Source organism: Urocitellus parryii, chromosome 4 (assembly GCF_045843805.1).
Source record: "Urocitellus parryii isolate mUroPar1 chromosome 4, mUroPar1.hap1, whole genome shotgun sequence".
NCBI classification, from domain to species: Eukaryota; Metazoa; Chordata; class Mammalia; order Rodentia; family Sciuridae; genus Urocitellus; species Urocitellus parryii.
In genome coordinates, this window is record NC_135534.1 from 1,472,315 (window position 1) to 1,533,262 (window position 60,948).

At 61.5% G+C, this 60,948-nt stretch overlaps 2 protein-coding genes across 6 annotated transcripts; both read right to left on the reverse strand.

Moving 5' to 3' along the window:
• Window positions 1–9,523: 9,523 nt before the first annotated feature.
• Ifitm10 (interferon induced transmembrane protein 10) lies at window positions 9,524–27,044 on the reverse strand. Of its 4 annotated transcripts, XM_077797838.1 has the most exons (5): window positions 26,715–27,044; window positions 25,579–25,719; window positions 25,296–25,396; window positions 10,982–11,011; window positions 9,728–9,767 (listed from the first exon to the last, which is right to left on the reverse strand). In XM_077797838.1, the coding sequence occupies exons 1-4, from the start codon at window positions 26,955–26,957 to the stop codon at window positions 10,999–11,001; spliced, it is 498 nt and encodes a 165-aa protein (XP_077653964.1). In that variant the 5' UTR covers window positions 26,958–27,044; the 3' UTR covers window positions 9,728–9,767; window positions 10,982–10,998. The 4 variants fall into 4 exon arrangements, with proteins under 4 accessions (XP_026269414.1, XP_077653965.1, XP_026269412.2 ...); XM_026413627.2 differs by lacking the exon at window positions 10,982–11,011 and having other exon boundaries at window positions 9,650–9,767; XM_026413629.2 differs by lacking the exons at window positions 10,982–11,011; window positions 25,296–25,396 and having other exon boundaries at window positions 9,524–9,767.
• A 4,673-nt stretch (window positions 27,045–31,717) lies between these two features.
• Window positions 31,718–41,683, reverse strand: Ctsd (cathepsin D). Of its 2 annotated transcripts, XM_026413652.2 has the most exons (9): window positions 41,513–41,683; window positions 39,424–39,583; window positions 37,715–37,838; window positions 36,974–37,092; window positions 35,552–35,778; window positions 33,611–33,733; window positions 32,780–32,924; window positions 32,590–32,688; window positions 31,718–32,512 (listed from the first exon to the last, which is right to left on the reverse strand). In XM_026413652.2, exons 1-9 carry the CDS (start codon window positions 41,578–41,580, stop codon window positions 32,021–32,023), a joined length of 1,557 nt encoding a protein of 518 aa, XP_026269437.2. In that variant the 5' UTR covers window positions 41,581–41,683; the 3' UTR covers window positions 31,718–32,020. The 2 variants fall into 2 exon arrangements, with proteins under 2 accessions (XP_026269437.2, XP_077653966.1); XM_077797840.1 differs by lacking the exons at window positions 39,424–39,583; window positions 41,513–41,683 and adding an exon at window positions 38,544–38,637.
• Between the last annotated feature and the right edge of the window lie 19,265 nt (window positions 41,684–60,948).

Consider the following 60,948-nt stretch of genomic DNA (forward strand, 5'->3'; position numbering starts at 1 on the left):
GGCAAGAAATGTCAACAGACACGTCACCAAAGGACAGATGGCAATGATCACACGGAAAGCGGGTGACTAGGGAGGACTAAATCGAGCCCCGCGAGACGTCACCACGTGCCCTTCCACGTGGCCGGAATTGGTCCCCAGGAGCTGTACCCATGTGGAGGGGACACAGGGCACTGCGGCCCCGTCCCCTCTGGGGTGAGCAGGCGGTGTCCCCTGGGGAAAATGGCCACCGTTTCTTATTCATAGTCACTTGGCTCAGAGCCCCTGAAGGATTCGAGTGAGGTCGGAACTCCTGCCTGAGCGCGTTTACCCGTAACTGCCCAGAGCCAGAGAAGCTCCACGCTGCCCTCCACCCGGGAGCCGGTCAGCTGTGGCGCAGGCGCAGGCGGCTCAGGTGCCAAGCAGCAGGTCCCGCAGAGGGTCTGCCTGGACGTGGAGGCCACGTGACCCCACACCCGTGGAAGCTCACGGAGAAGGAGGCTTCGGGGTCAATGGTACCTGCCGGGGTCATCTGCAGTGGGGAGCTGTCCGCCCCAGGCGCCCCTCTGGTGGCCTGGCACACTGGCTCTTGTGGTCCCTGGGACTCGTGCCTGGAGGTCAGGGGGGAGGGCTCCTGAGGCACCTGGGCCAACATGGGGAAGGCTGGTCCAGCGGGGACGGCAGACCCTCTGTGGGGTCAGACTGCGGGTGGGCTTGAGGGAGACGCAGAGGGGCCTCGGAGCCAGCGCAGGACGGCGGGTGAGGACAGGGCAGGGCCAGCACAAGGGAGCGTGGAGAGGGTCTCCTGATGAGGCCAACTTCCCGCTGGACGAAAGTGCCCGTGGACACAACCAGGGACCCTGTCAGACAGACACGCTGTACTCATGCCCCTAAGCAGGGACCCACTAGGAAAACTAAACAGACACGTGGACAGAGGGGACACCACTCAATAACAGGGAGGAGACCAGGGACGGGGAGGAGAAGGAGAGGAGGACGTTCAGAGACCACAGAAGGGACAGGCCAGCCCACCAGACCCCCAGCTCCGGCCCTTCCTCTGGAGAAGTCTGTCTGAGGCTTTTGCAACGGACCTGCTGCTTGCTGGCCACTCCGTGTCCTGTCCTTCACTTCTTTGCTGAGGGGAGACAATGAACCCCTAGACGGCAACAGGCTGTGAGGGGACATCCCTGGGGACATCCGTCCACAGGTCCCTGTCTCTACTGCTGGGCCCAGGTTTGCCCCCAGGGCTCCGTCCTCCCCACACCAGGTCCTCCGGGGCCAAGCAGCTCTGTGGTGTCCCAGTGAGGTCCTCGGTCTGCGGTCCCGGGAGGGAGTTGGGTGCCTCTGTGAGATGCTGCTGAGGAGCCCATAGTCCGGCCACTCAGCCCTCGGTTCCTTGCTCCGTCCTCAGCACCACTGTCCTTCAATGGGGCTTGGATACAGAGCTACAGGGAGGGTGACTTGGCCCTGTGTGGGCACAGTCCCCTACACCGAGTGCCTGCGTCCCTGCACTCTCCAGTGAATGACAGTGGAGCCTCCATCTTGCCCCGGGGACTGTCCAGGCCTGTCCTGCAGCCCCGGTTCCCCGCCCTCCTCCTGCCTCCTGTCTCAGACGTGCTGGGAGCTGGTGTGCTGCTCAGGGCCCCAGGGAGCAGACCCCAGGGCAGGACCAGACCGGGCAGCAGCCCCTGGCCTTGAGCTGCTCCAGGGTTGAGCTCAGAGCCAGCTGCTGGAGAATCCCTGTCCCCATGGCAAGCGCAGAGGTCCAGGAGATGGGAACAGCACAACTGATAAGCCCAGGCCCGACCCTGTGAGTTCTTCTTTTCAAGGACTGTGACACGTGAGCAGAGGATGGTCCATGAAAAGTACCGAGATATTTAGAAAGGTTGGAATCCTGCAGGGAACGCTGTCCACCCCAGGGGCTGTGTACAGGTCTGAGGGCTGACTAGAACGCACGTGCAGGTTTGGTGTTGGGAGGGGCTGTAGGAACGTCCGTTGAAAAAAGGCACAAAAGAACACGGGAAGGTCTCGTTTGCCGTGGAGTTGAAGGCTGCACCTGCGAGATGGTGACGTTTGGCCATTTTTACTCTGAAGGCGGCGATTCAGAGGAGCCTGGTCAGACACGATGCACACAAACATGTCCAGAGCAGGAAACGCTCAGAAACAACAGGGAAAGGCTGGCCTAGCCGCGACCCTGACCCTCGGGAACTCATTTTCCTGAAGCCCTGCCACCAGGGGAAGCCGGAGGACAGGGCTTCCCGTCAGCGCCGTGGGAACAATGGTGATGAGCTCCGTCTCGGCCAGGTCACCAAGGCCATCCAACAAACAAACCTCACAGGGGCCCAGCCCTGGGCCAGGTGGTCGGTGCCCGAGGTGCGGTGTCACGGAGTCCTTGACCCCGTCTGCACCATCCTCGGCTCCGACAGCCCACGTCTGTCACAGTTGTCCCGCTCGCAGTGTCAATCAAACACAAAACTGCGGCACAGGAAAAAACCTGGAGGAACAAAGAGGAGCCTCAGCTGGAGTGTCCCTGACACGTGCCGGGCAGAGGGCAGGGCTGCGTCCAGCCTCGGGCTGCGTCCCCCGTGCCGAGCGGAAGGAGCAGCAGCAGGTTTGTCTGAGACCACAGCGAGCAGCCCCACGTCCCGTCTGCACGTGGAGGAGAGTGAGTCGCGCACGGTGCTGCACAGAGCGTGTGCTCCAGGAGCCCAAAGTGCCACCACCCCAGGGCGACTTGTCACCCAAAGGGCCGTGTGACCCGTGAACCTGGAAACAAGAAAGGGCCAGGCCCAGGGAGCCTGATGCTCACTGCTGCCCGGAGATAAGATAAAGGGACAGCAGGGACTCCCAGAGGGACCGGAGCCAGCGTGGACCTCCCATGCAGAACTGGGCCCGCATCTCCCTCCCCTCCCAGGCCAGGCAGCCCCGTGAGCCCCGCCCAGCGGGCACCCCAGAGGGCACTGCCCACCCCTCACTCTCCTTCGCACCTGACAGACCCGGCAGAAAGAGGCGCCCTGGAACCCGCTGGGCAGAGCCAGCACCTTAGACCAGCGGGGCGGGGGCCCAGCAGGAGGGAGCCACGGGTGTGATCAGCTGCAGGGACGGGCAGCTCACCCCGACCAACTCGGGAGCCGCTCTGCCAGGATGACCTCCAGGGGGCAGATGGCCTGCGAGCCAGGGCCGGGGAGGCCAGAGTGGCACAGGAGGCCAGAGTGGCAGGGGGAGGGCAGGTGGCAGGGGAGGGCAGGTGGCAGGGGGAGGGCAGGTGGCAGGGGACCTCCCATGTGGACATGCTGCCCCCGCCTGTGAGGGATCCCCAAAGACTGAAGCAGGCATTTTCATGATCAAAGACAAATTCCCTGTCTCGTTCGGGAGGAGGAAGATGAAAATGGTGTGGAAGAGGCTTTTCCTTTTTCTGTTGTGCCCTGGGGTGGACTGGAGGCCCTGGTGAGCACTAGGCAGGTGTCTGCTCCTGAGCTGCCCCCAGGCCCGGGGAACCTGAGGAGACACAGCCAGAAGCAGCAGTGGCATCTCCCAGCACTGGCCCCAGGACCCTTGCTCAGCAATCCATGGCCAAAGGTACAGAGAGGCTGGTAAGTCACTCTCCCCTGAGCTGGGGACCAAAGTCCGCTCTCTGCCACAGTGTCCGGACCCGGTCACCTGCCGGGTGTGCACCTCTAAGACCTGCTTGACCAGACAGCAGGCAGGACTCCGAGCCAGGGCTGAGGGTGAGAGGGAGCTGCGGGCGGGGCCAGGGGAACGTGCGCGTGGTCTGTGCTGGGGTCCCTTCCAACAGCAAAGTTCCCAGTTCATGTGACTCTCCCCAAATCTGCTTCCTCATCAGCTCTGGTATTTTTAGGCCTCGCTTGCACAGCAAGATCCCTCACGTTTATGACATTGTAGCAGAAAGGCCAGCGTCACGTAGTGTGGATGCCAGAGAGGTCCTCGGAGGACGAAGGCTACCGCCAGGACCAGGACACGCTGCCTCCCTGAGACAGACAGGAGAAGCCCCCGGCTGCCGGACGGACGTGGCCACCAGGCCCTTCTAGGAGGGCGCGTGCACAGCAGGAAGAAGACCGCACCAGCTGCCCCCGGGGCTCCCGGGGAGACCTTCACCAGGCTGCAGGGGACTGTTAAGGGAGATGGGACTTTGGAAAGGACACTGGGCGGGCCGCGCCCCTCGGAAGCCAGCCGCAAGTCTTTACGTCAGGAACAAACACTTGGAAAAGAAACCACTTCAGGCTGAGACATTTAGGAGGGCATAAAAATCAGACGTCTGGAGAGGAATCCACCAGACACAGAGGTGTCTGCCGCACAGGGAAGGCGGTGCTCTGGGGGGAGATAAAGGGACTCTAAGAAATAGGGCTTCCGCACCCTTTGAGATCGGAAAGCCACGTGTAGAAATGTCAGTTCTCCCCACGAGGATGCACAGATCCAGTCAAGATCTCAATAGGCTTTTTAAATTCCGAAATTACGTTGGGGATCAGAGGGAGGGTAGGCAGGAGATTCCTGAGGAGCCGCGGGACTGGGGGACTCTGGCCTGCGCGGAGCCATGGTGCTGGCGGCTCTGTAGCTTGGTGCAAGCACAGGCGGGGGCCAAACGGGGAGCCTAGGAAGAGAAGGGGACGGCCACCGAAGCAGAGGGGACAGGAGAGCCTCTGAGGGCAGGAAACCGACCTCTCTTCACGCTGAGGCTTCCTGACCTACCACGGGAGACCAGCGGTGAGGACCCACAGGGCAGAGGAGGGACATCTTCAAAGTGCAGGAAAACAAAGGGCTGGCTCTAAAGGAAGGCGCCGTGCAGACACCTGCTCCTCTGAGACGCTCGCCCCCGGACAGACCAGGCGTCGGAGTCCACAAGCACCGGAGACCCGGGAGGGCAGCCTTGCCTGGGTGCGCACTAGAGCAACTCTGGGGAGGACTAGGGTCCCAGGCGGGACGCAGTCCTGGCACCAGCTGCCTCAGGAAGACAAGAGGGGCTCACCAGACCCAGTCCCTGGACCTCCAGCCTCTGTCCTCCAGAACGGGAGACGTGAACTTCATTTCTCTATAACTTACCCTGTCCTGGGTATTCGGTTACAGCAACGGAGACAATGAGATCCAGGTGAGCTGGCTGCTTTGGGGACGCGGCAGCTTCTAGACCCTCTTGGTGCAGAGAGCAGGAGGCTGTCCCTCTGTCCCAGCTGCAGCCCACTGAGAGCTGCGCTGTCTTCACCAACTGGGCTACCTCCCGTCCCTTCACGGCCCCACTCCCCAGGCCCCTACTCTTCTCCACGAGTCTTTGGTTCACAATAAAATCCATCAGCTGCTGCCACGCGCTTCCCTTCCCAGGGCCATGCTGCGTGACGCTCAGGAATCATCTGTGAGTGAACAGAAGGATGATCTCCTTCAGGGACATCCCTCGCCCAGAGCCCAGTGCGGCTGTCGGCCGTCTCCAGGGTGTGAGACGCCTCACCTGGCACTCTGACTCCCAACGATCCTGTTGGTAAACACTGTGTGTCAGTAGGTGCGCGTCAGGACAGCCGCGTCACACATGAAGAACAGTTTCGACTTTTGTGAAATAAACGCTCAAGTGACCCCACAGCCTCAAGAAACAGGACTAGGAGTGGGTGGCCGCCAGCAGCACCGTCACCCAGCAGGCCTCAGGCGCGGGGCCCACCCCAGCACCACAGAGGAGGGGGACGGGAGGGGACAGGAAGGGAGGAATCAGGCCCCGGAAGCCCAGGAGTGGCCGGAGCCGTGGCTCCTCCGAGTCTTGCAGAAAAGCAGTCACCAAATGCGACTGTGTCACAGTTGAAAGCCTCCGTTGATAGGACGATGCCGCTGAGAGCCTGGAGAGAGAGCCTGGACACAGAGTCACACGGACACACGGGGCCATCCACCGGGACAGGTGTGGGCTGGATGGGGAGGGCCAGGAGCCTCGGGGACAGGGCTTCACTGACGCAGTGCACCCAGGCCTTGGAGTGCGTGGGCTTCCCCTGCTGGGCGGTCCACCCCACACCTGTGGTGGTGCCTGGGGAAGTGGACGTTGGGCCCTGGGTGCTGTGGAGAACCCTGGTCTCCAGCAGGTGCTATGAATGTCACGATGGAGACCACCAAACGTCTGAGCAAGCGTGCTCTGTCCACAGGATGGACCACCGCAGGACGGGTGAGCCCGTGGGGACCAGTGAGCCAGCAGCCGCCTGGAGACGCTGGCACGGGGCGGGGGCCACTCAGTTCTGCCTGTTTGACAGCCCCAGTGTGAAGGGACCCAGCCACACACGGCCCCAGGGTCCGTGCTGAGCTGACCCCCGTGTGCTTTCCCACGCGTGACCCCTTGCGTGTCAGTGTTGGGTGAAAGGGCGTTTCCTCTCCTGCGGTCACCAGCGTTCCATCCGTCTGGTGAGGAGTCCTCTGAGCCCTGAGCTTTGGACAGAGCCTGTTTTTCTCTGGCCCCCAGAGGCGCTTCCTTGGTGTGTCTCTGGTGCCAACACGCGGCTAGGCCTCGGGGCGAGCCGTGGCTGCTGGGTCTCACCAGGTGGGGGATCCCAGACTCTGCTGCTGGCTGAGCCTCCCGCCTCCCAGGGTGGTTGGCCAGCTGCAAGCCACTCGGCCCCCAGAGCCTCCAGTCCAGCAGGTGGGTGTGGACTTGGTGGGTGGCTCCTGCCACTTTCCTGTCACAGAATAGTTTCATTCTGAGCTCAAGTGGGACTGAGCTGCCTCAGAGGGCCTAGTCACAGAGCTGCCGATCCCTGGTGGCCCCCCACCTGAACCAGAGTCCCTTTTCTGGGGGAGCAGGTCCAGGAGGACATGGGAGAGTATGGACCTGCTGGCTGAGGCCGCGTGGGGTGACCGAGAACACGTGATCGGGAAGTTCCTGAGGCTCCAGAGTCTGGAAAGAGTGACGGCTGCCACCCGTGGTGTGGGCATGGATGGGCCAGCACATGGGAACTGAGCACTCCAGCGTGGTCAAGGCAAGACAGGCTGCCTTGGTGCCCCTTCCCAGTACACATGTGTACACACGCCAGCTCACACGTGTGCACACGCGCTCCTGCCTGCATGCAGTTGCACACACGTAGGCACACAGGTGGACAGCCATGTTCTCCCCACTCAGCGGTTGGTCTGGATCCTTTAGACCTGGGCTGTGGGCTGGGGGGTCACTGGGCAGTGGCCAGGGCTGCACAGGGCAGAAGGGAGGGCAGGGAAAGTGGCCTGAGCCTCTAAATATGCAGAAAAATAGAGGCAGGAGGGAGGACAGGAGGGGACCCAGGAGGGAGATTCGTTCTCTGACTCCTAAGAGTTTACTGACCATCGAAGGAGAGCCAGGCCCTGGGCACAATCAAGGAAAAACGGGGTGGGGCCCTGCGGGGACGGGGGTGGGGTGCTGGGACGTCCTGGGAGCCAGAGAGCCAGGATGGACCTGGGAGCCAGGGCCGAGGCAGGAGCTGGGACCTGCTGCCCCGACTGCTGAGGGACGGGTCAGCCCCTCCCGGTCCCGATAGTGGGGCGTCTGCAGCGAGGCCGTCTGTGCCATGCTGTGTGCAGGCCTTGTTGGCTGGAAGGTGACTGTCCCACCTCCAACATGAGCCCAGAGAGCCTCAGCTGGGCCCGCAGGTCCCAGGGAAGGGCCGCCCAGGGCGTCCTCAACGTAGCTGCATCCTGCCAGGACCCGCCAGGCAGCCGGTGGCACTGGCACAGGCTAAAGGAAACCCTTCCCCTGCTCTGTCCCCTCCCACATGTAACCAGGAAGCCATCTGGACACTGCCTCAGCCAGTGAACCTGGCCACCCAGGACCCTGCCCCCAGCCAGCCCTGCCACACGCCTGCTGGTGCCCCCAGATGCCCCCAGGCCCACCATCCCCAGGGGCACGGCTTCCCTCCATGCAGCCTGCAGAAGCCCCGCTCACCCCTCGCCACCCTCCCACCCTGCAGCGCCCGGGCAGGAACAGCACAACGGGGTCCCACTGTCCCCACTGCGTCCGCCTCCACCTCCCGGCCCTGGGGCTCAGAGGTCCATCTCCCCGTCCTCCTCACAGCAGCCCTTCCACCTCCTGCTGGGACTGACCCATGTCCACCTGTGCCTCTGCTGCATGGGATTCTGGTCAGTTGCTCACCCGCAGTGCTGCCCACCGCTGCCTCCTGAGGGCGAACCTGCTCTGGGCCACGGGCTTTGACACCAAGCCCCAGAGCTTCCCTGGCAAGCCCCAGGCCCAGTGTCCACGGAGCCAGTGTCCAAGGGCCAGGGCCTGACGGGTTCACTGGGAAGCCCGTTCCCAGGCTGGGCCTGTTTAACACACCAAGACTGCTGCTCCCGAGAGGGGCACCCCACGTCTCCCCAACATTCCTGCTGCCAGAGTCCAGAATCCACTGCAGCCCTGTCCCTGGACCCCTCTGCCTCCTCCTGTCCTCAAGTGCTTGGCCCAGATGTCATGTCCCCCTGCCCAGGGGCTGCTGACACCCCACACTCTCCACCCGCCTGCTCTCTGCACTCAAGGTCCACTTCTTCTCTGTCTACCTGTCCAGTCCCTCCTGCCCTGAGCAGATGCCAGCCCTCCTCTCCTGCTGTCTGCTAGCCCCAGCCCAGCCTCAGCTTCCCCGCAGCCTCCGTCCACCCTGGTCCCTCAGGCTGGTCTGGGTGCTGCAGAGAGTGCAGACACCATGATCTCTGAAGCAGAGGAAGTGTGTGTTCTCCCTGCCCTGCCCTCCCCTGGCCTTCCAACCTGTGCCAAGCCGCCAGGGTGTTCCTCATCCTCCCCGGCCAGCCAGACCTCACACGTGGGCACTGCACCCGAGCTCCTCTGCACGGCCCCTCCTGTCACTCCCTGGCCCACTGTCCTCCACCTGCAGGGGACAGAGCCCATGGCGGGCTTCTCTGCCTCCTGGACCAGCGTGCTGCTGCCGGCTGGCACCGATCTTGACCTCATTTCATGAATAAGGTGGTTACAGGTGAGGTGTAGGAGCCAGCCTGGCCCCAGCACCTTGGGATGTACAGGGGTCAGCAGGGCTCTGTCACAGCTGGGTGCTTCCTCCTGGAAGGATTTGGGGTTTCCTTGCTCTCTTTCAGCCAGCCTGGGGGTTCCCGTACCCCCACATTGGCTGCCTGACCTCTGGGAACTCGGATTTAGGGTGCCCTCCATCAAAGCCCTGGTCCTGCCTTGCACCCCTGCAGAACAGCGTTCCAGAGCAGACCTGAAATCACCATGCTGTGGCCAGGCTGGGCCCAGGCAGTGCCTGAGGTGGCTCGGGCGCCTCCCGTGTCCCCTGCCCTGCACAGGGCACGGACAGAGGCCAGGCTGGAGCTGGGCAGGTGTTTTATTGAAAGTTCACGGATACAAGAGCTCTGAGCAGGGCCACACTTGGAGGAGGAGGGCGGGGGGGAGTGAGTCCCAGATACTGGCAGCCCCCATCTGGGAGCTCCCACAAAAGCCCTTCTTGCTGGGTGTGGGGTCGGAGGGGCCCCAGAAGCCTGGGTAGGGAAGACGGCAGAGAGGGCAGCTGCTGGAAGCCGGGGCGGTGGCATGGGAGGAAGCCCAGCCCCAGAAACAGGCGGGGTGGAGGCCGAGGCGGCCAGGACGGAGCTGGCTCCTTCAGGCACTGGCTTCTGACACGTGATGCTGGCGCACTGCCTCGGGCCACGCGGGAGCCCTCTGCCCCTGGAGGCGGGCCTCAGTAGTCGGTGAGCGGGTACCGCAGGAAGATGAAGACCAGGACGAGGCCCGAGGCGGCCAGGGCCGAGCTGGCAATGTTGAAGAGCCGGGCCGTCTTGGCGTCCTCCACGGCCCCGTTCAGGTCGTTGACGAGCTTCTTGTCCCGCACCTGGTGCCAGAAGGGGGGTGAGGTCAAGGCCCCGGGCAGCGGCACAGGGGCCAGAGGAGGGGCTGCAGCAGCAGGTGAGGGGGCCTGGCCCAGGGGCCTGCCTCGGGACCACACTGGGGCTCTGCAAGGGCACGTCCCACCCCGCTCCCCACTGGGTGAACGGCCCTGAGAGAGGAGGGAATGGCCAGCAGGGGACACGTGGACATGGGGACATGGGGATGCAGGGCAACGGGAGCGTTTGTTTCCTTCTGCTTTGGGGTGAGTCCAAAGTGATCTAAGGTGAAAGGAGGGTGGCCTCCGAGCAGCAGGCTGGAGGCTGGGCGTGTGCATGTCCCGAGTCCCACCAGGAGGCCTGAGAGCGGGCCCTACACAGGGGACAGGCAGCCGCCCAGGGCCTCTGGGGAGGGACGTAGAGTGGGAAGAGTGGAGCCCAGGACCCCTCGGGAAGGCGGAGGGCAGAGCTGAGCCAAGAGGCTGCCTTGGTCCAGGGTGGTGTGAGCACGTCTCCTGTCCTACCAAGTCCCTTATGGACAGGTCTGAGCCACTGCAAGCAGGAACCAAAGCCTGGGGGAGCAAGAGCAGGAGGGGGAGCTGCCGAGGAGGCGCACAGGTCTCTGCGGTAGTCAGCTGGGCTGCCCAGGAAGAAAGGCCCGGCTCCCGGTGCACTGGCCGACTGGGGCCTGGCTGGGGGGGGGGGGAGAGTCGGTGGGGAGAGGTTGTGGGGGAGGTTGTGGGAGTGTAGATGGGCAGAAGGATGAAGCACGGCTGGCGACGGGTTGTCCTGTGTGTAGGCGGATGGGACGCGTTAGTTACCGTGATTCAGCCATCTTCCTTCCCCCACCCCAGCTGACTACTCCCCAGGAACAGAGACCAGGCCGGGATGAGACCTATGCACTGGAGACGTGCCCGTGGGGACGTGCCCGTGGGGATGTGCCGGTCTCCCTGTTCTCTCCTTGAGAAGATAAAGGGACCTACTGGTTCCCTGTTCCCCTCTGAGAGGTAGGAAAACTGCCTGTCTCTGTTCCTTGCCTTCCCCAGGATCAGGGGATGCTCACTGGGTCAGTCAGGACTAAACCCGCCCTGGTGCCCGGCCGTGGTCCTCGCCTCTAACAGGTGACCTTCGGGGAGCTGCCGCTGCTCTCCCTGTGGCTGCTGCTGTCCCTCTCTGGGCAGAGAAGCCTTGTCAGGCCCCCGACAGTCCACCTGCTCCTCACCCCGGGTCTGTGTGTGATCAGTCCTCTCCACTTTTCTTCCAGGATGGAGAAGGCAGGAGGGAGGAGGAACAGAGAGAAGAGAAAGGAAAGAGGATGAAGGGGTGGACCTGAGCCCTGGGAGCAGGGAGCCAGGAAGGGAGCGAGAAAATGGAAGGAAGGGGCGGGAGGTGAGGGGGAGACAGGCGAGTTAGTGGGGAAGGAAAGGCAAGTGGGTGACATGAGCGGATTGCGTGGACCGTGGGGATCAGGTGGGGAGAGGGAGTGGGAAAGAAGAAGAATTGATCTTCAAGAACTACCCCAATACTCCCCAAATTAGTTCATGAACTAGCAAGGGAAGGATCGCTTCCAAGTTCATCCTACACAGCCAGTGTCACACTCACACCAGAACCAGATAAGAACATATCAAGGGAAAACAACTTCATACCAACACTTTTGATGGACATTAATGCAAAAATAAAATATCAGGAAGCCAAATTCAGAACTCACTCAAGAGAAGACACACCATTTCAAGTTGGTTTCATTCTAGGAATGCAAGGATGGTTCAAGACACGCCAATCGATAACCAAGATGCACCACAGAAACAGGACCAAGGACAAAAATCACACGAAACCCAGATTAATGCTGAAGATGCCTCTGACGGAATTCAGTCGCCCTCGTGATAAAAACCCAGAAGAAACTAGGGCTGGAAGGAACTCACCTCATCATCGTGAATGCTGCATTTGGCAGATCTAAAGCCAGTGTCATACTGAATGGGGGAAACCTGGAAGTATTTCCTCTAACACCAGGGACAAGACAAGGCTGTCCACCTCCCAACTCCTGCTCAATATAGGACTTGAAATCAGAGTCAGAGCAATTAGGTAAGAGAAATAAAAAGGACACAAACAGGAAAGGAAAAGTCCATGTATCCCTTTGCAGACGTTAAGAACTGATACTTAGAAGACCCCGAGAGTTCCACAGAAGGGCTTCTCGAGCTGATCAACTCAGCAAAGTAGAAAATACGTGATCAACTTACAAAAATCAACAACTTTCTATACACCAATGATGAATGACTGAGAGAGATGAGGAAAACAATGATATTTACAACAATAACTTCTAAAAACTGCTTAGGAATAAACATAACCAAAGCGGTAAAAGAGTCCTGCATAAAACATCACAGACACTGAACACGGAAACTGAAGCAGACCCCAGAAGACGGAAAGACCTCCCATGTCCACGGACAGACAGAATTAACACAGGTAAAACGGCCCTGGTTCCAAAACCAACGCACCGGTTCAATGGAATCCTCCTCAAACGCCAATCACATTCTTCTCAGAACTAGGAAAAAAAAAGCCTCGAGTTCATATGAAAGACAAGAGATGGATGGGTCAAGCAGCCCTGAGAACTAAGAGCCATGTGGGAGGCATCACAGGATCCACCCTCAAGTGAGAAGACAGCCTGTAGACCAAGGGAGCAGAAGAGGGCACACGAGGCACCCAGGGCACCCAGGGGCACAGTTGCAGCCACCTTCCTTCCCCGACCCTCACTCCATGAACTCGCCCAGGATACGGCCTCCCGGCCCCGAGACCTGCTGCTCTCTCCCTGCTCTTTCATTGACAGAGAGGAGACGACTTACTGGCCCCTGAGATGGGGACATACTGAGAGGTAGGAAAACTGCCTGTCTCTGTTCCTTGCCTTCCCCAGGATCAGGGGATGCTCACTGGGTCAGTCAGGACTAAACCCGCCCTAGTGCCCGGCCGTGGTCCTCGCCTCTAACAGGTGACCTTCGAGGAGCTGCCGCTGCTCTCCCTGTGGCTGCTGCTGTCCCTCTCTGGGCAGAGAAGCCTTGTCAGGCCCCCGACAGTCCACCTGCTCCTCACCCCGGGTCTGTGAGTGATCAGTCCTGCGCCAATTTTCGTTCAAAACAATTCAGATAGAGTTACCTGATCCTAGACAAAAGTGCCAAAAACATACATTGGAGACAAGACGTCCTCTTTAACAACAGGGAAAACTGGCCGTCCACAGGTAGAGGACTCAGCTAGATCCTCATCCCTCACACGGTGCAAGACAACTCCACGTTGACCAAAGACCGAGTACAAGACCACACGCTTTGTGACTGCTAGGAAAAGAAAATCGGGCAGACCCTTCACCACACGGCCACCAACAAGGACTTCCCGGATAGGACCGCTCTAGCTCAGAAATGAGAGAGGGGCGTTGGTGGTGGACCACATTAGAAAGCTTCTGCACAGCAAAGGAAGAAATAACCGGGTGAAGAGGGAACTCCAGCAGGGGAGAAAATCTTGGCCACCGACTCTTCCCACCGAGGATTCAATAAAGAGCTCCAACAAACACCTTGAAAGAGCCACCTGACCCAGTCAGTCAATGGGCAAATGAACTGAGCAGACACCTCTCCAGAGGAGAAGTCCAGATGGGCAGCCAACTCAGGGAAACAGTCATGAATTCATGAAAACCACGCTGCGATCCCGTCTCGCTCGGGTCAGAATGGCAGCCGTCAGGAACCCAAGCAGCCATGAATGCCCGTGAGGATGTGACACCAGGAAACTGCCACCACCCAAAAGACCAGGCGGGGACCCTCCGTGTGACCCAGCTGCCCCACGCCTTGGTATTGACCCTGGGGAGTCAGAGTCATCTCACTACAGTGACACATGCACCATTCCCAGCCGCCAGACGACGGAGCCAGCCCAGGTGTCCCTCAGTGGACGGGGGGATAAAGAAAATGTGGTGGACGTGCACAGTGGAGATTTAGTCAGCCACAGAGAAGGAGGAAATTACGGCATGTGCAGGAACATGGATGGAACTGGAGGCCAAGATTTTAAGAGGAATAAGTTATCCTCAGAGATAAAAGTATGTTTCTGTCCTCGGTGGAAGCAGAGGGAGAACAGTGGGCGACCAGGCGTGTGGAAGGAGAGGGAGCCCGCCAGGGTACAGCGGGGGTCCATGGGAGAGCGAGGGACAGGGGCATGTCGGGGAGAGGAATCGTGGAACTGAGCTTGTAGGTCTGCACCACATGCCACCAGGAAGCCCACCAACTGGGTGATTAATAGGCAAAATTTAAAAAACAGAAGGCTAAGGGACCAGGCGGTGGGTGGTGCTCTCTGCCAGAAGCTTGGTTCAGAGGCAGTTTGCATCATTTTCTCCAGAGTTAGCTCATCTCCCTCTGGATCTAGTCTTAGCCTATTTAGTTCTTTAATTGTGATGCGAAATCACGTTTCTCCCTGATGTCTCCCGCCGTGCAGACGGCCAGCGAGCACCACCAGCCGCTCCTGTACCCAGCCGCAGGGTCCTGTTCTAGACAGATGGAGGCTGTCAGGAGGAACAGGAATGACTGCACTCAGTGGCCTAGACGGCCCCTCACGCTCTAGACTGCAGCTCTGGGTGAAGGCGCTGTGGGGCTCGCTGGCCGCGTGTGTGGCCGGGGTCCTACCAGGCCCCGCTGCCCGCAACGTGGAGCCTCAGCCTGCCCTGGGGTGTGGAGGCGCTCACTGAGCAGTGGGTGTGCAGTGTCCCATGTCTGCCTCCAATGGAGGCAAAGAAGGCCTCCAGGCAGAGTGGCCAGCAGAGACCACCCCTAGCAGCCTGACCGCCCCACCTCAGCCTCTGCCCAGGCAGGATGCTCAGGAAGAGAGGGCCATCAGCGGGTGGGAAGCGCCCTGAGAGGAGCACCTGGCATCCTCCAAATCACCAATGTCGGATGACCCTGGGCCACATGTATGTTGACAAAGCTCTCCATTCCTGGACCAGTCCCGGTCACGGCCTCCGTTTCAGGTCCGTGAAGTGCGGAAGGGAGTGATGGAGAGGGTGAGCCACAGGGTGGGGAGTGGCGAGGGCGGGGGCCAAGGGCCACGGAGTGGGTGCAGAGGGCTGGCCCTAAGGACTCGGGGAAAGGGGACGTGGCGGTGACTAGAAGACAGGAAAGGGGTGGGGGAGAGAAGGAGGTCCAGGGAGACACATACTGGACACAGGCATGGAGGACTTCATGCAGGAATATGTGCTGGACAGATAGCTGTAGCAGAGGAGTGGGAGGGTGGGCTGTGGACAAATGGACGCAGGACAGTGGACAGGTTGGTGCCTAAGGAGATAAGTGAAGGGTATCACTGTGTGGGACAAGAGACTCGATGAGAATGAGGCAGACGTATGAGCAGGGGGCTCAGGGGGCACAGGAATGAATGTGAGGAAAGCAGGAGGGGGATTGGTATATTCAGGAATACAGACCAGCTGGGCAGCGGCCAGCACAGGCACTAGTGCAGAGTGATGGGTGGGACAGACAGGCCGGGTTGGATAATATAAGCCACAGGGGTGAAAGTGCATGGATGGGCATAGGGATGTGAAGGAATGAGCAGACATAGGTGCCTTTGCAAATTCACATCTACAGGGTGGAAGAGATGGGCACACAACACACAAATGCATGCTGGGTGAACAGAACAGGTGGAGAGATCCAGACGAGGATGATGGGGCATAGGTGGCCAGCTGCTGAAGTGGGATGCAGTGGTGTGAGCTGCATCATCAGGACAGGGGCACAGGTAGGCATGGTGGATGGAGGGACAGGTGCACTGGGGAAGCAATGGTGTGAGCTGCATCATCAAGACAGGTGGACAGGTAGGCATGGTGGATGGAGGGACATGTGCACTCGGGATTCAGTGGTGTGAGCTGTATCATCAGAAAGGTGCACAGATAGCATGGTGGATGGAGGGGCAGGTGCACTGGGGATGCAGTGGTGTCAGCTACATCATCAGGACAGTGGTACAGTCAGCATGGTGCATAGAGGGACAGATGCACTGGGGATGCAGTGGTGTGAGCTGCATCATCAGGACAGGGGCACAGGTAGGCATGGTGGATGGAGGGACAGGTGCACTGGGGAAGCAGTGGTGTGAGCTGCATCATCAAGACAGGTGGACAGGTAGGCATGGTGGATGGAGGGACAGGTGCACTGGGGAAGCAGTGGTGTGAGCTGCATCATCAGGACAGGTACACAGGTAGGCATGGTGGATGGAGGGACAGGTGCACTGGGGAAGCAATGGTGTGAGCTGCATCATCAAGACAGGTGGACAGGTAGGCATGGTGGATGGAGGGACAGGTGCACTGGGGAAGCAGTGGTGTGAGCTGCATCATCAGAACAGGTGCACAGGTAGGCATGGTGGATGGAGGGACAGGTGCCCTGGGGATGCAGTGGTGTGAGCTACATCATCAGAAAGGTGCACAGGTAGCATGGTGGATGGAGGGGCAGGTGCACTGGGGATGCAGTGGTGTCAGCTACATCATCAGGACAGTGGTACAGTCAGCATGGTGCATAGAGGGACAGATGCACTGGGGATGCAGTGGTGTGAGCTGCATCATCAGGACAGGGGCACAGGTAGGCATGGTGGATGGAGGGACAGGTGCACTGGGGAAGCAGTGGTGTGAGCTGCATCATCAGCACAGGTGCACAGAAAGGCAAGGTGGATGGAGAAACAGGTGCACTCAGGAAGCAATGGTGTGAGCTGCATTATCAGGACAGGTGCATAGTTAGGCATGGGGATGGAGGGACATGTGCACTGGGGATGCAGTGGTATGAGCTGCATCATCAGGACAGGGGCACAGGTAGGCATGGCAGTTGGAGGGACAGGTGCACTGGAGACGCAGTGGTGTGAGCTGCATCATCAGGACAGGTGCACAGGCCACAGGGTGGATGGAGAGTCAAGTGCATTGGGGATGCAGTGGTGTTTCATCATCAGGACAGGTGCACAGGTAGGCATGATAGATGGAGGTACAGGTGCACTGGGGATGCAGTGGTGTGAGCTGCATCATCAGGACAGGTGGACAGGTAGGCATGGTGGATGGAGGGACAGGTGCACTAGGGAAGCAGTGGTGTGAGCTGCATCATCAGGACAGGTGGACAGGTAGGCATGGTGGATGGAGGGACAGGTGCACTGGGGAAGCAGTGGTGTGAGCTGCATCATCAGGACAGGTGGACGGGTAGGCATGGTGGATGGAGGGACAGGTGCACTGGGGATGCAGTGGTGTGAGCTGCATCATCAGGACAGGTGGACAGGTAGGCATGGTGGATGGAGGGACAGGTGCACTGGGGAAGCAGTGGTGTGAGCTGCATCATCGGGACAGGTCCACAGGTAGGCATGGTGGATGAAGGGACAGGTGCACTGGGGATGCAGTGGTGTGAGTTGCATCATCAGGACAGATGCTCAGTTAGGCATGGTGGACAGAGGGACAGATGCACTGGGGACACAGTGGTGTGAGCTGCATCATCAGGACAGGTGCACAGGCCACAGGGTGGATGGAGAATCAAGTGCATTGGGGATGCAGTGGTGTTTCATCATCAGGACAGGTGCACAGGTAGGCATGATAGATGGAGGTACAGGTGCACTGGGAATGCAGTGGTGTGAGCTGCATCATCAGCACAGGGGCACAGGCAGCATGGTTCATAGAGGGACAGATGCACTGGGGATGCAGTGGTGTGAGCTGCATCATCAGGACAGGGGCACAGGTAGGCATGGTGGATGGAGTGACGGTGCACTGGGGAAGCAATGGTGTGAGCTGCATCATCAGGACAGGGGCACAGGTAGGCATGTAGGATGGAGGGACAGGTGCACTGGGGATGCAGTGGTGTGAGCTGCATCATCAGGACAGGGGCACAGGTAGGCATGGCAGTTGGAGGGACAGGTGCACTAGAGACGCAGTGGTGTGAGCTGCATCATCAAGAAAGGTGCACAGGTAGGCATAGTGGATGGAGGGACAGGTGCACTGGGGATGCAGTGGTGTGAGCTGCATCATCAGAACAGGTGCACAGGTAGGCATGGTGGATGGAGGGACAGGTGCACTCAGGAAGCAATGGTGTGAGCTGTACCATCAGGAGAGGTGGACAGGTAGGCATGGTGGATGGAGGGACAGGTGCACTGGGGATGCAGTGGTGTGAGCTGCATCATCAGGACAGGTACACAGGTAGGCATGGTGGATGGAGGGACAGGTGCACTGGGGAAGCAGTGGTGTGAGCTGCATCATCAGGACAGGGGCACAGGTAGGCATGGTGGATGGAGGGACAGGTGCACTGGAGACACAGTGGTGTGATCTGCATCATCAGGACAGGTGCACAGAAAGGCAAGGTGGATGGAGAAACAGGTGCACTCAGGAAGCAATGGTGTGAGCTGTACCATCAGGAGAGGTGGACAGGTAGGCATGTAGGATGGAGGGTCAGGTGCACTGGGGATGCAGTGGTGTGAGCTCATCATCTTGACAGGTGCACAGGTAGGCATGGTGGATGGAGTGTCATTTGCACTGGAGATGCAGTGGTGTTAGTTTCATCATCAGAACAGGTGCATAGGTAGGCATGGTGGATGGAGTGTCAGGTGCACTAGGGAAGCAGTGGTGTGAGCTGCATCATCAGGACAGGTGGACAGGTAGGCATGGTGGATGGAGGGACAGGTGCACTGGGGAAGCAGTGGTGTGAGCTGCATCATCAGGACAGGTGGACGGGTAGGCATGGTGGATGGAGGGACAGGTGCACTGGGGAAGCAGTGGTGTGAGCTGCATCATCAGGACAGGTGGACAGGTAGGCATGGTGGATGGAGGGACAGGTGCACTGGGGAAGCAGTGGTGTGAGCTGCATCATCAGGACAGGTGGACAGGTAGGCATGGTGGATGAAGGGACAGGTGCACTGGGGATGCAGTGGTTTGAGCTGCAACATCAGGACAGGTGCACAGGTAGGCATGGTGCATGGAGTGTCAGGTGCACTGGGGATGCAGTGGTGTGAGCTGCATCATCTTGACAGGTGGACAGGTAGGCATGGTAGACGGAGTGTCATTTGCACTGGAGATGCAGTGGTATTAGCTTCATCATCAGAACAGGTGCATAGGTAGGCATGGTGGATGGAGGGACAGGTGCACTGGGGAAGCAGTGGTGTGAGCTACATCATCAGGACAGGGGCACAGGTAGGCATGGTGGATGGAGTGACAGGTGAACTGGGGATGCAGTGGTGTGAGCTGCATCATCAGGACAGGGGCACAGGTAGGCATGGTGGATGGAGTGACAGGTGAACTGGGGAAGCAATGGTGTGAGCTGCATCATCAGGACAGGGGCACAGGTAGGCATTGTGGATGGAGGGACAGGTGCACTGGGGATGCGTGGTGTGAGCTGCATCATCAGGACAGGTGCACAGGTAGGCATGGTGGATGGAGGGACAGGTGCACTGGGGAAGCAATGGTGTGAGCTGCATCATCAGGACAGGGGCACAGGTAGCCATGGTGGATGGAGTGACAGGTGCACTGGGGAAGCAGTGGTGTGAGCTGCATCATCAGGACAGGGGCACAGGTAGGCATTGTGGATGGAGGGACAGGTGCACTGGGGATGCATGGTGTGAGCTGCATCATCAGGACAGGTGCACAGGTAGGCATGGTGGATGGAGGGACAGGTGCACTCAGGAAGCAATGGTGTGAGCTGCATCATCAGGACAGGTGCACAGGTAGGCATGGTTGATGGAGGGACAGGTGCACTGGGGATGCAGTGGTGTGAGCTGCATCATCAGGACAGGTGCACAGGTAGGCATGGTGCATGGAGGGACAGGTGCACTGGGGATGCAGTGGTGTGAGCTGCATCATCAGGACAGGGGCACAGGTAGGCATGGTGGATGGAGTGACGGTGCACTGGGGAAGCAATGGTGTGAGCTGCATCATCAGGACAGGGGCACAGGTAGGCATTGTGGATGGAGGGACAGGTGCACTGGGGATGCGTGGTGTGAGCTGCATCATCAGGACAGGTGCACAGGTAGGCATGGTGGATGGAGGGACAGGTGCACTGGGGAAGCAATGGTGTGAGCTGCATCATCAGGACAGGGGCACGGGTAGGCCTGGTGGATGGAGTGACAGGTGCACTGGGGAAGCAGTGGTGTGATCTGCATCATCAGGACAGGGGCACAGGTAGGCATTGTGGATGGAGGGACAGGTGCACTGGGGATGCATGGTGTGAGCTGCATCATCAGGACAGGTGCACAGGTAGGCATGGTGGATGGAGGGACAGGTGCACTGGGGAAGCAATGGTGTGAGCTGCATCATCAGGACAGGTGCACAGGTAGGCATGGTGGATGGAGGGACAGGTGCACTGGGGAAGCAATGGTGTGAGCTGCATCATCAGGACAGGTGCACAGGTAGGCATGGTGCATGGAGGGACAGGTGCACTGGGGATGCAGTGGTGTGAGCTGCATCATCAGGACAGGTGCACAGGTAGGCATGGTGGATGGAGGGACATGTGCACTCAGGATTCAGTGGTGTGAGCTGTATCATCGGGAGAGGTACATGGTAGGTGTGTTGGATGGAAGGATAGTTGGTGAATAGATTTGTTTGCATTTTGGAAGGAAATGTCAGGTGGATTAATGGAAGGTGGAGTGTATGATTTAAGATTCATATTTTATGCCTAAGAATGGTAGATTGGGGCAGATTCACTCTCTCATTCAATCCATCAGCCTTGACTTTAGCCTCCTCTCTGCAATTTCCACACAACCTGGGTATACAACAAGGCACAGAGCAAATCTTTCCAGTGGAGTTAACATTCACAGACAAGCGGACAGGCAATGAACAGAAAAATAAGATCTAGGTGTGAAGCTTGCTCTAAAGAAGACCCAGCATTGGACTTCCCGCATAACCACTGTTCACACAGCACTTCCAGGGAGTCAACTTGTGCAGACAGGAGAGTAGGGGGTGATGTGCCTAGGTCCTACGCAAACACTGAGGTTATAGCACCTTCAGGTCTTGGTACCCATGTGGAGACCTGGGCCTTACCTTCCCAGGACACCCAGGGACAAGTGTCCTCGAAGGCCTAGGTCTTAGCTTCCTGTGCCCACCATGTGGTCCAACCAGACTCTTAGGACAGTCTCCACCTGGTCCTCCTCTCCTGCCTGTGTCCTCATGGGCTCTTCACACAGTGGCCCGAGTCACCCTCCTATATGTGAGCCAGGTCACATGGACCTTTGTTTCCTGTTCTCAGAGTTCCATTTCACTCCTAGTAAGTGTGGTTTGCAAGGCTAGGTGGCCGGGGCCCTGGCTGCCCTCTGGTCTCCTGCCCACGGCCCACCCCAGCCCAGCCCTACTGCCCAGGGCTCTGCGTGGCGGCCCCTCTCCGGGGTGCACTCTTCCTCGGGTGCACTTTAGGCTGCTGTGTGAATCATTTCCTGCCTACACTCAAGTATCACCCACCAGGAGGACTGCTTTGCCCACCCTCTACGCAGCGTCGGCCCCTGCCCGTCGCCTCGGCCATGGCTGGTTCATGTTTTCTTGCTGACATCACCACTTGACATGCGTAAGTGTTTCATAATTGTCTGGCTTCCCTGCCAAAAGGTCTGCTCCAAGGTCAGGAACTCTGGGTTTCTCGTCACTGCTGATTTACCGTGAGCATAGTAATGAAGAAGTGGTGGGAAGATGCAGGGAGTCTGAGTGAATGGCTGAGATGAGATGTCACAGGGAGGGTGCAGGGGAGGAGGGGAGGAGGACAGCGTGGCGTTGGGAGTGAAGGAAGGGGGTAAGCGTGTGCACTGAGGCGAACCCAGGTATGCACAGGAGAGGAGGAGCCCAGAGGAGGAGATGGCAGACCTGGGATAGGGGCGGAGATAACGAGATGGAAGAAGTGGGGTTGGAGTGGGTGAGGCGCCAGGGTTTCAGCTGGGTGCTGTGTGGAGAGAGGGACTCATGGCAGAGGAACCTGCGGGAGGGCCAATGGGCAGAGGGAAAGGGGGAGAGGAGACGTGGAGAGGTGGATGGCGGGCAGATGGTCACCTGGAGGGACTGACAGGTCGGGGGTGTCGGTGGGTAAAGTAGGGGAGAAGAGCTAATGGGTGAGAGAGCAGGAAAGGGGTCACGTGGTTGGAGTAGGAGCCGTGCAGTGGGGAGAACGGGAAGGGGGAAGTTGGGAAGAAGCATGTTTGCTTCAACATGTGGGTCAGGAAGTGGTGGGATGGGGTGGCTGGACGGGCAGAGGCGGGGTGAGGAGGGAGGTGGCTGGGCGTCCAGCAGCTGGGGAAGGATGGGTGTCTGGAGGAAGCTGGAGGATTGATGGGGGCGCCTGGGCGGAGTCCTACTGGGGCAGGATGGGGTGACCGAGGTAGGAACAGAGGAGAAGGAAGGGCAGACGAAACAAGAGTAATACTAAGTGGAGACCCAGGCTAGGCCCAGCCCTGGCTGGCTGTGTTTCGTGTGTCAACTCTTCTCAACAGCACTTAGAGGTATGTCCGTCCTCATCTGTAAAAGGAAGAGATTTAAGCATAAAGGTGGTTGGTGATTTAAGGTCTCACGGCTACTCAGAGGTGTGGTCAGGGCTCAAACATGCTCTGAATCAGAGCCACATGAGCTCTTGGGTAGTGTGTGGGGGATAAGGAGGTGGTGGTGGGAGGGATGATTACTGGTGTGTAAATAACTGGAGGAGGGAGGAAGGGCAGATTGAGAAAGATCACAGAGTGGAGACATGAACAGGTCTGAGGCAGATGTGCTGGATGCAGATGCATGACTCGGTAGGTTGACGTGAGGTGTTCAGCAACGAGAGGGGGAAGCAGGGAGGTCGGGTGGGAGGCGCGGACTTGGGCCAATGCAGACATGGATTCCTAAGGAAAGAATGGGTGAGTGTGGGGGGGACAGCAGGTGCAAGGGTGAATGAAACTGCGGATGACGGATGACGGAGGGAAAGGCTGGCGAGAGAAGCAGGGAGTTCCTCAGCAAGTGGCATTAGAGATGATCAGCAGGTTGATGCAGGAGCTGGTGGGGACGGGCTAGGAGAGCGGGAGGGAGGAAGCAGCACCAGTGCTGTGTGCAGATGGAGAGATGCGGGTCTAGATGGCTGGAGGGAGGAGGAGGGTGCGCAGATGCCGGTCATGCATGACTTAGTGACGGGTATGTTCTGAGGAATGCCCCGCCAGGGGGTTTCACCATTTTGTTGATGTCAGGGGGTGCACTTATGCAAACTAAGACAGGACATCCCTTGGTGACACAATCTTAATGGAACTACTGTCAGATATATTGTCCTTTGTTGACTGAAGTGTCACATGGCTGTGTGAGGGTGTGTGGGTGGACAGATGGGTAAGTGGATGGAGGGCAGGTGGGTGGAAGGTGGATAGAGGATGGGTAGTTGGGTGGGTGGATGGATGAAGGATGGGGGCTGGGTGGACAGAGGGTGTGTGTTGGGGAGGGTGGGTGGGTGGGTGGTAGGTAGGGTGGAGGTGGATGGTTGGGTAGACAGTGGGGTGGATGCTGGTGTTGATGTTCAGAGCAGCAGCAGGTGAGCATGCCACCCAGTGAGTACTCACCCAGGGCAGCCCTCCCACTGCCCTCTTGCTGGAAGCCTCCCAGCTGCCACTCCCTGGCTTTATCTGTCGCCTGCTCCTGCCCCCCCCCCCCCGTCCCTGTCCGAGTTTGGGCTGCACACCCTCCTGTGGATCTCCGTGCCAGGACCCCCACTGTCCTCTGGGCCTTTCCTTTCCCCTGTCTTGGCAGTGGCTGGGGATGCCACAGCACTGGCCACCTCGTCTTCGGTCTTCCCCACGACGGACCCCAACCCCTTCCCCACGTGGCTCCAGGTGCCTCTCAGGATTGTCTTCTGCAGCCCACGGAGCGCGGGGCCTGGCTGACTGAGTGCTCCACCATGCAGCCTTAGTCCATACTCGGCTCTCCACGTGCCATGCCCCACCCGTCCATCCTTCAAGGCCAGCGAAAGTGCTGCCTCCTCCCAGAGGTCTGCTGCCCCGGGCCCCACCTGGCCGCAGAGAGCAAAGTCACCCTCTTCTGTCTGAGGAGTCGGGACACCAGTTCCATCTCACGTGTCCATCCACCCATCCGACCAACATTCTCTGGCCCTGTGTTGGCCAGCCCTGCCTGGGACCCGGATGAAGACGAAGGGACTCATCTTGGTAGAGGGTATGATACAGCAGGGTCCTGGAGGCTCTGCCGGAGACACAGACCCAAGCTCCCAGGCCGAGGTGTGCACGTCACTGCCCTCGGGGAATGAGGGGGGCAGGGAGTGTCGGGCAGGCCAGGAAGGGGGTCACCATGGTGCTGAATACTGAGAGAAGTTTGGACACTCTCCAGCTAACAGGGGGTGGCCATGTCTTTATGAGGCTGCACATGGAGGCTGCATGAATGGAGAATTGATCTTTTCTATCTCGTCCCTCCCCAGACACCAGGCTGAGCAAAATAAGGCCCCATTCTCTGTGCTGCATCCCAGCCTGCAGGGGGCCGAGCTGCCGACGCTGTGGGAGGGCGGTGGTGGCTGGAGGGCTGGGTGGACAGACAGGCAGGCCAGGACACAGCTCCTGCCACACCCGCTGCCTGCCAGCCCCCACCCCTGCTCCAGTGCGCTGGCCTAGACAGGGTTCTTTCCGTCTGTTCTGTGAGCAGGTGAGGGAACAGAAGCTCAGTGGAGAGAGACAGCTCGCCGATCCCCCAAGCTGGGTCTTAGCCAAGGCCTCCTGACCCCACGGCCATTCCCTGCCCTTGAAAATGCCCACGATGGTCAGCCTGATGTGCAGCAGCAGCTGCTCAGGAGACCTGCCACTGGAAGGACAGGTGGACCATCCCCAGCCCTTGGGCACAGAGCCAGACAGGACAGCTCTGTCCCGCCCCACCCTAGGAGGCAGCTTGTGCTGTGCACCCCCAGGGAGCCCCAGAACTGTTCCACCTTCACAGGGTACACCTGGGGGGCAGCCCCAGAGAATGGGGAGTCCTTTCTGCCTCTTCAAACTAGTGAGCTCATGTCATCCCCCCGCAGCACAGACCCAGCACAGACAGGCCTGACCTACCTACAACCTGCACCAGATGGACCTGCCCCAGGCCAGCCAGCCGGCCACAGCCTGAGCCCAAGGGGAGGAGGGGACAGCTTCCGGACAGGAGCCCAAGTAGCCAGGCCTGTATCGCCAGCCTGTCGGCAGTGCACAGCCAGAGGGACGGGGGAGGCCAGCCTCACCAGCTGCAGCCTCGGCTGCCCCAGCACGCCTGTCCTCTGCCAGGCACTGGCCTGCAGCTGAGCTGGGCTGGTCTGACAGCCACTCCAGCCCCCAAGGGCCCTGACCTTGCTGCCTCCTCAGCACATGTGCACACACACTCTTATACAAACAAATACTAACACTCGCTTGCACAAATACATGCATTCACTCGCACATATGCACATACATCTACATACTCACAGGCAGTTAACACCCCAAACTCACAGGCACATACACATTTGCACATCTACCCATGCACATATGCATGCATACACAGGCATACAATATATGCATGTGCCTACTTACATACATGCAGTTACACTCACCCACCCACCCCCACGCACATGTCCACACTCACACTCATATAAACTCACTCGTGCTGGCCTGGTGGTGCACTCCTATCATCCCAGTGACTCGGGAGGCTGAGGCAGGAGGACTGCAAGTTCAAGGCCAGCCTGGGCAATTTAATGAGGCCCTGTCTCAAGATAAAAATTAAAAAAATAAAAAGGGCTGGGGAAACAGCTCAGTGGTAGAGCACCCCTGGGTTTAATCTCCAGTACCAAAAAAAAAATCCCCCCAAAAAAACCCTCACACTCACACACCACACACACACACACACACACACACGTTGCACGCACACTTGACATGCACACTCACGTGCACGGGTCCCACGTGGTGGTGCCCGGGGCTAGGTCCACAGGCATGACGATGGAGTGCACATGACGGGAGATGGTGGTGCTGTGGATGAGTCAGGAGGAGGCGGCCAGGCGTGTGGTACGCACAGGGTGGGGCTCTTGGCTCAAAGACGATTAGAGGCAGAGCTGTCCGGGCGTCCCTGCTCCCAGGTCGGCCTTGCCCTAGCTCTCCTCTCCCCACAGCCCTGCTGCTCCCGGGCCTCCTGCCACCCCACCTGGCTGGGCAGCTGTAATCAGTGGAATGCCTCTGGCTATGGCCATTCAAGTCTGGGCTCGGGAAAGGGATGATCTGGCCCAATGCGAGCCAGGTCCTTCTTCCTGGAGTGGCAGGGTGTGGGGACGCCTGAGTCCCCACCTCCCTGCACAGCCCAGGGCTACTCAGTCCCTACAGGGGGTAGAGGGGTCACCCCACCCAAAGTGCACTGGTGACAGTCCCCTACAGGCGCAGTCCTTCCTCTCCCTCTGCCCGCGGGGGTGGGTCCCGTGGCCTCACAGTCTTCTTTGCTCCCAACCAGTTCCTCTCAGAGCCAAGGGGCTCTGGAACTCATGCCCACTCTGGGCCCAGGGTGATGGGGTCTATGGGACCTGCTTTCCTGTTCTTTCCCTGAGCTGCCCTAGCCACCAGGCATTGACTTCCAACCAAGTACACAGTGGGGTGTGCACCAGTGCCTGGCCTCAGGTTCCCTGATGACAGAAGGCATGCCAGGGTCCCCGAGGTCACCCCTCCTCTCTCAAAAGGTGCAGGGTTGCAAACCCTCTTCAGCTCCATGAGGGCTCCATCCCTTTTGACCTTGGGATGGCTGCTGGCCAGGGTGAATTCTCTGGGTCCCTATGCCCCCTGGCTGGGCTCAGCTGGCTGTGCAGAGAAGGGTCCCGGGACCCAAGTCCCTGTCAGAAGCTCTCTCAGCTCAGGAAAGGAAGGGATAGCCCCTTGCTGCCCAGGATGCCTGGCCAAGGCCCCATCCCAGGACCCCAGGTCCCTCTGGGCCCCAGCTGCACCTGCTCTACCACAGCAGAGGGAGGGCCAGAGCAATGCAGTCAGGTCCTGTCCAGCCCGCCCCCACCCCTCCTTTCCGCCCTGCCACCGCGGGGGCTCACTTTGAGGGAGTAGGCCAAGGCGATGAAGCCCAGGCAGCAGAAGTTGAGGTAGACGAAGTTGAAGATGGACCACAGGTAGTAGTCGTTCACCTCGGTGGTGTCTGGGTAGACCTCGATGACGGTCGTGGGGTTCGTCATGGTCTTCTTCTCGGCCAGGTGCTTGCAGGCCTGGGGGCCCCCAGCCACCCGCACACTGTCTGTCTTGCTGCTCTTGGACTCCATGGGGAACAGAGTGGGTGCCATGGGGGGTGAGGCTGAGGGCTCAGTGGCAGGGGCCGCTGGAGCCTGCAAGGCAGGGGGCTTGGACACACAGGCAAAGCAGCCCTTGGGCGAACCTACGGGGGGCCTCGGAATCCAGAAGGCCCCGTCCAGGGGGACTCGGGCTTCCTGGGTGCCGTCCGTGGTGCTGGCCGGGGCTCCCAGCAGGGCTGGGCACTGGCCGGGGCCCTGGGCCTGCAGGGAGGAAGAGAGTAGGAATGAGCTGGGCCCTGCTGGTGGAGTAGCACCCACCCTGGAGCCCTGCAACATCTCCCCTGCAGCCCCATAAACAGCCCCAGTGGAGATGGAAATCCCCACCCAGGCAGCCAGCTGCTAGCCTGCCACCCGCCTCCCCCGCCCGCCCCGCCACTGCTAACGCCAAAGCCCTTCGCAGCAGCCTTGGCAGACACATCCGGCTTTCCATCCTTGCCATCTGCACACACACATTCACCCACCGGCACACACAGACCCCCAGTGCACACCCAACAACACTCTGACATGCTGTTGCAATACACAGAGCACCCGGCTTGGCAGCGGACCTACAATGACACTGCCCTAGTCACTAACTGGAGAACTGAGCAGAGCCGGGGAAGCACCTGCCTACAGACCCAGGCAGATAATCTGCCACAAACCCAGCACCACCGGCCGGGCTCTCCAGTCCGGCACACTCCCGCTGAGACAACCGGGTAAACAACAGCCACAGTGACACGCACACACACCGCGACACAGGCCCCGGCAGTCGCCGGAGGATAAGCACAGGTGTGGGGCTCCAAACTCGCGCGCATCGCCCCCAGCCCCCAGCTCAGCCGAAAGCAGTGCTGGAGAACCCAAGCGCGCCACACACAAGCACAATGACACTCTACCAAATGAACACTTCAAAGGCGCTGGCACTGGCGCCGCGCCCCCCGGCGCACCGAGCGCGTGGGGGTCTGAGCCAGGCTCCGCGACCCCCGCCCGACCCCGCTTTGCCGCAGGCGCCCGGACGGCGCGTCCTCACCTACTGGCGACTCCGCGGCGGGCGGGCCGGACCCCTGCGCCTCAGTGCGCGCGTCCTTCTGCCCTCCCCGGCCGTTGTCTGTCCGCGGATCCGCGTCCCAACCGCCCAACCTTGGGGGCGGGGATGGCGCGGGACTCGGCGGCGCCTCTGCCTCCCCCGCTGCCCGCGCCGCTCCGCAGCGCCAGGCCGGCCGGCCGGCTGCAGCCAGAGCCTGACTCACGGCGCAGACACCTCTGCCTCCTCCGCGGGGAGGGTGGGGGCCGCGGGCTGGCCGGAAGCCTCGACCCTTCCGGACCGAGATGGGACCCTGCTACCCCTGTGCCGCCCCACTTCCATGTCCCTGGGCCTCCCCCGGCGCATCCCGCCCCCTCGCACGGAGCTCCAGTCCCCGTGGGAGCCGTCTCCGGAGCCCAGCGCACCTGCCTGACGAGAGAGCCCCCTACTCCTGCTCTTCCCTCGCGTTCCAGCTGTCCAGGACCTGTTGCCTTCTTTCTCAGAGACCCTGATGCGGGGGCTTTGCCTCTTCTGGGCCTGTTGAGTCCGCCCGCCGCCTCCGCTGGCCCCTTGGCAGAGTACTTGAGCCCTTCCCCTGAGGTCCCTGAGCCCGGTGGCTTCGGAGCCTTACCAAGCTCCCACCCACGGGTCCATGAGACCCTCTGACTCTCTTCCCCTCACTCTGCCCCAGGACCATCCCTAGCCCAGCCCCTCTGCAAGCTCGGTACCTGCCCACTGTGCCTCTGGAGTCTCTGGCCTCAAACTCCCCAGTCGCAGTCCCTGAATAGGCTGCACCTCACCAAACCCCCACCAGGTCACCCATCTCTGCATGATCCTGTCTCTACAGGCCCCCAGCCCTTAAGGCCACTTCCCATCCCTCTGTCCTAAGCACATCAAGTTCAGGCCCTTCACCACCGTCAGCACCCCTGCTGCCCCTCCAGACCAGTTCCTCTGGAGGGCCTGCCCCTTTTCCCAAGTTTGACGTCCTCACTCACAACCTTGGTCTTGGACCCTGTGGTCAGCCTGTCCCTGCACAAAGGCCCTTCACCCACCTTTCCTCTGCCTGCAAGGCCAAGTGTTCTGCTCCCAGACCCTGGCCCCTCGCCCCTCTCTGAGGCTGGACACTTGTGTCCCTGGAGCCCTGTCCATGCCCTGGCCTGTGGCCTCCCTGTGAACCCATCCTACCTGGGCCCTGGTCCCTTGAGGTGCACTGACCCCCACAACATGTCCATCAACCAGTGCCTGTCCTCCACCTCGACTGCCCGCAGAGTTCCCCCACCTTCTTATTCTCTTGGACACTCGTTCCAAACTGATCTCCCGACTCCTGAAAGGTCCTGATAAGCTTCCTTTCCCCTGGAGAGATCCCTGGTCATCCCACCCTGGGATGTGCAGATGCCCCCTCTGAGCTGGTCCTCTGCAGCGGAGCCTTAGACCCTGCTCAGTGCCCCGGGAAGCCTGTTCTCCCTGCTCTTTCTGAGCCTGCACCCTGCTGTCTGAGTCCCCATCCTGCCTCCAGCAAAGCCCCTTCTCCTCTGACCCTCTCAATGTGCCTCCAGACTCCCTACCACCTTCCCCTCCTGAATGCTCCTGGCTCTGACCTAAGCCCCTGGTGCTATGGGAACCCCCTTCTTCTCTCACCACCCTCAGTGCTCTCTGAGCCCTGAGCTTGTTTCCAAACCCCTGTCCCCTAGCAAGCCCGCCCCCTCAAGCCCCTCCCCTCCCCCAGCCTAGGCCCCACCCCCACCCCAGGCTGACCCTGGCTCAGCCTCAGTCCTGGCATGTCAGGAACCCACAGCACAAAGTAGATCTTAAATGATGTTGATAAAATCCCCTGTGAGTGGGAGGAATTCCCAGCACTAGGAACCCTCTTGGATGTCCTGGCCACTCCTTTCATGGAGCCCAGCCTCAGTCCACAGGCCCTACAGGCCCTGTGGGCAAGTCTGGTTCACCTAACTCTACCACCTCCCACTTTCCCACGGGCCAGGCATGCAGGGGCCCAGACCTGGCATCTAGACTGGGCCTGTACCCTTCCCGGGCTGCATGTAGCTCTGTGCCATGCCACTCAGCTCCTTAGGTCAGAGCTGAGCCTGGGGGCCAGGCGCCAGCCTGATGCTCTCCCTGCCACACAACATCTGTCTACTGCTTCCCTGGGCCAGAGGCTTCAGGGTGGCCAGGAAGGAAGCAGCAGGAGGGTGCCTGGGCCCTCGGGTCCCTGCTGAAGGTCACAGAGTAGGGTGAGGCCAGAGTCAGGGCCTCTCCCTGAACTGTGTCGGGCAGCGGGTCTCTCTGAGCCTCAGGAGCCCCCACAGCCTCCATTCTGGGATGGTGAGTGAAGGGGTTGGCCCCAGTAGGCTCCTGCCACAGTGTGCTTCAGGCCACGGGCGTAGGCCAGGAAGTTCGGTGGTCCAGACTAGGGCCAGTGTCCAGCCACTGTGCTGGGCCCCCATGGCCGGCAGTCAGGTGGATCCTGTTATTGCCCACATCCTAGAGCCTGGATAGTCAGGGTGGGTCACACAGCTAAAAAGGCATGAGGCTGGATCTGAACCCAGAGTCAGACTCCAGGGTCCCAAGAATCCAGAGGAGCTGGACAGAGCGCTCCCACAGAGGGAAGGCCCTGGCAGCGCAGGCAGGAGATGGCGCCTGGAAGGAGCAGCGCAGGCCTGCAGGGGAGGGAGGAGCTGCCTCCTTCCGGCCTCTCCATGCAGTGTTTGATGACACTGGTCTCCCCAGAAACCCTGCCAGGCCCTGCGGAGCTTTGCCCAGCTCCTCTCATATTTCAGGAGCACAGAACACCGGGCACATGTTTACCAGCTTCCTGGCAACTGGGGACAAATGTTCTCCAGAGAAGGTGGCCGTTGGGGCTCAGCTCTAGGGCATCGTCCCTGGGTCCCCTTGGACAGGCACTGTCCAGCAGGCTGAGAAGACCCAGGGAGGATGATGTCACACTCACCCTGTATCCTGCACCTGCTAGGGTGGGGGTGGGGGCTTCCAGCAAGACTCCAGAGCCTCAGAGTCTCCTGGTCCCACCACCCAGAGCCTTAGGCCCCTGCTGCATCTGGCCATGTGCTGCTGACCTCTCCCCTCCAACCCACAAGGCCACCCCAGGTGCCCGCCTGCACACCAGTGTCTGCAGAAACTGTCGCCTGGGGAGGGCTCCCACCAGGATCCCTCCTGGGCAGTGACCCTCGCAGGCCTGCCCCGGCACAGGCTTGGCTTGCACGAGCCCAGGGCTGCTTCCAGGGGCTGGCAAGGAGGCCCAGAAGGGAGGCAGGGTGCCCACACCAGAGCCATGCAGATACCTCGTCCTCCCCAGGACCAGGCAATGCCACGAGGGTCAGAGGGTCCCCCCGCGCCCCCAACAGTGTTCTGTCTCTGGAAGCCGAGCGAGTACATGCTTGGACCACTTCACTGAGAACCCTGCTTCTGAGTAGGCGCTCACACCGGAAACGCTGCGCCGCCGGCCCGCCCGCAGCCTCCGGCCAAGGCCACATCCGCCGGCCACTGTTCCAGGCCTCAGAACAAGCCAGCTCTTGCCAGCCACATCTTGGCCACAAGGCCAGCCAGCAAGCTACAGCCTCAGGGGTCCCCTAGGCAGTGTGACCTGGCTCCAGAAGCCAGGCCTGGGCTCCCGGGCTCACCCTCCCTCCCCTGCCCCCCAGCCCTCAGTCTGCCAGGTGTCTCACCAGCCCCCACTCCTCCCCCCAGGTCCTGACAGAGATCAGCCTCTGGGGAGCACAAATCACGCCAACTCAGGACAGGCCCAACAACTATATTTTCATGTCGACTGTGGCTCTCGGCTGACCAGGAGAAGGGCAGCAGAGGTCACCAAAGGAAGGCCAGCATGGCCCCTAGCCCTTGCCCCAGGTGGTGACAGGCCCCAGGGTGCCCCACAGCCCCCAAGGATGGCTTTGGTCTTCCTGTTCCTCCTCTTGTCTTCAGGCCTCTGCAGCCGGGACACTCAGGGGCGAGGGGCAGCAGAGCTGGCGGGACGCCAGGCTGGGCAGAGGGGCCTCCTGCGGGCAGCTTTCTGGAGGAGGACACTGGAGGACAGCCTGCCTCAGGGAGGGGACTCAGACTTGCAGTGTGCTGCCAGAGCTGGGGGAGGGGCTCCCAGGGACACACACACCTGGCAGCCACCAAGCCCAGGTTGGGTGCTCCAAGTGAGGCGAGACGGATCCATGGCCGGGCCTGGCATGTGCCCCCCGCGGAGAGAGGCAGCGTTTCTGAACCCAGGAGGGAACCACAGGGCAAGTGAGATGGCGCAGGCGGGCCACAGTGCTGAGTGTGCGTGTGTGAGTGGGGAGAGGCCATGGTGCTGGGACTGGCCGGCCTCCTCCTCCTGGACTCTGGTCCATCGCTCTGCTGGCGCGCAGGGCTGAGCTAGAGCTTGGCGGCTTCGGCAAAGGCCCACCCTGTTGTTGTCCCGGTCAAAGACGGTGTAGTAGGAGCCGATGAAGACGTCACCCAGGATCCAGAGTGGCCCGCTGGGTGGGGGGATGTCCATGCCCATGAAGCCGCTCAGGCAGATGGTCTTCCCACCCTGTGACACCTGCAAGGCCACAGGGTCAGCACGGTGGTCACTGGGCCCCTCCCGTGCCAGGCCAGGGCCCCCGGCCACCCGCTCACCTTGAGTGTGTAGCTCTCCGGGGACAGGGTGTAGTCTTTGCCTCCCAGCCGCAGCGAGACCTTGGGCAGACTGGCCACCTTCTCACAGGGGATGATATACTGGGGGGGGCGGGGGGGGGGCGGGGGGAGGTATCAGGCGCAGGCCCAGGCCCAGCCCCCGCCTGCCCACGGCCATCCACCCGCAGCTCACCTCGCCCTGGATCAGCGGCACAGCCCCGATGGCCTTCTGCAGCTCCTTCACCTCATCCACAGGGCCCACCAGGAGGGAGGTGCCCGTGTCCACAATGGCCTCACAGCCCTTTTTGCACAAGGTCAGCCCATTGGCCACCTCTATCCTGTGGGGTAGGAAGGCGTGAGTCCCCGACTGGGCCAGTCCACTGGGGCCCCCGCCCTGACTCCATCTTGCAGGACAGCCTGTTCTTCTCTCTCAGGGTGACCTGACTCACAAGTGGCCATGAGTGGTTGGGAGTGATGGGGGAAAAGGAGATGGAGAGGACAAGAGTGGACACGGAGGGCCAATTCCCAGCTGAACTCCCAGGCCTGAGCCGGTAGGGGCTGCAAACTGGGCAGTCCAAGGGAGGGGCTAGGCCATGCACCCCTGGGGCCTGTGTGCCCCACCTGCCACAGTGCCCACAGCAATGCCATGCACTGTGTGTCCCACCCACCACAGTGCCCACAGCAATGCCATGCACTGTGTGCCCCACCCACCGCAGTGCCCACAGCAATGCCATGCACTGTCCGTGTGCCCCACCCACCACAGTGCCCACAGCAATGCCATGCACTGTCCGTGTGCCCCACCCACCACAGTGCCCACAGCAATGCCATGCACTGTCCGTGTGCAACACCCACCGCAGTGCCCACAGCAATGCCATGCACTGTCCGTGTGCCCCACCTGCCACAGTGCCCACAGCAATGCCATGCACTGTCCGTGTGTCCCACCCACCACAGTGCTCACAGCAATGCCATGCACTGTCCGTGTGCCTCACCCACCGCAGTGCCCACAGCAATGTCATGTACTCACTGATCCATGTGCACCTGCCAGTAGGCCTTCCGGGTGACGTTGAGGTAGGACAAGGACCCCTTATAGTACTTGGAGTCGATGCCTCCCAACATGAGCTCCCCTCCAGGCTGCCCACTGGGGTCTCTGGGAGGAAAGGAAAGGGGACAGTCAGTGCCCCCAGCCCAGGCACTGGAAAGCCCTGTGTCATTCACCGGAGGACCAGGAGGACGGAGGGACGGGGAGGGTGGGCAGCCTCGGGGGGCTTCTTGGCCCCCAGGGACGGAAAGGCCTGGGAGAGAGGGGCAGTGAGCTCCCTCCCTCCTGCCCTAAGAGCCTGCTGGGGTCTGAGGCTCAGCCACGGGTGACCAGGATCAAGGCTGCAGGGCAGACGGGAGAGCCCAAGAAGGAAGGACTGAGGTGGGCTTCCAAGGAGGCCAGGGCACAACCCCAAGGCTGAGTGGGTCTTCCTGCCTGGGGCCTCCAGGACAGCCTCTACGGGCTGTCCATGTCCTCGGGGATGGGCCTCCAAAACCTGGCTCCTCTAGCCTTTGTCCCCTACCCCTGGCCTGTCATGGGGTCACCCACCCACAGCCAGCCAGGACGCAACTCAGGCAGGACACAGACCACCACACTCTGTGGTCACCATCCTGGAGACACTTTCCTGAAACACGCCAACCTGCGTTCCCATGTCCGGCAAACCCCTTTAACAGCACACATCCTGAGACAAGCTGGCCTTGGGGGGTCCTGCTGGCTTGCCAGGGTGTCCCCACACTCAGAAGCCCTGAGCTTCACCCTGCCCTCCCACCTGGGCTCTATCTGCTCCAGCCTGGTCTCCCGTCATGGCCTCTGAAATCCTGGCTGCCAATGCCTGTCCACTGCCTCATCCTCCCGAAGCACTCTCTGTCCCATGTCCCCCACCCCTACCCAAGCCCAGCCCACCAGTCCTGAGACCCTGCCTGGGCACTCACACCTGTGGGTCGGGGTGCCCCTCCTACCTGAGGAGACCCTCCTCACCTCCCCCATCCCTTGCACCCAGGGTACTGGGGCAATGATCCTAGCTGATGGTCTGCCTTCCGGTCTCTGGCTAGCACTGTGCCCAGAGCCCAGAGCACGTGGCACAGGAGAGGGCCCATGCTAAGCTGAGGGAGAGGGAGCAGGACTGAGTCACAGGGTTGGCTCTGGGCTGGAAGTCTGCCGGAAATGCCCAGGAGGGGTCAGGAGTTAGGCTCCGAGACCCCTGGCCAAGCAGCCCAGAGCGGGGAGTACGTGGAGTGAGCCACCACGGCTCGGGGAGGGACGCTGCCATGGACACTCGCCTGCCACAAGACCCCGAGCCCCGGCAGGGTGGTGCAGCCGCTGCCCGAGAACTTGGGCGCAGCCGCAGGAAAGGACTAGGCCCAAGGCTCCCCACAAGGTCCCCTGGGGGAAGGACCTGTGCTGGTGCCGCAGCTTCACAGAGGACGCTCTCCCTGGCAGGAAGGTCCCAGCGTTCCTTCTAGACAGAGGTCCCCTAAGCTGCTCTCCACCTGGAGCCCGGGACTCTGGGCCTCCCCGGTGGCCTGTGAAGATCATCTAAGGTCACAGCCCTGAGAAGGCCCCAGCCTGGCATGCCCCTCCCCCAGAACTCCCTGTTACAGAGCAGGGCTCACAGCCATGTCCCTGGGGGCCATCCACAGCCCAGACTGGACCACACTGCCCTTCACTGGAGCCAAGGAGTGTCAGGCAACTGAACCAGGGACGGCCACACCCCTGTGCGGTCCCTGTCCCCACCAGGCCAGATCCTAGGACCTGCGTGCCTGAGGAGGAGGCCAGATGCTGGTCTGTGGGAGAGAGGTCCATTCCTGCCTGCTGGGAAGCTGAGGTCAGGGCTGTGGGCACAGCCTGGGGGCAGCCTGGGCTCTAAGGCCAGCTGAGCCTGTACCCCATCAAAGCACAGCCAAGAGAGGTGGGGGGAGCTGGGACCTGTTCAGGTAGAAGGAGAAGATGTTCTTGTCCACCAGCTTCTGCTCCATGAGGTTGTCGAAGACGGGCAGCACGTTGTTGACGGAGATGCGGGGGTAGGCCATGCCCAGGATGCCATCGAACCTGGCGGCGATGAAGGTGATGCCAGGCTGCTTGGTGGCCTCCCCAAAGACCTGCCTCTCAATCTTGAGGCCTCCTGGAGCTGAAGGACCTGAATTGCAGGGCACCTGTGGGCCAGGGCGGGGGTCAGCAGGCTACAGTACCCTGGCTGCAGCCTGGCATCGTCCCTGGGCCTGGGAAGCTCAAGACAGGCCTCATCACAATCACCAGACAAGCAGGAACAGGGCAGGCGGAAGGGCTGGGGACACCAGACCCAGCTGGGGACAAGGATGTGGTGTGGGGGTGGGGTCAGACCCTCTCGGGGAGCTGCCAGGGCCCTTTTTCACAAGAGCTGGTAGGCAGGAGGGAGCACGGGGGCAGGCCCTGGCTCAGCTCCAACCTCTGCCCTCACCCCTCCGTGCCAGGGCTCTGGGTCAGGCTTGGAGACGAGACGGTAGGCCCAGGCGTGAAGCCGAGGGGCTGGATGTCCACAACAACACCCCAGGCCACACCCTTTCCCGGTCTGCAGAGATAGAGGCCCTGCAGGATGTGGGAGGCAGCTGCTTGGCGGGAGGCTGCGTGGGCAGCAAGTTGGGCAACGTCCTGTTCAGCTGAGGGGCCCAGAGCCCTGCTGGTCCCCCACCTCGGCAGCACCGTCTCTGGCTGCCTGGCCTCTCCCATGGGCAGGGGCCAGCCTGCATGACCCTCACCTGCAGGTGGGCATGGGGCCTAGCCCTGGTCTCCCTGACCCCTGCTCCACAGAGACCTCTCCCCCACATGCTCTGCACAGGGGCTTCTGCCACACCTCACCCTCGGCACCCCCAACCGACCCCTCAGCCAGCTGCAGGGGAGAGACCCCCTCAATCCCCAGAGATGTCCCTGGATACCCTGTTGACACTTCAAACCCAATACATCCAAAACAGACCCAATCCTCCCCAGCCACCTGCACCCTGCACCACCAGCCCAGCAGGCTGGAGCCTGCTGCCACTCGCTCTTCAGGGACAGCCCTCCTGCACCGGAGCGACCGTGACTGCTTGGGAACGTGTGGCAATCCGCGCCAGCCCTGCTCTTGCCCCATCTTCCTCCTGCTGCTCCCTGTCCCGACTTCCAGGGAACACAGGTCCCTGCAACCCCGGAGGGTCCCCCGCTGCCCATCCGATCTACACACAGCCAGTCCCGCCTACAGCTTCCCTGGCTCTGCAACCTTCCAAGAGGGCCGCGTGGGCCGGGTTACCACGCCCTCTCCCTCAGCTGCAGGTGCCCCAAGCGTGATTCTGTCACCAAGGTGAGTGCCCAGTCCTAAGAGAAGACCCAGGGACTCACCGACACAGTATCCTGGCTCAGGTACCCAGAGAGGCTGCCAGAGCCGTAGTGGATGTCAAAGGACGTGCCGTTCTTCACGTAGGTGCTGGACTTGCCGCTGTTGTACTTGTGGTGGACCCCTGCTCAGGGGCAGGGGACAGGGAGGAGGCCATCAGCCTACTGCCCACTGCTGCAGCCTCAGACTCCCAATCTGTTGCGAGGACCACTGCCCAGGGTTAGACTGGGCTGTGACCTGTGGCCCACCGTGTCAGGGACCCCTGGATGGGGGACTATGACACCCCAAGCCCACACCTTTCTCCATCCTTGGCCAGTACAGCCCCCAACCAGAGGAGAAGCAAGGCTGTGGCCAGCTGGGCCAGCTAGAACAGGTTCACCCGGAAAGCGGTCACCTTGGGGCAGGGTGGAGGAGCCGGCCTGTCTGATGTGGCTAAGAGGAGGAGTGTGCATTGCCCAAGAGGTTTTGTGAGGGCCACCTGCAGGTCCCAGGCCTGCTCCTCCTCCCAGCCGTAGCCCAGAGAGGCCCGATGGGAACGGCAGGGCTGGGTACCAACCCCAGCTCCCCCGGAGAAGAGGTGAGTTCCCGAGAGTGGGAAGACCCTGGCTGCCTGGAGGGTCCATGCCATGGCCTCTGCCCCCCCTGGCACTCCTGTGACCAGCAGCCGCGTGTGGCCGAGCGCACGGCACAGGCAAGGGTCAGGGCAGCGCAGAGCCGGGCATCGCAAGGGGTGCGGGGGCACTCACAGCAGGCTATATCCAGCAGCTTGCAGTGGATGGAGGGGACCCACAGGTTGGAGGAGCCGGTGTCAAAGACGACTGTGAAGCACTGTGGGGGGGTCCCGATGCCAATCTCCCCGTAGTACTGGGCCTGGTGGGGTAGCAGGGTCCATCAGGGCCAGGCCAGAGGGAAGAGCGCCCTGGGGTCCAGACCCCAGCTCCAGCACCCACTGCCACCTGTCGGGCCTTGATGAGCCTTGATGAGCCCCCAGGGGACAGGCTCCTGCAGAGGCTCGGGCCCCCAGAGCTCAGGCACGGCCATTTCCAGACCCCTCCCTGGCACAGCACCCCCAACCCAACACATGGGGGCCAGGGTGGGGTCAGAGCACTTGAAGGTGAGGCCGGCAGTCGGGCTGGTCTGGGGCAGGCTGGGCCTGGACACAAGCCCCGGGGAAGTCCATCTGGGCAGACTCCTCTGCCATGCAGGGTCTAGGGCCTGAGAAGGGAGGTGAGCTCCTCCCGGGTTTAGGCCATGACTCTGGGGACTTCAGTTCCTGCTCCTGCCATATGTGGCTAGCCTTGGAGGGTCTGGCCAAATGGGAGAAGCCACACCAGGGGGCCAAATGCACAACTCTTCCCTAAGTGCCCTCGGCTGCTTCCCCATCTGCTCCCAGGGACGGCAGGGCCACTGCAATACCAACTCTGGGACCAGGAAGGCACAAAGGGTCATGTGCCTCTGAGAGAAAGCCTTGGCCCGCTCAGATCTGGGAGGCGGTGAGGGTCTTGAAGCTTGGCGTGATCTGCCCCACCTGCCAGGCCCCCTCTTCCTGGGGAGGGAGCCTGGTTCCAATCTCACCCCTTTCTTTCCAGCCACATGGCTCCAGGGAGCAGCAGTGACCACTGACTGCCCAAGAGAAGTGGCCATGGGGAAGGGTGGAGTGACTCAGCAAATCTTCCTGTGTGTGCCTGCCCTAGGGGATCAGGAACTGGCCAGCAAGGCCCAGAAAGGCAGCGCCCCCCTCTCGGAGCCAGTCACATGCCTGTGTTCTGAGCTTCCTGTCACAGCCCAGGCTCTGGCCAGGCAGGACAGAGGGCACAGCTACCCCTGTGCAGGGGGCCTCAGAGCCCAGGTTTGGACTGCAGTGAGGGGCTTCCTGGGACTCAGAGATAAGGACCCAAGAATGGTCCTGGCCGCCCCAGAGCCACCAGGCTCTGGCCCAGAACCTGTTGCAGAGAGGAAACCCAGCGGGCCAGGCCAAGCTTGCCCAGGGCTCAGAGCCTCTCTCTCCCTCCAAAACAGAGGCAGGAGAGGGGCTGCTGACCCTGGAGAAGATGGTGAGGTGATGGCACTGTGCCATGGGGTCACCCCAGGCCTCCCAGCAGGACTGACAGGCCACAGAGAGTCTAGCTAGTTACACCAGGCAGGTGTGTGGGTCCCATGACGGGGCTCAGGGCCCTGGACTTGATCAGGTTCATCTGTGCCCCTGGACAGTGGTAAGGCTGAGACCACAGTACAACTCTGAGCTGGCAGCCAGTGCTCGGGACAGGCAATGGGACACACCCCCGAGGTGCAGCGCCAGCAGCAGCAGGGACCCAGAAGGCTGGCAGCAGGGACAACTGAGCAGGAAAGGGTGTGCTGAGCCCAGGAGCACCACCCCCTGGACAGGTGCAGACTCAGCTGCTGCTGCAGAGCCAGAGGGGCACTGCGCCCGGGGAACACAGCCCACCACACTCACATCCATGTAGTTCTTGAGGATCTCGGGAACCGGCCCGTTGGTCCTATCTGATGACTGCAGGGAGTACTTGGTGATGGGGCCCTGAGCGACCAGGCCTTCCACAGGGCCCCCCGCCTCCGTCATGGTCCGGCGGATGGACGTGAATTTATACAGGGGAATTCTGTCAAGATGGAGTGGAGCACGTCAGGGTGGGACTCAGGCTGCAGCTCTCAGGCAGCCCCCTCCAGAGACCACCTAGTGATGGCCCTCGATGCCCCCAGATGTCTCAAACTCAGCATGGCCTCAGCCAAACTCCTGCTGGAAACCCACAGGTCCAGCTGCTCTCACAGGAGTGAATGGTGACCCATCAGCACCCCAAGGCCAGGCCAAAGTCCTGGGAGGCCCCATCCCCTTTGTATCCCACCTCCAAGCCTCCAAGCTGGAGGCCAGTGTGCCTACCATTCCCCCTCCCCAACCACATGCCTGCCCAGCAGCCCTCAGTCACTCCAAAGGACTTGGGAGGCCATGTCTCCAGTCCTCCCTGCACACCTGCTCTGGTCTCTTCTAGGATGGCACCTGTCACCCTGCCTGAAGCCCTCCAGGCATCCCACTATTGCCCTTGGCCACAGCTGCTCCCTGCCAGGACCCCACACCAACATGGTTCCCTTCCGTGGGACTGTCTGTCTGATATCCCTGGGTGGCTCCTCCGGACATCCGAGGCCTCATCACCAACCCCCAAGGCCTCCCGGACGACCCCTGTTCCCCTGCCCACATGTACTACCACCCCAGGGACTTGAGGACTGCCCCTGGGCACCAGAGGCTTCCCTGTGTCCTCCACAAGAGCCCCACCTGAAGCCCCTCTCCAGGAGTCTGCCAGGATGGCCTTGGGGGTCTGGCCTGTCTGGGAGGTGCTGCAGACCAAGGTCAGGTGTTCTGGGGTCCTGGTATATGTGGGGCTTTGCCATCAAATGGCAGAGGTGAGGGGTCCCTGCCTGTCTCCTGGGGATGCTGGCCTCCCTGCTCCTAGGAGACCTAGCCTAAGCTTTTAATTGCTTTGATGAAACTCTTCCCTGCCCCAGGTATTTGAGGACAAGGTCACAGCTGACTTCCTGGCAAGGCAAGGGCGAGCTCTAGGAACACAGGGCTCTTATCAAAGAGGGATGGGCTGGAAATCCTCAGATTCTGGCCTAGGAGGATGGACACGCCCTCCAGGGGCCTGTGGGTCCTGGGCTCAGGTGTGAGGGGCTTTGGCTCAGCTGCCCTACCCCCCAGAAAGCCTGGGCTCCCATCCCCATGGCTATCTTGGCCCTCTCCAGAGAGGGGAGGCCTGAGGGTGTGGCGCTCAGGCCCGTGGCTGTTTCCCATAAAGGCTCCCATTGAGGCTGCCCGCCCCCAGGCTGCAGGCCACTGCCTGTCATGGGTCCCATGCAGCCCTGGTCCCCAGCCAGCTCCCAGGCACCTGAGACCTATGACCTCATCCACCTTCCCACAGGGAGCAGACCCACAGCAGTGGGGCTTTGCATGCAGGCCGTGTAGCACAGGGAGGCAGGTGTGTTCGAGGACTCCTGGCCCACAGGAGCACAGCCCCCAGCCTCGGGATGGGTAAGCAGGACGGACCACTCCCCCAAACCTCCTCCTGTCTCTGGGACTTATGGGTCTCCTAGTGCCTCTTGGGGTCTCTCCACCCAGAGCCTGTGGGAGCACGCCCTGAGTAAAGGCAAGGCCTCACTCCAGTTCACAGCTGGCAAAGGGGGTCCCCAGAGGCTGAGTGCCTTGCCCGGGTGCAAGTCCTACAGGGCCTAGCCCTTGGCCTCCCGCTTCCCACAGCCCGCCCCAGAACAGACCCCCCAACCACGTCTGTCCAGAACCAGCACTGCTCCTCCACAGCCCCAGACCCTCGGTGGGCCAGAGTCACACAAGCCTCCTGTCCCCTCAAGGCCGACCCCAGGGCGGCGGGGGCCAAGGGGCCCTGGAGAACCCTGCGCCCCAGAGCTCCACCGTCCCTAGGGGCCGGGCCCTGCCGGTGGCTGTGGAGATGGCACAGGTGCACTCCAGCAGCCGCGCGCGGGGTCGCCAGGGGCGCCGGACCTCGGCACCGGCGGAAGCTCACCTGATGAGGGCCGAGGCGGACGCGGCCAGCAGGCCGAGCGCGAGCAGCCAGAGGCTGGGGGGCTGCATGGCGACAGGGGCCGGGTCGGAGCCGAGCGGAGTCCCAAAGGTCGCGCGCTTATAGCCGGGATGACGGCGCAGTCGGGGGAGTCAGCTGACCGGCTTGTTTGCCCGGGCCGGTCACGTGGGGCGCGGCCGCCGCGCGCGGGGGCGGGGCCTGGGCGGGACGGACGACCACGCACGCTCTCGGGAGCGCGCCCGCCGGGCCGGTCCCGCCCCCTCCCGGGGATCCCAGGCTGCTGAGCGGGTTGCGCAGCCTCTGGCCGGAGGGGAGGGGGGAAGGGGGTCCAGGCTGTCCACCTGCCCCAGCGGAGCCGGTCCCCAGTCGTGCGGCTTGCAGCGTGGGCCCTGACCCCGGGGCAGACCGCACCCAGGACTCCCAGGGCAGTCGCACCTGGGTGTCTCCTCCAGGGCGCCCACCTTCCCCAGGCCTCTTCCCCTCACAGCCCTCTCCATCCTGGGGCTCTCCCAGAGCCCCTTTGGAAGTCCCTCCCCCATGTTTTGGCCACCTAGAGGGACCTGTTCTCCCTCTCCAAGTGTAATGGTCCACTCTGGGCTTTGAATACAGCCCTTGCTGCTCTGCCACTGTGACTTATTCTTAAAGGACTTGTTTCTCTCCTCCTCCCTCCCTGCTCCTCCCTAGTCTCAGGGGAAACAGGACCACCTTCCTTCCCCACCCAGGCAGTTATCTGTCCCTGAGCACACTCCCACCATGGGAGAGAAGTCATCAGACTTTGGGGTGGCACCAAAGATCTCAGAAACGACTGTCTCCCAGATTAACAAGTGAGTTACAACTTCAGTAGGGAACAGGTGGAAGGCAGCCCCCTGTTTCCCCTGATGGGCAGAGTCACAGCCTCGGGGAAGGAGTCCCTGTGTCTCTCCTTTTCTCCAAACCACGTCCTTGTTATTGGATTGGCATCGGGGACAAGGACCGAGCTTTCAGCAACACAAGTCCTGCAGCCCACTCTCACCTTCCCAGAGCATCATTCTCTCAGCCCAGCCGGGGGCCCTGAGGAGGCTCCCTTGTGGCTGGGACCTGTCTGTCTGTGATATGGCACCTCTGGAGGCCAGGCTCTGAAAGGGTGCTGTGCATCCCATCTGTGGAGGGCTGCTGCTCCAGGAGCAAAGGCACACGGCAGGTCACTGCAGGAAGGGGTCTGTCAGGAAGGAAGCGTTATGAGGACGTCCTGGGATGTGAGGCTCACGGGGGAAGGTCCTCTGGAAGGGGTGAGGTTTGAGCAGGGCTGAGAGCCTCCTCCCAGGTTGCCCTCCATGTGCCTAGGAGGGTAGATGCTCCCAGACCCCACATTGCAGAGGGGAAGACAGCAGCTGGGCGGGAATTCCCCAGTCCTGCAGAACCTCTCCTGCCCAGTCTGATGGCCACAGGTGAGTGAGGGCAGCCTGGCCTTTCCTCTGGGCACCGTGCTCCACTTACCACGTAGAGCTCCAGATGTGAGAACAGAGGCCGGGTTGAGGCAGACAAGCATCTCTGCCCTTGGAAACTGACCCTGGCTCCCTTGGGGTCCAAGGCTGTCTTCTGGTCATCCCAGGAGTGCTCTCAGCACCTTGAGCCATTACCTGCCTCTCCGTGGGCTCCTGTCTTGGAGAGGCCAGCTGGGCCCTGGGTGGGTAGCATCAGGCATCAGGCCAGGGGCAGAATGTGGCCTGGGGGGCTGGGGATGTGGCTCAAGCGGTAGCGCGCTCGCCTGGCATGCGTGCGGCCCGGGTTCGATCCCCAGCACCACATACCAACAAAGATGTTGTGTCCGCCGAGAACTAAAAAATAAAACATTAAAAAAAAATTAAAAAAAAAAAAAAGGAATGTGGCCTGGGTCCTCACACTGGGCCCCAGAGCCCTACAGTGGGCACACACTGTCCCCAGGTGCTCAGACAGAGGCATGTGCGAGACCATCTGTGTCCAGCTGGTACAGAGGAGGCCTCCACCTGTCCTGGTCCCTGGCTAGCCTGGCACAGGGCAGGTGTCCCATGCTCTGTGGGATGAACACCTGCATGTGCCCACAGGACCCTGGGAGGCACCGGAGGAGCGGTGGAGGGTCATGATTTCTGGTCCCCTCCTCCCACTTGCCTGGGCAGCTCTCCCTGTCTGAGCCTTGACTCCCCCACCTGCAGAGACAGGAATGGGCCTGCCATGTCCAGAGCCCTGGGGGAGAGGGATCCGGTGGGGTGGCCCTGGCTCCCTGCCTGCTGGCTCAGCTCAGACCTCAGGACTCCTGCACCTGCTACTCTGACTGGGAGCACCTGTTCCCATCAGGCTGCTCCCTCAGTGCCCTGAACCAGTGGAGGGGGATTGTGTCCAGGCCCTGCAATCCTGTGTCCAGTCCACTGTCTTTGGTGCCAGGATGCCTCTTCCTGGCCTGGCCTGGTGTTAGACAGGGCACAGGGCCTCTTTCCCTGGCTTGGAGAGGCCCTGCACTTCCTACAGGGCAGAGGGCTTTCTCAGGGAACCAGGGGCCCCTGGCCATAGCAGGTCATGTGGCAGGGATCTAGGCTGTGTCCGGTGCACAGCCTACAAGCCACAAGGAGGCAGGTGGTGGAGACCGGTCTTCTTGCCTCCCAGCCTCTAGAGTCAGTGTCTGCTGTGAGTTAGAAACTTCTGTGTGAGACAGTGCAAGAACGTTCCAAGGTCAAAGATTGAATTGTGAGAGCCTTAACCCAATCAGTGCATCGATCCCCCGTGGGAGTAACTGAGTGGTCACTGAAGCCGGGTGGGGTGGCTGGAGGAGGTGGGCTCTGGGGGTGTGACTTTGGGATATGTATTTTGTTTCTCCTCCTGATCATCACGTGAGCCACTTCCCTCTGCCACACTCTTCCGCCTCACCTCCAGCCCCAGGAGAGAGCCGGCTGCCTCCCGCTGTCTTCAGACTGAGACCTCTGTAGCCATGAGGCCCCGGATAAAATGTCCTCCTCTGCGATGGTTCTTGGGCGGTCTTTTGGTCACAGAAGCACAAAGCTGACCAGGCAGCACCCGGGGGCTGGCCCAGGGAAGGCCCTCACTCTGTGGCTGCTCTTTGGGCAGCTGCCCCAGGTCGTGCCCTCCTGGCCGAGTGCTGGGGTGTTAGCCTGAGAGGGAGGGGAGCCAAGAGCAGCCTGTCAAGCACCTGCCGCTGCTTAGAGGCTGGCCAAGCCCAGGCCCAGGTGGGGGGGCCTTGGTGAGGGGAGCTCAGAGGCTCATGCCCTTTGACCTCTACTCCACCCTGGAGTCCACCCAGGTCTTCCGGGCCCCCATCCCTGGGTGTTTATCTCAGGTTGATTATGCACCTGACCTTCCCCTTTTCTCCTGGGGTGCTGGGGTCGAAGCCGGGCCCTGTGCGGCTCTAGGTGGGGGGGATTGCAGGTGCCGGGCAGAATGTGCTGCCCTGGGGGGTTTCTGTTCTAGAGGGGGCCTACAGGAAATGAAGCAAGCAGCTCACATGGGCCTTGAAGGCTGGTGCAGGGACAGGCTCAGGAAGTGACAGAGGGAGGGTGTTGTCACCTCAGAGGCCTCAACCGAGCAGCCTGAAGGAGGCCACGGGTCACGAAGCTGGGCCCGAGCAAGATGGGGGACAACAGGAGCAGAGGCTGCAGTGGGTCACGCCCGGCCTGCAGGGAGGGGAGAGGGGCCAGGGGTGGGGAGAGTCCAGGGAGATGAGCCGCTGCTGGGGGCTGTGAGCAGAGGGCGTGGCTGGCTCTCCCATCCGCCTGGGGAGGGAGCCCCCCGGGAAGGAGGAGGCTGGCTGGGGAGCGCCTGGGAGTTGGAGGCAGCAGGGATAAGTCATCAGATTCTCCCTGCACTGCTGAGATGGGCCAGAGGCATCTCCGGGGGGTCACCATCCTCCCGAGCAGCCAGCGAGGCTGGCAGTTGGCCTTGAGGGAGTGGAGCAGGAGGGGGAGGAAGCCCAGGAGCCTGCTTTGCATGTGCTGGGGTGAGCTGGCATCTGTAGGGTGTGGAGAAGGACAGGTGCTGTTGGGTGGCACTTGCCACTGGATCAGGGAGTCCAGGGGGCAGGTCTGAGCGGAGAAGCTTCCCCGTGACCAGCATCGAGGCAGCGTCACGAGACCAGGCCAACCAAGGGCTACTTGAAGGCATTTGTCCACTGTACTGGTGTCCTCTCTGAGGCAACTCTGAGCTGTTGACAGCTTCCTCCTTCTTCCTGCGGCCAAGTCAGGGCGCAGAAGCCCCCGAGTCCCGGGGCCCTGCTTGGTGAAGAGAGAGCCATCAAAGGGGACTGGGGATGGACTTCTGGAGACAGAGGCCTAGAGAGGGGGTGGCCCTGGGCAGATGGTGGGGAGGCTGGAGTGAGTGGGAAGGAAGGCCCTCACACCCCAACCCTCTGGGTGACCCGCCTCACGCTGGCCAGGGCAGCCAGCCGCCTTGCAGATGTGAGTGGACGGAACGCCCCGTGGGGAGACAGGCCCAGGCAGCTCTTCAAGCCTCGGAATCAGCCAAGGTGCTGCTTACGTAGGACACCCACCAGTACCAGGCCAAAGTCACCGCGCAGAGCGGACGCCCCAGGATGGGGGAAGGCTTGCAAATCGCCGTCTGATGAAGGACTTGTGTCCAAGGCGGGCGGAGACTTCTGAGGGCTCCACGAGAAAGCGACCAATTCAAAACCCCACGAGTGTGCTGCACGGTCACCTCACCAGAGGAGAGAGAGGTGGCAAGGCACCCGGAGGTGCTCACCTCCCCAGTCACTGCACCAAAGCCACAGCGCCAAAGCCACAGCGCCAAAGCCACAGCGGGACGCCTGCCCGCCCCGGAAGGCCCATCCCTCACCCCTGCTGTGAGGATGTGCAGCCACAGTTGGCCCCTCTGCACCACATTTCCCCGGTGGTCTCCAGCTGCCTGGGTGGGCAGGAAAGGCCTTAGAGTGGTGGACCCTGAATGTGGAGGTTGGAGCGAGACTCCCGATGGCCAGGTCCAGCTTGCCTGTGGCCCTCCAGAGGGTCCCCTCCTCACCAGCACCGAGTGCAGCTGGCAGCGCCCAGCGTGGACACACCAGTGGGGGCCACTTGCAGCTCCCACCCCTGCTCCCTTTGGGGGGATACCATGTGGCCTGGCCACTCTTTGTCCACTCCTCTCCTTGCTGGGGTCCGTTCCCAGGCCCTGGCTCCCGAGAAGCTCACTCACACCCTCTGCCAGGGCTGGAGGAGGAAGCAAAGGAGGGCTGGGGGCATCCGGACCCCGAGAGACCAGAGCCTGGCTGACGGGGGCTGGCGTGGCCTGGACCTCCCTGGTGGCAGCAGAGGTCCTGAGAGTCCCTCCTGGGTCCTCAGTGTGATTGGCCTGGGGGGGCTCTGTCCAGGCCCCCACAAGCTCTGAAGGAAGGGGCAGCCTCGGGTGGGTCCTCCCGAGTCCTGGAGAGAGGCACCTGGGTGTGAGCTGCCCGGGTGGCGTGGGAAGCACTTCCCGCAGCTCCGGGGTGAGGAGCAGCTGCAGGTGCTGAGTCACCCCCTCCTGTCCTCCTGCCCCTCCCCCCGGGGCTGAGTCACATCTCAGGGCTCCTGGGGCTCCTGGCCAGTTCCTCAGGGGCGGCCAGGCCACAGGAGGTCACTGGAGGGGCTGGGGCTGGTGGGAGGGTGGGGCTGTACACAGGGCACAGCTGGGGAGGGGCACAGGTGGGCAGGGCCAGCAGGGTGCGGGGAGAGGGAGGGCCTGACCAGACATGGGCTTGGGGTGAGAGGTAGACACAGCCGGGTGCATGCCCCCATCCAGGACAGTGCCTGCGGGGCTGGGTGTCTCTGGGCATCTCTCTGGGATGGGCATCCCCCGGGATCAGCCCCTTCTGCCCCGAGAGGAGAGGGTGACCCTCAGGCCAGTGGAAGGGTGACCTTTGACACTGACCTCACTTGTTCCTGCACAAGTCCTGCTCAGGAGCCCTGGGTTTCCAGGATTCTGGGACAGACGAAACCAGAGGCTTTGGGCGCACACCAGGGTCTCAGGGTCTCGTCCAGGCTCTAGTGAAAAGAAGTCCAGCTCTTTGGAGTAGGTGCTCCTGCCCCAGGGCTGAGCCCCGGGGGCCTTCCTCCATCATGGCTGCCCTGGGAAGGCTGATGGCGGGAAGCCCTCGGGAGCCCACCTCATGGGCTCTGCCTTGGAGTCCACAGCAGAGCTCACTGGCCCAGCACCTGCAATGACCCAATAGTGACTTGCTGTCCCCCAAATCTTCCTCCTCTGCTTTGGCAAAATTCACTGTGCTCAAGAGGTGGCCCACTGGGCTGCCCACTGGTAACGAGCAAGGCAGATCCAGCCTGATGTCCTGGGCAAACAGGACCTGAGCCAGGACTCAGCTGACCAGGGCAGCACATTATGATGAGTTGGTGACCTGCTGCACTGGTGTGGGCCTAGTCTAATCAGGTGAGGGCCTTAAAAGAAAATTAGGATCCCCAGGAGAAAGCTGCCAGCAAATATCTTCAGAATTGAGCTTCAACATGGTCTCCTGCCTCCCTGAGTCTCCAGGCTGCCCACAAAGTCCTGACTTGTAGCCTCCACAACTGCACAGGCCGATCCTTTAAAATATCTTTCTTTCTGTCTCTCTGTCTCTCTCCCTATGTCTCTGTGTGTGTGTCTCTCTCTCCACATCCCATGGTGCCTGTCTTGGGAGGTCCACGGTGAGTGCAGACAGGACCAGGGAGCATGTTCTGGGCCACCTGGGTGGGGGCTGGACTGGGCCATGGCCGGGCGGGGCTGGGTGTGCAGGGAGGGCCCGTCACAACCTCCAAGGGAGAGGGGCTGCAGTGTGTGGTCTGGGGGCTCCGGACCCCACAGGCTGGTGAGGGAGGTAGGAGCGAGGGTCAAGCCAGCAGTGGGCAGCAGGGCAGGCCAGGGGCCAGAGCAGCGATTGGGAGTGGCCCTGCCCTATGTGGCTGCCAGCTGGAGGGGTGGTCGGTCTCCAGGTGGGAGGCCGAGGGACAGGTGACAGGTGACAGGTGACGGAGTGAGGAAGGGGGGCAGCATCCACTTCCCCGCTGTCCCTCCAGAGGTGAGGCTGAGGGTGTGCAGATCGATGGGAGGCTGAGGGTGCGCAGGTCAGACAGGAGGCTGAGGGTGTGCAGATCGATGGGAGGCTGAGGGTGTGCAGGTCAGACGGGAGGCTGAGGGTGCGCAGGTCAGACGGGAGGCTGAGGGTGTGCAGGTCAAGGTCGGATGAGAGACTGAGGGTGTGCAGGTCAGACAGGAGGCTGAGGGTGCTCAGGTCAGACGGGAGGCTGAGGGTGTGCAGATCGATGGGAGGCTGAGGGTGTGCAGGTCAGACGGGAGGCTGAGGGTGCGCAGGTCAGACGGGAGGCTGAGGGTGTGCAGGTCAAGGTCGGATGAGAGACTGAGGGTGTGCAGGTCAGACAGGAGGCTGAGGGTGCTCAGGTCAGACGGGAGGCTGAGGGTGCGCAGGTCAGACGGGAGACTGAGGGTGCGCAGGTCAGACGGGAGGCTGAGGGTGCGCAGGTCAGACGGGAGGCTGAGGGTGTGCAGGTCAGACGGGAGGCTGAGGGTGCGCAGGTCAGACGGGAGGCTGAGGGTGTGCAGGTCAAGGTCGGATGAGAGACTGAGGGTGCGCAGGTCAGACGGGAGGTTGAGGGTGCGCAGGTCAGACGGGAGGCTGAGGGTGCGCAGGTCAGACGGGAGGCTGAGGGTGTGCAGGTCAGACGGGAGGCTGAGGGTGTGCAGGTCAGACGGGAGGCTGAGGGTGCTCAGGTCAGACAGGAGGCTGAGGGTGTGCAGGTCAAGGTCGGATGAGAGACTGAGGGTGCGCAGGTCAGACAGGAGGCTGAGGGTGCTCAGGTCAGACGGGAGACTGAGGGTGTGCAGGTCAGACGGGAGACTGAGGGTGTGCAGGTCAGACAGGAGGCTGAGGGTGCTCAGGTCAGACGGGAGACTGAGGGTGTGCAGGTCAGACGGGAGACTGAGGGTGTGCAGGTCAGACGGGAGGCTGAGGGTGCTCAGGTCAGACAGGAGGCTGAGGGTGTGCAGGTCAAGGTCGGATGAGAGACTGAGGGTTTGCAGGTCAGACGGGAGGCTGAGGGTGTGCAGGTCAAGGTCGGATGAGAGACTGAGGGTGCGCAGGTCAGACAGGAGGCTGAGGGTGTGCAGATCGGATGGGAGGCTGAGGGTGCGCAGGTCAGACGGGAGGCTGAGGGTGTGCAGGTCAAGGTCGGATGAGAGACTGAGGGTGCGCAGGTCAGACAGGAGGCTGAGGGTGCTCAGGTCAGACGGGAGACTGAGGGTGTGCAGGTCAGACGGGAGGCTGAGGGTGCTCAGGTCAGACAGGAGGCTGAGGGTGTGCAGGTCAAGGTCGGATGAGAGACTGAGGGTGTGCAGGTCAGACGGGAGGCTGAGGGTGTGCAGGTCAAGGTCGGATGAGAGACTGAGGGTGCGCAGGTCAGACAGGAGGCTGAGGGTGCTCAGGTCAGACGGGAGACTGAGGGTGTGCAGGTCAGACGGGAGGCTGAGGGTGCTCAGGTCAGACGGGAGGCTGAGGGTGTGCAGGTCAAGGTCGGATGAGAGACTGAGGGTGTGCAGGTCAGACGGGAGGCTGAGGGTGTGCAGGTCAAGGTCGGATGAGAGACTGAGGGTGCGCAGGTCAGACAGGAGGCTGAGGGTGCTCAGGTCAGACGGGAGGCTGAGGGTGTGCAGGTCAAGGTCGGATGAGAGACTGAGGGTGTGCAGGTCAGACAGGAGGCTGAGGGTGCTCAGGTCAGACGGGAGACTGAGGGTGTGCAGGTCAGACGGGAGGCTGAGGGTGCTCAGGTCAGACAGGAGGCTGAGGGTGTGCAGGTCAAGGTCGGATGAGAGACTGAGGGTGTGCAGGTCAGACGGGAGGCTGAGGGTGCTCAGGTCAGACGGGAGGCTGAGGGTGCGCAGGTCAGACGGGAGGCTGAGGGTGTGCAGATCAGATGGGAGGCTGAGGGTGCGCAGGTCAGACGGGAGGCTGAGGGTGCGCAGGTCAGACAGGAGGCTGAGGGTGTGCAGGTCAAGGTCGGATGAGAGACTGAGGGTGTGCAGGTCAGACAGGAGGCTGAGGGTGCTCAGGTCAGACGGGAGGCTGAGGGTGTGCAGGTCAGACGGGAGGCTGAGGGTGTGCAGGTCAGACAGGAGGCTGAGGGTGCGCAGGTCAGACGGGAGGCTGAGGGTGTGCAGGTCAGACGGGAGGCTGAGGGTGCGCAGGTCAAGGTCGGATGGGAGGCTGAGGGTGCGCAGGTCAGATGGGAGGCTGAGGGTGTGCAGGTCAGACGGGAGGCTGAGGGTGCGCAGGTCAGACGGGAGACTGAGGGTGTGCAGGTCAAGGTCGGATGGGAGGCTGAGGGTGCGCAGGTCAGACGGGAGGCTGAGGGTGTGCAGGTCAGACGGGAGGCTGAGGGTGCGCAGGTCAGACGGGAGGCTGAGGGTGCGCAGGTCAAGGTCGGATGGGAGGCTGAGGGTGCGCAGGTCAGACGGGAGGCTGAGGGTGCGCAGGTCAGACGGGAGGCTGAGGGTGCGCAGGTCAGACGGGAGGCTGAGGGTGCGCAGGTCAGACGGGAGGCTGAGGGTGCGCAGGTCAGACGGGAGGCTGAGGGTGCGCAGGTCAGACGGGAGGCTGAGGGTGCGCAGGTCAGACGGGAGGCTGAGGGTGCGCAGGTCAGACGGGAGGCTGAGGGTGTGCAGGTCAGACGGGAGGCTGAGGGTGTGCAGGTCAAGGTCGGATGAGAGACTGAGGGTGCGCAGGTCAGACAGGAGGCTGAGGGTGCTCAGGTCAGACGGGAGGCTGAGGGTGTGCAGGTCAGACGGGAGGCTGAGGGTGTGCAGGTCAGACGGGAGGCTGAGGGTGCTCAGGTCAGACGGGAGGCTGAGGGTGTGCAGGTCAGACGGGAGGCTGAGGGTGCGCAGGTCAAGGTCGGATGAGAGACTGAGGGTGCGCAGGTCAGACAGGAGGCTGAGGGTGCTCAGGTCAGACGGGAGGCTGAGGGTGTGCAGGTCAAGGTCGGGTGAGAGACTGAGGGTGTGCAGGTCAGACAGGAGGCTGAGGGTGCTCAGGTCAGACGGGAGACTGAGGGTGTGCAGGTCAGACGGGAGGCTGAGGGTGCTCAGGTCAGACGGGAGGCTGAGGGTGTGCAGGTCAAGGTCGGATGAGAGACTGAGGGTGTGCAGGTCAGACGGGAGGCTGAGGGTGCTCAGGTCAGACGGGAGGCTGAGGGTGCGCAGGTCAGACGGGAGGCTGAGGGTGTGCAGATCAGATGGGAGGCTGAGGGTGCGCAGGTCAGACGGGAGGCTGAGGGTGCTCAGGTCAGACGGGAGGCTGAGGGTGTGCAGGTCAGACAGGAGGCTGAGGGTGTGCAGGTCAGACGGGAGACTGAGGGTGTGCAGGTCAGACAGGAGGCTGAGGGTTTGCAGGTCAGACGGGAGGCTGAGGGTGTGCAGGTCAAGGTCGGATGAGAGACTGAGGGTGTGCAGGTCAGACAGGAGGCTGAGGGTGCTCAGGTCAGACGGGAGACTGAGGGTGTGCAGGTCAGACGGGAGGCTGAGGGTGCTCAGGTCAGACAGGAGGCTGAGGGTGTGCAGGTCAAGGTCGGATGAGAGACTGAGTGTGTGCAGGTCAGACGGGAGGCTGAGGGTGCTCAGGTCAGACGGGAGGCTGAGGGTGCGCAGGTCAGACGGGAGGCTGAGGGTGTGCAGATCAGATGGGAGGCTGAGGGTGCGCAGGTCAGACGGGAGGCTGAGGGTGCTCAGGTCAGACAGGAGGCTGAGGGTGCGCAGGTCAGACGGGAGGCTGAGGGTGCTCAGGTCAGACGGGAGGCTGAGGGTGTGCAGGTCAGACGGGAGGCTGAGGGTGTGCAGGTCAAGGTCGGATGAGAGACTGAGGGTGTGCAGGTCAGACGGGAGGCTGAGGGTGTGCAGGTCAGACGGGAGGCTGAGGGTGCGCAGGTCAAGGTCGGATGAGAGACTGAGGGTGCGCAGGTCAGACGGGAGGCTGAGGGTGCGCAGGTCAGACGGGAGGCTGAGGGTGCTCAGGTCAGACAGGAGGCTGAGGGTGTGCAGGTCAAGGTCGGATGAGAGACTGAGGGTGTGCAGGTCAGACGGGAGGCTGAGGGTGCGCAGGTCAGACGGGAGGCTGAGGGTGTGCAGGTCAAGGTCGGATGAGAGACTGAGGGTGCTCAGGTCAGACGGGAGGCTGAGGGTGCGCAGGTCAGACGGGAGGCTGAGGGTGCGCAGGTCAGACGGGAGGCTGAGGGTGCTCAGGTCAGACGGGAGGCTGAGGGTGTGCAGGTCAAGGTCGGATGAGAGACTGAGGGTGCGCAGGTCAGACGGGAGGCTGAGGGTGTGCAGGTCAAGGTCGGATGAGAGACTGAGGGTGTGCAGGTCAGACGGGAGGCTGAGGGTGTGCAGGTCAGACAGGAGGCTGAGGGTGCGCAGGTCAAGGTGGGATGAGAGACTGAGGGTGTGCAGGTCAGACGGGAGGCTGAGGGTGTGCAGGTCAAGGTCGGATGAGAGGCTGAGGGTGCGCAGGTCAGACGGGAGGCTGAGGGTGTGCAGGCCAAGGTCGGATGAGAGACTGAGGGTGCGCAGGTCAGACGGGAGGCTGAGGGTGCGCAGGTCAGACGGGAGGCTGAGGGTGTGCAGGTCAGACGGGAGGCTGAGGGTGTGCAGGTCAAGGTCGGATGAGAGGCTGAGGGTGCGCAGGTCAGACGGGAGGCTGAGGGTGTGCAGGCCAAGGTCGGATGAGAGACTGAGGGTGCGCAGGTCAGACGGGAGGCTGAGGGTGTGCAGGTCAGACGGGAGGCTGAGGGTGTGCAGGTCAGACGGGAGGCTGAGGGTGTGCAGGTCAAGGTCGGATGAGAGACTGAGGGTGCGCAGGTCAGACGGGAGGCTGAGGGTGCGCAGGTCAGACGGGAGGCTGAGGGTGTGCAGGTCAAGGTCGGATGAGAGGCTGAGGGTGCGCAGGTCAGACGGGAGGCTGAGGGTGTGCAGGTCAGACGGGAGGCTGAGGGTGTGCAGGTCAGACGGGAGGCTGAGGGTGTGCAGGTCAAGGTCGGATGAGAGACTGAGGGTGCGCAGGTCAGACGGGAGGCTGAGGGTGTGCAGGTCAAGGTCGGATGAGAGACTGAGGGTGTGCAGGTCAGACGGGAGGCTGAGGGTGTGCAGGTCAAGGTCGGATGAGAGACTGAGGGTGCGCAGGTCAGACAGGAGGCTGAGGGTGCTCAGGTCAGACGGGAGGCTGAGGGTGTGCAGGTCAGACGGGAGGCTGAGGGTGCGCAGGTCAGACGGGAGGCTGAGGGTGTGCAGGTCAGACGGGAGGCTGAGGGTGCGCAGGTCAGACGGGAGGCTGAGGGTGTGCAGGTCAAGGTCGGATGAGAGACTGAGGGTGCGCAGGTCAGACGGGAGGCTGAGGGTGCTCAGGTCAGACGGGAGACTGAGGGTGTGCAGGTCAGACGGGAGGCTGAGGGTGTGCAGGTCAAGGTCGGATGAGAGGCTGAGGGTGCGCAGGTCAGACGGGAGGCTGAGGGTGTGCAGGCCAAGGCCAGATGCAAGGTTGGTGGAGTCGCTGAAGTTGGGGAGGGGGAGCCAGAGGACTGTGATGGGGCTGGGAGACCCCGTCCTGACACTCCCAGTTTCCCCGGGAAAAGGGAGCTGGGGGCACTGCAGAGGCCCAGCCCAGAGGCTGGTGGAGTGGGCACATCAGGGCTGCCGTGTGTGGCACAGGACCATGCAGGCTGAGCTGGGGGACATAGGGCCCTCAGGGTGATCTGGGGGTGACGGGCGGGCTCCGGGGGCAGGCCTGCACGGGTGGATGGTTCTGACTTGCTGGGCTGGGCGGGGAGCTGCTGTCTCCCTGTGGGTCCCGACGGGTGGCATTGAGCAACCTGTGGCTTTTCCAGGAGCCCTGATGGCCCTGCAGCTGCTTCCTGGAGGAGGGGCCTGGGCTGCTGGAGCTGGGGTCCTCCCCGGACACACCCAAGCATCTGCACTCACCTGCACCCTCCTTGTGGCAGTGACCACCCAGCAAGTGGCTGTCCTCCCTTACTGCCCTCAACTGCTGCCTCGGGCCAGTGAGGCTTAGAGGACCCTGGCGTCCCACCAGGAGGGGCTTGGCCATCTCACCTCCACGTCTGTCAGTCCCTCTGAGGTGTCCTTGGGGAAGGGGACAGCACCATCCCCCTGCATCTTGCTTCTGCTCCTGCCCTCCCCCTGTCTCTGTGGGCCCAGGGGAGGGGGTGGCCCCCTGGAGCAGGGAGTGGCCCCTGCAGGGCTGGGGAACCTGTTCCACATGGATGGATCCGGTCCCACTGCAGGAAAGACCTCTTCACCCTCTCGGCCTCCCACCCTCCTCCCACACCTCAAGGCCTGTCCTCAGATGGGCCCGCCTGATGGGGGTGCCAGCTCCCCCGGGCACCTGCCCCTCCCTGGCAGCTGGGCAAACGGGTCTGGGGCTGCAACACCACCTCCTGGAGCGGTGACTCAGGTGGGCAGGAGCCGTGAACAGGACACAGGGCCCCGATCTTCCCGCCCTGATGATGAGGGCCACGGAGAGGGACAGCTCACTGTGGCCGGGTGCTGGGGGCGCTGGGGGGCACAGGGCGGGGAGCTCTGGATGGGCCTGTGCCCACTGGGAGGCAGGGTCCAGGCCTCTGCTTTCCATCCTGGAAGGACCCTGCCACGGCAGTGGGGGCCAGGAGGCAGCCCCTCCTGGGGAGCCCAGGTCTGTCCCCCAGGCCCCGCCCACTGCTCAGGAAGCATGGCTCTGAGACAGCGGGTCCCCGCTGAGTGGTTGCTGGTGTCCACTCGCCCACTCGAGGCGGCCTGCCCTGGATGCAGCCGGGCAGGGCCTTTCCCTCCTCTGGTGGACTGGGGTAGGCTGAGGAGGGCCCAGAGGAGGCAGTGGAGGGGAGAGGGGCCAGGCAGGTGAGCTCCGCACGCAGCTCCTGGCGCACAGCACGCAGCTGGACAGTGGGGTGGGACTGCAGACTTGGAGGCTGGCCTGGGAGTCCTCAGAAATAAAGACCCCAAGACAGGGGGACTGTCCACTTTTATGCTCAGGTTTGGTGGAGCACGGGCGGCTGGAGCAGAGACGGGCATCTGGCACCGTGCTGAGGGGGAGCCCGGCCAGGCCCTCTGCTGAGATTCTCCTTGGACCCGTGCTCGGGGGCCTTCCTCCAGGGTACAGGGCAGGAACTTAGGACTGCCTTAGGGGACAGGGGCCTTGGTTTCCCGGGCCTGCCCTGGGAAGGGGCCCCAGAGACACCGCTCCTGCAGCCGCCTGCAGTCGGGGCTGAGGACGTGGCTCCTTGGTCTTAATGGGGGCTGGGTAGACACCTGGAGCACATTTGTCACCCCTGCCCCCCCGGAGGGTGGAGGCTCCAGGTCCTTCCCCGGGCTCACCAGGATTCCTGTCACTCCTCCTGGGCCTGTGGCCAGGGCGTCCCTAGGAGGGGCACCCAGACAAGCGCGAGGACACAGGAGGAAGCGGAGCGAGGCTCCTGACATCGGGGGTGAGCATCCAAGGTCACAGGATGGGAGGTGGGAGGGACAGGCCCCACCCAGGGCTGCTCTGTGTGGCTTCTGCAGGGCTCAGTTGGGGGGGGCAGCCCACCTCCACAGGGTGACAGGGCTGGTCCCTGTTTGGGGGACTGTGGGCAGGAGAGCAGAGGGAGGCGTTGGTGCTGGCACTTGGGCAAGACCCTGTTCCCTCCCCGAGTGACCTGCACCCTGTCACTGCGGCCCCAGGGTGCTGATGTCTGAGCACATGATGAGGCCCTTCCTGCAGTCTTCAGCCAGACAGTCACTTCCTGTCCATGAAAAGCTCGGCTGTCCCCCGTGGTGTTATCATGTGAGGCTGGCCTGGGTGCCCTGCACCCACTGAGACCTAACTGGACTCCCCTCCTCTTACCCCACATGCCCAGGCCCACGTTCCTCTGCCCCTTCAAGGCCATTCGGCAGTGGCCCTAGCCGTCCTGCACCCTGGCCTCTGCCCACAGGCCGCACCCTCTGCCTCTCAGGCCTGGTCCAGCCTGTCCTTCTACCTGCTGAGCACACAGCAAGGGTGTCCACCCTCTGCCGGGACGGATCTCCCATCTGGGGTGCAGATGAGCCACGGGAACACAGATGGGCACGGCCGCCGTGGGCACTGCTACCTCGTGATGGCTGGGGGTGCCTGGGTCTGCTCGGCCCCTGGCAGGGTGGCGCCATCGGGGACTCGAGCAGACAGCCAGGGGGCCCAAGGGGGCAGGTGACATGACAGAGCTTAGAGGGCTGGTGTGGCCACCAAGCTGAGGACCAAGTGAAGGAGAAGACGTCGCTTGAGGATGGCAGCCACTGCTGCCCTTGGCCCTGACCCCCAGGCCCAGAGGGGAGGCAGCCTTGTGCCCCAGATGAGGAAACCGGCCGCCCACAGAGGAAGTTGCTCAAGGATGCACGCGGCACCTCCTGGTCCCAAGTTCTGGCCACCTTGGCAGTTCTGCAGAGTCGGAGTCCTGCTCAGGGACTCTGCCCGTCACTCCACAGCCCCGCCTGAGAGCCACACGCCTCTTCCTGTGGCCTGACAGAGGCAGGAGGGACCTGTGCTTGAGTGCCCCCTCCAGGCTCTCCATGGGCCCTGTGCCCTCGCAGCTGGCCCTCAGGGTGGCTTGCCCTCGGCCAGGGAAGGTCCCCTTGAGCATCCACGTCCTGGGCTAGAGGGTCCCCAGCCACACACTGCTGCCTGCCCCCAAGCCCAGCAAGGACAGGGGGTCTAGCACGCAGTGGGCAGGGGCCTGGGCTTGAGCCCCACCCCTCCTTCTCTGCCCCTCCCCGCTGCCTGGTTCTGTTCCTGTGCTGGGCTGAAATCAGCCTCCAAAGATGCCCACGTCCTGATCCCTGGACTCTGCTTGGTGAAGGGACCCTCCAGGTGAGATCACGATGCGAGTCTGGATGGCTGCCCACCTGGATGGGCCATCCTCTCCGCAGGCTCCTCACCCAGGGCCCACTCGCACAGAGTGGTCAGTGGGGGAACCTAGTCCAGCATCGTCTGAGGCCCTGTCCTCCCTGCCCCAAGACTCCTGCCACCCTGGTGTTCTGCCCAAGGCCCCTCAGTCTGCCTCCTCGGGCCTGCGCTGCCCCCTATCTAGGGACCCTACCGGCAGCTACTGACCCTCTGCCCAGCTTGCTGTCTGCAGATGCCCAGTGGTGCCTCGGGTTCTATCTCAAACATGGTGCTCAGAGGAGTTGGCTCTGGGTCCAGCCCCAACCAGGGCCCGGAACCCTCCCTTGGAGGCACGAGACCCCGTTCTCTCTGTGTCTAGCGATTGACACGCCATTGCCACTTCACAGGAAAGACCATTGACACGCACAGCCTGTGTGTGTCTGGAGGGCATTTTGAGGCCTGTGCGCCCCGAGACGTCTCCAGACCCAGGGTGATGAGCATCCGCCACCTGGGAGCTCCGGTCGCCCGCCCCCACCAGCTGCCCGTGACCACTGACCCCGCGTCGAGCTTGTTTCCTGTAGGTGAGTTGGATTCTTGGGATCAGTGAGGTGACCTTGAGTCCCTCCTGTTGCTGCCCAAGGGGACATGTCTGCTGGCCCCGCTCTTCCCCTCGGGGCAGTGGACCAGCACACGTTTGTTACCTTGCGATTCTCGAGGTCCGAAGGCCCCAGTGGGCTTCACCCACAGCGGTGGCCCTCTGGAGGCTCTTGGGACAGCCCTGCTCCCTCTTCCTGGCTCCCGCCTGCAGGCCTTGGCTGGGGGCCCACTCCAGCTCCTGGGGTCCCCAGCTTCCCGAGCACCTTGTGATTGCACGGCACACTCAGATAATCCAGGATTATCTCCTGGGCAGTCAGCTGCCCGGCGGCCTCCGTCCCCTCTGCCGTCCCGGGCCTGGGACAGGACAGGGATTTGGACTGGGCCTCTTGGAGTGGGGGTGGGATCGTTCCTCTTGTGCCTACCGCAGTCACTGCCTCATTAATTTTAATTGCTGAATAGCTTTCTGTCACGTGCATGTGCCACAGGTTTGCCCATTGACTGTGGATGGTCTTGGGTGGGTTCCAGCCTGGGGCACTGCAGGGTAGCTGCTGGGATGTGCCAGCGCTAGTCCTCAAGGGGACTTGTGACTTGGATTCTGAGGCTTGCAGGGCTGCACGGTGGCACACGGTTCATCTCCAGAGCACCCCCGGGTGGGGTTTGCTGAGTCCTTGGGCCCTTTCCGCTCCTCCAGCCTACGGACCCGTCAGCCTGGTGCCGCTCACAGGTATGAGGGGACCTGCAGCCTTGCTCTGCACTGACCCGAGGTTCTCACCTAGGCACCTTTTCGGGTCGTTAGTGACCCTTCTCTTCTTTGGGGCTGCTCATCTGAACCTTTGTCTCCTTTACATATGGCATTATTTATCCTGTTATCCAGTGGAAAGTGGTCCTTGTTTATCCCAAGCCTTTTGTCAAAGACGATATTTTGCTGATATTTCCCAATGTGGCTTGTCGTCGCATTCTTTTGGAAAGGGTCATTCAAACAACAGAAGTCTTAAAATTTTTTATAGAGTCTAACTTATTGATTTTTCTTTACTGTTTTATGTGGTATCTGATCATTCTTTGCTAAATTTGAGTAAGGTTTTTCTCCTGTTTTCTTCTAGAGGTTTTATAGTTTTTCTTCTTACTCTTAGGTCTAAGGTTCCTTGGGAGTTAACTTCTGTATGGGACATGGCCTAAGGATTGTCCTTCATTGTTATGACACTCCACTGTTAGCGTTGGGATGTCCAGTCCAACTCCAGGTCCTTGATGTCCCGAGCAAGGCATTGAGCGAGACACACAGAAGTCACGGAGAGGACAGAGGGGTTGAAGGGGAAGAGAGCACTCTGTTAGGCAGAGCGGAGTGGCCCAGAGGGAGGGGGCTCAGGACCTGGTGCCTGGAAATGGGGGTCTTAGCTCCTCCCCTAGTGGGCCTGACTGAAGGCCTCGTCCCATCTCTCGCATTGCTCATCTTAGGATCCCAATTAGAACGCTTTCCAATCCCCCCCCTTTGATGACTTTAGAAAACCTAAGTTAGAACACTTGACCCCAGGGTCATTTTAGAATCTGAGCCTGTGGCAGGAGTTGTCATGGTGACAAGCGCTCAGTGGTGGGAGTTGTCATTACCATGGAATTCATCACAAACAGGGACAGTCTCCTTGACTTGACCTCCAGTGGCTTCTTTCTGATACCCTGGCTCCGCCATCTTGGTGTCCCTGAGCTCCTGCCTAGCGTCACGGATCAACCTCTCTGTTTACAAGATAGCCCTTTCTCTGATGAATGGCATGGGCTATGGTTGAGAATCAGGTGGCTGTTTGTGGGGCTCTACCTCAGGGTGCTCTTCTGGACGGAGCCCAGGACGTGGTGCACTGACCACACAGGCGCCCCGTTCTGCCTTCCGCTAGGCCCTCTGAGTCTTGGTGCCCAGGATACACCTCCAGGTCAAGTAGGCGAGCCATTGTTCCCTTTCAAAGTTGTTCTAGTTCCCTGGTATCTCTATATGAATTTTAAAATCATCTTGTCGATTTCTACAAAAGAAACCCACCTGACGTTGAATCCAGATTGCGTCTGTAGATCATGTTGGATTGTCACGGTAACCTGGACTCTTCCTGTCCTTGAACACTGGATGTCTCTGGGTTCTTTATTTTCTCTTAGTATGTTTCCTAGAGGTCAAGTTCATCTCTAAACATTGCCTGATTTCCATTCCCTTGTAAATGGACATTTAAACCTTCACCTTCCCTATTTCTGTTAATTATACAGAAATACAGCTTACTTTTATCTGCTGATGTTCCACCCTACCACCCTGCTAAATCCACATGTTAGTGTTCCTGTTTTGGGGTGGATTTTCTAGGAAGATCCTGTCTTCCTCAAATAAAGCCAGTTCTGTTTTCCAGGGAGGCCACCCTCACCTGGGCAGGCAGCCCTGGGCTTCCCTTCCAGGGACGGTTGGAGGCTGTAGCCTCAGCTTCGGGGTAGATAAGGGCTGCTGGGTTATCTGCTTCCTGCAGCTGCCTCGAGGCTCATCCAGTCATTTCAGCCCGAGGAGGCTCACTGCCGTCACCTTGAGAGCTGGTAGGCTCCGCCAGGATCCCCAGATATTGTTCATCCCCCCCCAGACCACCTGCCTAGAGGGTGTCCTGTTGTCAAGTGTCTGCGCTCACAGGGACCATCTCCATCCTTTACCTGCTTGAGTTTAGTTTGGTTTCTTTTTCTGATTCTTAGGGAGGAAGACGAGGCCTTTTCTAGATCACCTGACACTTGCGTGCGGTGTCTTCTCTGTCGCTTTGCTCCAGGCGAGTCCCGATTTCCCTCTGGAGTGAGAACTCTCTGGCTGTGTGTCAGGTGGATGGTGCTCGTTTCTGCACATTCGCGTTCCGTCCGTCTGTCCGTCCGTCTAACAGCGCCAGCCCACAGGGTCGTCAGAGGCGGTGCTTTTCAC

What these genes read in the sequence shown, in the direction of transcription:
- Ifitm10 (XM_026413629.2), bottom strand. Translation starts at nt 26,957, where the DNA reads ATGGCACCCACTCTGTTCCCCATGGAGTCCAAGAGCAGCAAGACAGAC. An exon ending in CCTTGGCCTACTCCCTCAAA is followed by an intron (nt 25,720 to 26,714) that starts GTGAGCCCCCGC and finishes ATCGTCTTTGAG; the next exon opens with CCAAGAGCCCCACCCTGTGC. An exon ending in ACCACGTGGGACCCGTGCAC is followed by an intron (nt 9,768 to 25,578) that starts GTGAGTGTGCAT and finishes TTCTGGCACCAG; the next exon opens with GTGCGGGACAAGAAGCTCGT.
- Ctsd (XM_026413652.2), bottom strand. Translation starts at nt 41,580, where the DNA reads ATGCAGCCCCCCAGCCTCTGGCTGCTCGCGCTCGGCCTGCTGGCCGCG. An exon ending in TGGCAGGTGCACATGGATCA is followed by an intron (nt 32,925 to 33,610) that starts GTGAGTACATGA and finishes CCTACCCCACAG; the next exon opens with GATAGAGGTGGCCAATGGGC. An exon ending in TGCCGCTGATCCAGGGCGAG is followed by an intron (nt 32,689 to 32,779) that starts GTGAGCTGCGGG and finishes CGCCCCCCCCAG; the next exon opens with TATATCATCCCCTGTGAGAA.